We start from the raw sequence: 72,089 nt of genomic DNA, 5'->3' as shown, positions 1-72,089 counted from the left end.
ACCGGTCCGCCGGACCGTTTTCACCATACATGTCTGCCCGGGGATTTCTGTATGGTGGCTGTACTCACCATCATACAGAAATCCGCGCATAAACAATACGCGGGGCGTGGCCGCGACGATGACGCGGCGACGTGGGCGGCCCTGCCAGTTCAATGCTTACACGCATGCGTCAAAGTCATTCGACGCATGCGAGGTGATGGCGGGCGCTCGGACATGTACGGTAGGTCTGTACAGACGACCGAACATGTCCAAGCGGACAGGATTTCAGCGGGCTGTTTTAAAACAAGTCCAGAAATATTTGCCCGCTGGAAAAAGGCCCGGCGGGCAAATGTATGCTGGAATCCTGTCCGCTCGGGCCTACACACGACCGAACATGTCTGCTGAAACTGGTCCGCGGACCAGTTTCAGCAGACATGTTCGGTCGTGTATACGGGGCCTAACAGGTATGAGTGCTAGGATTAGACATTTTGTGTTCCCTCTCTTCCTGTTTTGGTTAATTACCATTAACCAATAATCTATTCATTACGTATTCATTATAGATGACCCCAATTACTGCTCCTGATGAGTGGATATTACTCCACGAAACGCATCGAGCCTCACTACCAATTGATGTCATATCACAGCAACCATGAAGTCACCATGGGTCATATTGAGAAGTTTGAGTCATTAATCAATGTTATTCCAATGTATTATCTTAATATGTTCAACATTTGGGTACACTACTAACATCTATGAGAATCATGGGCTACTATGCACTTCATGCAACTAGTTTTTACCATGTTTGATATGATTTACCAATCATTTTATACCATACCTGGTATTGTTTTATGGATGTACTATGAATGTCATTTTATGGATTATACCCAATGATGCTACTATTAAATGTTGTGTTTACCTTATTGATTGACTCATCCTGCCCCAGTGTTTTGTTTCATATAAAGTCCCACTTCCCCTTCCTTGCCCCTTCCCTGCCCCTTTTGCCATTTTTTTGCAACTATTTAGGGATGGGGACCTGTGCACTGTATAGTCATGGTCTCATATAAAGTCCCAAAAATCTTTGTCTTCACACCTTTTCTACAGGTATGCTCATACTATGAGGTGACTTTAATGTCCCCCTTAATCCTATTTTGGACACTTCAAACAGAGCATTGAGCCTTCCTTATAGAGCATTGAAACAAATCAAACTTCAATTGCAAGGCTTAATGTTACATGACGCCTGGAGAACTTTAAACCCGCAAGCCAAAGACTATACATTCTTTTCAGCAGTCTGACAAAAATACTCTAGGATAGACCACTTATTTCTATCTCAAACAGACTTAAAGTTACTGAAGATCGACACAATTGAACCTATGTTGATATCTGATCACCACCCAATCACTATGACATTAGTATTACCAGACCAAATTACTTAAACAAAAACATGCAGACTCAATTCATCTATCTTGAAAGACCAGATGCATATACAACTCTTTAGCAATATACTGAAAGAATATTTCTCACAGAATGAAAATGGGGATACTTCACTCCTTACCCAATGGGAAGCACATAAATGTGTCATAAGGGGAGAATTCATTGCCACATTAGCCAGACAGAAAAAAGATCAACAGTCAAGGATTAAATCCTTGATCGCTCAAATACAGGCATTAGAGGCGGCACACAAACAAACTATTGCAGCAAATACCCTGGAAGAACTGACGAATGCTAGATTATCCCTGTCTGAAGAATTAAGCTTAAAGACAAAAAGACAGTACATACTGCACCATAAAATATATTACAAACAAGGTAACAAAAGCGGTAAACTATTAGCAAAAGCGGTCCAAGATAAAAAGGCTGCAGCCACAATTCATCAACTCAGAGACAATAAAGGAAAAATACACTCCTCTAATGAAGAGATAGTCAAGCAATTTGAATTGTACTATCAAACTCTATATAATCTACCTTCTAACCCGAAATTCCCCCATAATACAGAGAAAAGAACACAACTTATCGAGGAATTTCTACAAAAATACAGCCCACCAAAATATCAGAAAACATAGCAAAAGATCTTGAAGCGCCCATATCGGAGTGCGAATTTGACAAAGCCATTAAAGACATGAAAGTAGGAAAAGCCCCAGGACTAGATGGTCTACCTCTACTGTATTACAAGACCTTCACAGATATATTAAAACCCAGATTTCTAAAAACCTTCCAGTCCCTTCACTCTGAACAAAACCCACCAGCTCAGCTATTAGAAGCCCATATATCTGTAATTCCCAAGGAAGGAAAGGATCCTACCCAAGTTACAAACTACAGGCCAATATCCCTGATCAACGTAGATGTTGAGATATACGCCAAAATATTAGCAAATAGACTTATCCCACTGCTACCTTCCCTCATTTCCCTTGATCAGGTAGGGTTTATTCCAGGTAGGGAGGGACGCGACCACACAATTAAAGCACTAAACATACATCATTGGCTTACCTCTAATAAGTTAAATGGTTTTTTTTTTGTCACTAGACGCCGAGAAGGCGTTCGACAGGATGGCCTGGGACTATATGGACGCTGTATTGAAGCATATTGGTATCCCATCCCTAATGAGATCATATATTAAAGCCCTCTTTATAAATCTGGTTGCAAAAGTACGCGTCAATGGTCACCTGTCAAAACTACGAAATGGAACAAGACAGGGTTGTCCCCTTTCCCCTCTATTGTATGTACTAACGCTGGAAGTTTTATTAAATAAAATAAGGGAAAACCCAGATATCAATGCAATCCAAATAAATGAAAAAATGTACAGGACAGCCGCATTTGCGGATGACATGCTTCTTTTCCTTTCAGATCCCCATATATCCCTACCTAATCTATTACATGACTTAGAGCAATTCCAAGCAATATCTAACTTAAAAATTATTCATTCAAAATAAAACGCGTTAAGTATTATGTTACCCCGGACGAGATTGATCTTTGTAAAAAAAACTTTCCTTTCACTTGGGCAGATAACTCCTTTACCTATTTAAGAATTGAAATTCCTAAAACCCTATCAGATTTATTCAAACTAAAATTTACCCCAATTCTAAAAGAATCTAAAGAAGATCTCAAGAGATGGAATTCCTTGAATGTCTCTTGGTTTGGCAGAGCCTCGTTGATTAATATGACAATATTACCCCACTTCCTCTACGTTATGCAAACGATTCCTATTAAACTTCCTCCTGCCTTTTTGTCTCCTTTTGACAAGCCTGCTCCTCTTTTATTTGTAGAGGCAAATCTCCAAGTTTAAAATTTATGAAATTTAATCTATCCAAACACAAGGGAGGGATTACACTCCCTGATCTGCGTAAGTACCACCAAGCAGCCCTATTAGCGAGAATAGTTAATTGGAACAATCACCACTTAGTAAAAGACTGGGTCACATTAGAACACTCACAATTTATCCAACCAGTTAGGAATTTTCCATGGATTCACCCGAAACATCACCCTCCAGCTGCCAAGCATCACCCTCTCATTGGCCCCACCTTAGAAATATTTTGAAACACATTTAAGGCATCCCACTCGTCACCTTGGCTAGGTCCACTTACCCCACTAAACAGCAATCCCAAATTTCCCCCTGGGTTAGAACGGAACTTCTTTCCCAAAACCTGGCCTCACAGGGATATATTGTTTTTGCATTTTTTTAAGTCTGGTACCATACTGACTAGAGATGAACTAAACAAAGAATTGAAGTCAAATGTATTTTCACATTGGAAATACTTGCAAATCAAACATTTTTTGACTACAAAGGAGCTTATACGTATCTGGTCAAGACACCCCACAGTTTTAGAAACCTTATCCTCAAAAAAACAACCTCAAAGACACACCATTTCTATACTGTATAACTTATTATTTGAGACCGCTGCGGACTTCTCCAGTGCGTCATGTCTGGCATGGGAAAAAGACCTCAACCTGAACTTATTACAAACAGAGTGGGAAACAATCTTTATGCATGCCCACAAGGGCTCTCTAAATGTCGCCACCCAGTAGTGTGGCTTTAACCACTTCCCGACCGCCGCATGTACATATACGTCGGCAGAATGGCACGTACAGGCACATTGGCGTACCTGTACGTCCCTGCCTAGACGTGGGTCGGGGGTCCGATCGGGACCCCGCCCCACTACACGCGGCGGTCGGGTTCCCTCGGGGAGCGATCCGGGATGACAGTGCGGTTATTTGTTTATAGCCGCTCCGTCGCGATCGCTCCCCGGAGCTGAAGAACGGGGAGAGACGTATGTAAACACGGCTTCCCCGTGCTTCACTATGGCGCTGCATCGATCGAGTGATCCCCTTTATAGGGGAGACTCGATCGATGACGTCATTCCTACAGTCACACCCCCCTACAGTTGTAAACACACACTAAGTGTACACTAAATCCTAGAGCGCCACCTGTGGTTAACTCCCAAACTGCAACTGTCATTTTCACAATAAAGAATGCAATTTAAATGCATTTTTTGCTGTGAAAATGACAATGGTCCCAAAAATGTGTCAAAATTGTCCGAAGTGTCCGCCATAATATCGCAGTCACGAAAAAAATCACTGATCGCCGCCATTAGTAGTAAAAAAAAAAAAATTAATAAAAATGCAATAAAACTATCCCCTATTTTGTAAACGCTATAAATTTTGCGCAAACCAATCGATAAACGCTTATTGTGATTTTTTTACCAAAAATAGGTACAAGAATACGTATCGGCCTAAACTGAGGAAACAAAAAATGTTATATATGTTTTTGGGGGATATTTATTATAGCAAAAAGTAAAAAATATTGCATTTTTTTCAAAATTGTCGCTCTATTTTTGTTTATAGCGCAAAAAATAAAAACCGCCGAGGTGATCAAATACCACCAAAAGAAAGCTCTATTTCTGGGGAAAAAAGGATGCCAATTTTGTTTGGGAGCCACGTGGTTCATGAGACTATCACCTCATTCACCTCAGATGATCTCAGACTTGAACCGACACAATATTTTCTACACCATAGTTCAATCCCCAAGAGGAGATACTTGAAATCTCTCACAATGTTTATGATAAATGCTGCTAGACACTGTATTCCCTGCCACTGGCGATAAACTATCACACCAACAAAGAAAGAGTGGTTTCGCAGGCTAATTAACATCGAAAGAATCAAAGAACTCATCAGCATTGCTCAGGAAAAGATTACTAAATTCAATGCGACTTGGTACAAATGGCTAGAGTTTAAAAACACCCCAGAATACAAAGCCAATACCTTTTAACTACCTGAACCTCAGACCTGGCTACACCGAGATAGATGGCTATGTTGTTTTTCTTATCATACACATAGATTATGTCTTTTTTAATCATCCAGACTCCCCCCCCCGTGTCAATCCTTCCCCTCCCCAGATCCTAAATACTTATACAAAAATTACGGAGAAGTTATATCACATAACAACACTTCAAGTAAACTTCAGTCTATTGCATATGCATAATGTTTTCACTTTTTTTATTGTAATGTTTAGGCCTTTAAAGGTTTTGGTACTGGTTTGTTGAATATTATATGTGCACATAATGTGAATTTTCGATGTCTTTTGTACTATTTTTATTCAATAAAAATTTATGGAATAAAAAAAAAAAAAGAACAAAGCCCCATTAGAAATTGGAATTTATAACTTACCGTATTTATCGGGGTATAGCACGCTCCCGCATATAGCGCGCACCCCTAAAGTTGCCCGAATTCCTGTGGAAAAATTATTTTTTTGTATTTACAGTTTTGGTGTCTTGCGCGGCGTCCATCGGCGGCCTCGTCGGGTCCGGGGGCCGTCTGCGGCTTTGGGTGTCCTCTTCATCGGGTCCAGCGTCCTTCTACGGCGTCCTCCCCACTCATTTCCCGCGCCGAGTTTGAATACTGCGCCGACATATACCGAGCACAGTACACTCGTGTATCGTCGGGCAGGCTCGGCAACTCTCGCGCTGACATCCTGTACGCTCAGGACGTCAGCGCGAGAGGCGCCGAGACTGCCCGAAGATACACGAGTGTACTGCGCTCGGTATATGCCGGCGCAGTATTCAAACTCGGCACGGGAAAGCGGGTATCGGCGTATACCGCGCACCCACAATTTTGCCCTGATTTTCAGGGCAAAATAGTGCGCGGTATACGCCGATAAATACGAATCCCTTTAAGTGATGAAAAAATGCATGTTTTAGACAGAGGACTCAAATTTGCCCCCGTACAGAATTTGAATACATTTCAGACTTCAGACTTACAAAAGTATGTGAGGGCTTTAAATATTAAAAAGTATTTTCTTTGGAACACTTTTAAAAAAAAAACTTCTAGTGCTGATGGAGGAGTATATGCCAGTCTCCAGAAAAAATCAACTTTTAACCCTCCTAATTTAGATAATAAGTAACTTGAGGTTTTTAAAAATATGTTTTTCAAAGATTTGGAAAGTCTTAAAATCAGAAAGTAACTGATCCTCATTATATCAGAGCTGGTATTGAATATTTCGGAAAGCAGAAATAAATTATCATACATCCAGCTAATAAAGAGGGGTTAGTTGTCTTGAGCAAGTCCTATTATTGGAGATGAACAATTTGCTGTCCCAGGAGCTTTCATCTCCCAGGTGACCATTATCCCTTACTTCTATGTAAGTGTTGGATTTTCATGTTATTTTATTCATTAAAACTTGCAATCAGAGGTGCCTTTCTCCTTTTTTTTTAAGAATTTGCTGAGCGATCGGAATTGTATGATAAACAGCATTACCTGTAGACTAAGGGTGTTGTGATAGGGGCCTAATTTGCTCCCAGGGTGGCCAATTTATTCATGGCCCACTAGGAGGAGGAATTGGTTTTTAATAATAGATCCCCTGAGATCGTATGCTATAAAAGGTTTATTGATGACCTTAGTCTGGATCTGTTATACAGAAATTAATAACATTACCTAAAACATATCATTACCGTGGAATATAAGCCAAGATCGGATGGTATTTTTAGATTTGGAGATTATCAAAGAGGGAGATAATTTTAAAATGTATAATTATTTTAAGCCAACCGAACGCAATGCATACATACCTTTGTATAACTGCCATCATCGCCAATGGATATGTAATATACCCAGAGGACAGTTCATTAGATTGAGGCGCAATTGTACAGTACTCAAGAGGAAGATTTCTTAGCCCAGTCTCATGTTCTGTCCAATAGTTTTCAGCAGAAAGGGTACGAGAAAATAATTTTAGATGGTGAAATTGTACAGGTGAGAATGGTGGATAGACAAACATTAGTAGCTAATACAAGTAGGGAACCTAATGAAGACCATCTAATTTCAAGATGATGTTGGACTTTAATGTACAAAAAAAAAAAATGAAACAATTGTTTTCTAATCATTATTAAATCAAGATAGAGTGTTCGGTTCTGTGCTTGCCATGCGCCTGCAGTTTATATGGAGGAGGGCCCCTACATTATGCAACGTTTTAGCACCAGGAGTTGTGGATCTACATAAAAAAATGTGTAAACGTGCAAAGAGTTTACAGCTAAAGCCACTAATAGAAAATATCCTATTAAGGATTTGATCACTTGTTCCACATTGGGTATGGTTTACATGCTCGAGTGCAACTGTGATATACAATATATAGGGAGGACCTCTAAGCCCCTATCTGTGCATATAGGTGAGCATGTAAATAATAATACAAAGGGGTTAGTAACACATAATGTTTCCAAGCATTTTCACTTATGTCATAACAGGGATCTGAGTGGCTTAAAATTTTGGGGCATTGAGAGGGTTAAAAAGCATTGGAGGGGAAGGAATTTTAAAAGACAATTAAGTAAAAGAGAATCATATTGGAAATATGAGACTAAAGTTTCTTTGCAATTGGGCTTAAATGTTGATTTTTACTTAAATTGTTTTATATCTGATCATTAGTTTTAGTATTTTATATATTATTTATACCAAATGATGGCTGCAGATGATATTTATTTTTTTTTTTATTTTTTTTTCACAAAGTCTTTATTGGGTGAATAATAGTGCACAATATATTGTACATAATACAACAAGTAGGTAATGAAATAAGAAAATAATTTTGGTAAAGATAAAATATAGCCATACAGTCATTACAAACAGTATCTTTGGCAATAGAGCACAAATAGCAAAACTGTCACCATAATTTTTTTTTTTTTTTTTTTTAACTAGAACATAGAACAGGTATATGCATGTAGTCGCATAATCTTGCAGGTGTATGGAAAGAGGGGAGGAAAAAAGGGGGAGGAGGGGGAAAGAAAAAAAATGGGGGGGGGAGTAATGCCGCGTACACACCATCACTTTATGTGATGAAAAAAAACGACATTTTCTGTGAAGTAAAAAATGACGTTTTTGAAACTTCAATTTTCAAAGACGAAGTTGCCTACACACCATCGTTTTTCTCACAATGTTCTAGCAAAGCGAGGTTACGTTCTCACCACTTTTTCCATTGAAGCTAGCTTTTGGGCATGCGCGGGTGAAAAAACGTCGTTTTAAACGACGTTTTTGCTACACACGGTCAATTTCTGTGAAGTAAAAGTTGACGTTTTGAAAAACGACACATAAAATTGAAGCATGCTTCAATTTTTTTTGGTCGTTTTTTAGAAGACATAAAACGACGTTTTCCCCCACACACGGTCAATTAAAGTGACGTTTTTAAAAACGTCATTTTTTTTCATCACATAAAGTGATGGTGTGTACGGGGCATAAGGGGGGGAGTAGAAAAATTCCAGACATTTCAAGCTAAATGACATAAATATATAAAGGAGGGAGTATATAGAGACTAAAGGAAAATGTGCTTTCCTGTATTAAAACCTCTTTTATGTAATAACCCACTGATAATTTTGAGATACCTTAAATGATGTCCAGTTGGACCAAGTCGCTGAAAATTTGATAATTCTCTCTTGGGATATGCTGATGAGTTCCTCAACTCTTTTTATGTTATTAATTCTGCTGAACCATTCAGCTTTCGTTGGGACATGGGTGGATCGCCAGTGACAGGGGATGCATTGTCGCGCCGCGTTGATCATTAACATGGGGAGAGATTTCAAGTATTGACTCTTAGGGATAAAATTAAAGTGTAATAGATACTGAAGTGGCGTGAAACTCAGATTCTCCGAGGTGACTAAATTAATAGTTTCGTGTACCGATATCCAGAAAGACTGAATTAGAGGGCATGACCACCAAATATGTAGCATCGAGCCTTCCTCGCGTTACATCTCCAGCATCTATCAGATACCAAAGGTGAGAATTTGTGTAGGGTAGATGGGGTTCTGTACCATCTGGTGATGATCTTGAAACAACTTTCTTGTGTGGCCACATTAAGTGATCCTTTGTGGGCATATAGACACATTTTCTCCCAGTCTTCCGTATATTATTATTATTATTATTATTAATTATTATTAATTATTAATTATCAATTATTATGATTATATTTTTATTATTAATTGTATTCATTTGCTGCTAATATATTTGGGTTATGCAAGGTTTTTCTTGTATATCCCATTGGCAGTTATTAAATAATTATGTGTGTTTTCCAAACGCTTACTAGTCACTTCCCAGTGAAGTTGGGTGAGCGGAGTGACTCCATGGCAACACATACACAAAGGAGGTGCTCTTCAGGCTGAGCCAGAAGCGAATGCTTAATCTATAGTAGGTGAACACGTGACGTGGCCCGTAACCCATAATAGTGTACTGGCCGAGAGTATAAATATGCGAGGAGGCGACGTGGTTCCGTGTCCGCTGACAAAGTCCCGGCCACAGGATGTAACGTGTACGGAACAGAAGGAATTAAGTGACATCACCTGCGGCCATCATCGTGGTTACACTGAACGCTTGTTTAACTGGCACTAGGTGAAAGTGCCATGTATGTATTTTTTTCTCTACTTTTTACTATTTAATAAAATAAGTTTATACAGAGAGCACTAGATGTCTCCCTTTGTTACATGTGCCATAACCATTTGAAGATTCGGTACATTGCCTTATGGAGATCAGGACTTGGAATATCAGACCTACGCCCTCGTCAGTGCTGGTGGTTAACTCATTGATCAATGCAGATATTTACCCTTTATGGGAGTGTGCAATTGACTAATCTGTTCATTCAGAGAGTCCACTTTCTGAGGTGAGTGGCTAGTGACACCAAAGGTGGAGGCTTTGCACGTTGTCATCGTTATGACTATACATCACGAGTGGTCATCACTTTGAGGAATCTAACATATGGACTATATCCAGTTTCTCTGTCTAGTTATTTATTGCTTTAGTGCTGCACTATTTTTTTAATAATAGTGCATTTTATATAACACAGTGTATTGAAGTGGTTAAGGGGAACCATATTAATGGGGACAAGGTCCTCATCCCCACAACCCTTGCCTAGTGATTGTGGGGGTCAGGGGGTGGGGGCATATTGGAATCTGAAAGCCCCCTTTAACAAGGGGGCTCCCAGATCCCAATCCCCCATTTGAATGGGTAGAGGTACATTGTCAATTCCTTTATTTAAAAAAAGTGTCCCACAATGTAAATCCACCATCAATTACGGCGCCAGGGGTCCAGAGAATGAATTTTTGTCAAAAACTGTCTTTTGTGGTTTTTACTCTTTGACACTTTTTTTGGTGGTAATGGGTCCCCAAAGCATCCTCCCCATGTTTAGGGCATGTGGCCTGGTATGGTTCAGGAGGGGGAGCACTCACTTGCCCCTCCCCCATCCTGTCCTCCAGGCTGTATGCTTGGATAAGAGTCTGGTATGGATTTTGAGGGGGACCCCATGCTGTTTTTTTTTAATGGGCGGGGTGTTCCCCATAATATCCATACCTGGTATGGCCTGGGGGGACCCATGCCAATATTTTTCTTTGATTTTTTATCTTTATTACCAGGAGTCGGCAATACATTACAGCAGCAAGCAATTTTAAATGAGATTTCCTTTAGAAATGTCATTAGAAATTAAATTTTTCTGTGGTACTGTAAAACGCATCAGACAGATGCGCCACTTTACGGGCAGACTAAGGGGACCCCACAGGCACAATATTTAAAGGAATATTTAATTGTAATTGTTTCACTTTAAGCAGTATTAAAATCACTGCTCCTGAAAAAAACAATTGTTTTAAAAACGTTTTATTTAATTTTTATTGATATATGTCTCATAGGGCAGTACCCGGGCCCCCATACACTTTTTTGACTTGCATATAAGCCTTTAAAATTAGCACTTTTGGTTTTTCGTGTACATGTCACATAGTCTTTAATAGGGTTTGTGTGTTTGCATGCAAACAGTCAAAACATTTGTGCAAACGGAATCGGGGGGGGGGGGGGGGGGGCGGTGTTCGGCCCTTTCCTAGTGGATACACCATAATACAGGAAGTATGTTACTGATTAGGATTAGAGTTGAGCGGACACCTGGATGTTCGGGTTCGGGTCCGAACCCGAACCCGAACTCCGAACCCCAATAGTCAATAGGACACGGACTTTTAGAAAAAAAAATGCGCGGAGGTCCCTGCAAATTCAATAACCAGACCCTTCAGGTCTGGTATGGATATTAAGGGGAACCCCGCCATCAATTTAAAACAAAAATGACGTGCGGTTCCCCCTAAATATCCATAACCAGACCCGTTATCCGAGCACGTTGACCTGGCCTGCCGCAGAAAAAAGGGGGGGGACAGAGTGCGCCCCCCCTCTCCTGAACCGCACCAGGCCACATGCCCTCAACATGGGGAGGATGTCCCCATGTTGATGGGGACAAGGGTCTCATCCCCACAACCCTTGCCCGGTGGTTGTGGGGGTATGCGGGCGGGAGGCTTATCAGAATATGGAAGACCCCTTTAACAAAGGGGACCCCCAGATCCTGACCCCCCCCTGTGTGAAATGGTAATGGGGTACACTGTACCCCTACCATTTCACGAAGGAAGTGTAAAGTCTTGTAAAAAAAAAAACACACACACACCGTAGAATAAAGTCCTTTATTAAGAAAAAAAAAAAGAAAAAAACTCCAGCGGTGATAATCCACTCGTTCCCGGCATCCTGCTCCAACGTTGTCCCGATCCTGCGATTGGGCTGCGGGTGATCTCCAGCGATGAGAAGATCCAGCGATGGCCGGTTGATCTCCACTCCAGCGATGAGAAGATCCATCCGGAGCGCAGCATCCCCAACCTCCTCTCACCGCTGGACACAGCCCAGCGAATGACGCGCTGGAGCTGTGACATTACTTATATAGAGTCTTCCCTCTTCCTGGGCTTCCCCAGTGACGTAGCAGAGGGTACGTCAGAGGTCGGGGTCACGTGACGGGTGGCCCTGCCTCCTCTATATAAGTAATGTTCGTGTGAACTTTAGAACCCTGTTAAAGTCTATGGGACTCAAACGTTTGATGTGGATAAGGGGTCTGGTGTGAATTTTTGGGGGAACTCCATGCCATTTTTTTTTTAAATTTGGGGTGGAGTTCCCCTTAAAATCCACACCAGACCTGAAGGGTCTGGAATGGATATTTGGAGGGAACCCCACGTCATTTTTTTTTAAATTGATGGTGGGGTTCCCCTTAACCTCTTGACCACCGCCCCATGTCAAAAAGACGTCCTCCTTTTTAAAGTTGAATATCTCGATAACGGCAGCAGCTGCTGCCACAACCGAGACATTCATCTTTTCAGGGGGGCGGTGGTGTACATGATAACGGCGGTCTCCGCGGCGGATTCGCCGCGAGATCACCGTTATCGGTGGCGGGAGAGGGCCCCCCCCCTCCCGCCGCTCTCCCACGCCCTCCGCCGCTTACCGGAGCCGTCGGTAGCGGCGGAGGGGATCGGATGTGTCCGGCAGCTGAGCGGGGACGGGACTGAAGGAGAAATCTCCTTCACCCGTCCTCATAGCTCTGCTGGGCGGAAGTGACGTCAAAACGTCAGTCCCGCCCAGCCTCTTAAAGAAACATTTTTTTTTTTGTCATTTGAAAAAATGACATTTTTTTTTTTTTTTTTGCATTTAAGTCTAATTATGAGATCTGAGGTCTTTTTGACCCCAGATCTCATATTTAAGAGGACCTGTCATGCTTTTTTCTATTACAAGGGATGTTTACATTCCTTGTAATAGGAATAAAAGTGATCAATTTTTTTTTTTTTTTCAGTGTAAAAAATTATAAAACGAAATAAAAATAAATAAGAAAACCCCCAAAAAAATTTTTAAAGCGCCCCGTCCCGACGAGCTCGCGCGCAGAAGCAAACGCATACGCGAGTAGCGCCCGCATATGAAAACGGTATTCAAACCACACAAGTGAGGTATCGTCGCGATCGTTAGAGTGAGAGCAATAATTCTAGCCCTAGACCTACTCTGCAACTCAAAAAATGCAACCTGTAGAATTTTTTAAACGTCGCCTATCGAGATTTTTAAGGGTAAAAGTTTGACGCCATGCCACGAGCGGGCGCAATTTTTAAGCGTGACATGTTGGGTATCATTTTACTCGGCGTAACATTATCTTTCACAATATATAAAAAAATTGGGCAAAATGTATTGTTGTCTTATTTTTTAATTCAAAAAAGTGATTTTTATCCAAAAAAAGTGCGCTTGTAAGACCGCTGCGCAAATACGGTGTGACAAAAAGTATTGCAATGACTGCCATTTTATTCCCTAGGATGTCTGCTAAAAAAAAATATATAATGTTTGGGGGTTCTGATTAATTTTCTAGCAAAAAAATTGTGATTTTCACATGAAGGAGAGAAGTGCCAGAATTTACCTGGTGGGCAAGTGGTTAATATCCATTCCAGACCTGAAGGGCCTGGTAATGGAATTTGGGGGAACCCCCACGCTTTTTTTTTTTTTTTTTATAAATGAATTCTCTCTGAATTGCCAGAGCCGACAATTCATTATAGCCGCAAGTCAGTTTTAAAATACTTTTTTTCCTTTCAGAAATGACACTTTGTGCAGGGACAGTTCTATGTACTGGAAACATGCGCTTTTTTACATGCTAACTTTACACCCCCCCAAGGTATGAAATTTAAAGGAATATTTCACTTTTATTGTTTCACTTTTAGCATTATTAAATTCACTGCTCCCGAAAAAACGGCCGTTTTTAAAACTTTTTTGCATTGATACATGTCCCCTGGGACAGGACCCAGGTCCCCAAACACTTTTTAGGACAATAAATTGCATATTAGCCTTTAAAATTAGCACTTTAGATTTCTCCCATAGACTTTAACAGGGTGTTCCACTGCTTTTCGAATTTGCCGCGGACACCCCTAATTGTTTGTTTTTCACCGAACAGGCAATGTTCGAGTCGAACATGAGTTTGACTCAAACTCGAAGCTCATCCCTAGTAAAGATAATGGAGAGTAAAATTTTGTATACAAGAATAAAAGTTTATTACAGTTTGAATGGTATCAAATGTAAAAAAAAATCTGATAGGAATCAGGACATGAGCTCCGAAAAGGACATATTAACAAAGGCTAATACACCTAAAAAACATCCGGTAACAGTCAGTACATCATTAAAGATAATTACTATGGACACATGGCCCCTGATTAGGATCACTAGGTGAAAATAAAGGGAAAAACTCTAAAGTAAACAAATGCAGCAACCACATCTTAAGATTGGCAAGCTGAAATATATTACATTTTTGTTTTGGGTGTAATACCATTTTAAATATATTCATGACATTATATAAATATGCCTTTAAATGTACCTATCATTTATGAGGTTATGTCATGCAGAGGCAATATCATAGATGAACCAAGAAAACTTTTCTTTGACATCTAACATCAAGAAACATCAGCACATGATAAAGGTAAGATCCTGCTGGTCTGTCAAGACTTTCTGTGCTTGCCTTCAGTCAAACTTTTTTTATTAACACACCTTGGAGATATACATGTGTTTCACCAAATGAACATTGCCGAAGAGGGTTTAGTTTGAAGTCAATACCTGCTGTTTAACCTTGTCTATTAAATAATTGAACATATTTCTCTTTGAACCAAAATGCTGTTCTGTCAAACTTTGATTAATTTAATTTTAAAAAGACTGTAAAGTTCCAATAAGCCATTAGAAAACATTGCAGCACACTGATTAATTACCCTTAATTAATATTTTATAAGTTAAATAATGTGTAGTTTTAAAGAAAAGCGGAATGTTATTTTTTTCTAGCCATGTAAGAGGGGGTTGAGGAAAAGTAACAGCAGTCATTTCCATTATGCCTACACACCAAACACTGCTTGTGAGTGTTATGGATGGATTGCCCATGCAATTTCACATTGGAACCTTCATTCTTTGTTATGCAGTATGTTTTTTTTTTTTTTTTTTTTCCTTCAGCGGAGATGCTTTGCTTCTGATTTAGATATTCTGGCATCAATTATTTCTCAAAAAATAAATAAAAAATTAGAAGCCAATTTATCTTAAAAAGACCATGGTTAAATGAACAGATTTTATTCGGCATGTAAAAACCGAAAACAGTCTAAAATATGTTTTTAACCTCTGGGGAAGGGCTTATTATTTTCAGCACTTTAGGGAGGCAGGAAAATGGCCATTTTCTATGTGGTAATTGCACATTGGCTATGGTTGTGTAATTTTAAAGCTGCACCTTATTACTTTCAATAGGGCCCCTTATACACAATTTTAGATTGTGTGCTAAAACATGCAACATGTAGAAACTGTAGGGGAGAACAGGCATTTACAGTATACTGTATATACCATTAAATGGACTAAATTATTTGTTTTTTTATATATATATATTTAAAGAGTGATCCCTCTTTTGTTGAGAAAAAAAAATCCCCTCTAATGATCAATGTACTTTGAAAGGATTTTTATGTGAAGACCGGCTGCCACTGTCAGTCTGCAATTGTGACTGGAAAGGCTACCCTGCAGTACAGCGATCTTAATGGAGGCTTGAAGTGCTCATTTAGTGCAGCGTGGATAAGATTACGTCATTGGAGGTAGTGGTGGAGGATGGTCTATGTGGATAGCTTTACCCCAGATGCCTTCATATTTAGATATGTCTGTTTTAATTATCAACCATGTGAGTTGGTAAATTTTGTATCTTCATTAAATGTAACCATATTGCTATACTCAGTTGTGATGTGATGCTACTCATAAAATCAAGACATTGATTGTTTATCAAATTAAAATGTATTTAAAAAAAATGTACTTGTCCTGTAAAACAATCACAGACCAAGTTATTCGCAATGCAGGGTTTTACTGTAGTTTATCATATGCTGGGTCATTTAGGGGAGATCACTGGGTGTAATCATTGAAATAGAGAAACCACATGAACAGAAAATAATGTGTTCTTGTCATAACTTATGAGATAATTGGCATTTGATAGATAGTAGTATAATATTTTTGCAAGTCCAATATTCAATTTGAGGCCCAGAAAGATCTTGAACTCCTCCACAGTTAATGGTTTAAATTCATAGGGATGGGCATAATATGAAGTTGGGTTGTTGGCTGTAAATTGTTGGACATAGAGGCTGCACTGGTCCACAACTGAACTTAGTAAATCATTAATGAAAACTAAATTAAAAAAATCAATAGGTGAAACATTTTCAGCCATAGGTGTGCACAGTTTATAGCATTAGGGTGTACACCCCAAAATTTAAACACATATGTGTGTGTGTGCATGTATACTAACAGTGTCAGTAGAGCAACGGACAGTGTCAGTAGGGCAGAGATTTGTGTCAGTAGGGCAGTGGACAGTGTAAGTAGATTTAATTTGTATTATTATATTTTTTATTATTTTTTTATAATTTTGTTTTTATATTTTTTTTACACTTTTTTATTACATTTATTATTATTATTATTATTATTATTATTATTATTTTCTTTAAGGAGACCCGAAGGGGGCTTTGTTGAAATATCAGGGGTCTAAACAATCTTCCCGATATGGGGGGATTAGGGTGTGCCTAGGCACACCTGGCACACCATGTGCACACGCCTATGTTTTCAGCGTTGATCTGGACACCTGGCTGTGCAGTACAAGGGGAGATATTAGATGCTCCTCAGTTAGAGGGAAGCCATAGAGGGTTTTGAAGCAATATAGCAAGTAGATTATGCGCAAAAAAGTTTATCAGAGCATTGTTATAGGAGGCAGCATAGTCAATCTAAAAAGTTGAAATCAGTAAAAAATTCCAGCTGTTTGGGGTGGTGATGGGGGATGTGCGGATATGTTAGGATGGGAGTATGCACACAGGGCTGCCGTCAATAAGGAACAGAAACCATGTTCCAATCTAGCAAACAAACAAGGAGAGAGGCGCCTCTGGGTGCAGTACTTAAAACAGTTAAAAAATGAATTTAAAATTAAAAAAACCACAAGTGAAAAGAAGCCACTCACATTTTGGTGGTCAATCGAAAACGTGTGGAGTCAATTTTTCAGGAGGGTAGGTAGGTATCATCTGGCGGTGTCTTTTCCCTTTGTCCCTGGTACAGCGCTCTGGGATGCAGGGGATCTGTCCTTCTGCCGCTGGTGGAATCTGTGATTTTCGGCGGTGGGCAGGGGGATCCTGTGCTGGCGCTGTGAGCCGTGTGTGCCGATGGACGAGCAGGAATGACGTCACCAGGAAAGCGACGCGTTTCTGAATGCTGGCCGCGAATGACAGGGCTGCCGCATTCCTTTCTCAAGCTGCTGATACGGAGCATGGGGCTAAACTTTGTATGACGGGGGAGTGGGCGGAGCTAGTCGGGAACAGACTGCAATAGGTTTAAAACTAAGAGCTGGGCGGGCTGATCTCGGAACAGAACGAAAAAATTAAATTAAAAATTAAAAATTAAAAAATGAAAAAATGAACAAAATGATGAAATAATGGAAAAAAATATAAAATGAAAAAGATGTATATGTATATGAAAGATAAAAATCGGGACAGAAGTGGAAGGAAAAAATAAAAATAAAAATAAAAATAAAAATAATAGAAAAATAAATAATAAAAATTGATAAAAAAATTTATAAAAAAAATGATGAAAAATGATGAATGAAAAATTATAAAAAATGAGAAATGTGTGTGAAAAATATATGGGTGCAATTATAACATGAATAGTAGTAGATTGGGCAAGAGGACATGGGGAAAGAAGAATAGTGAGCGATAGATTTTTTGTGGTCATGGGGCCATGACGCTGAGGGATAAAGAATTTTATTATAAATAACGATAAGGTTCAAAAGGGTAAGCCATGTGCATGGGGTGTAGGGGGGAAGGGGGCTGGTGTGATTGGAACAAATTATAGGTAGGAACAAAACACATTTGGGTGATGTGGGTACATATATAAATATGTATAGGGAGGGTACATACATAACCATATGATAAGCAATGCATATTATACTGAGGGTAATGGGAAAGGAGGGGGGGGGGTGGGTAAGGGGGGAGGGGGGGGGGGAAAGGGTAGGGGAGGGAGGCGGGGAACCAGGGGGGGGGGGGGGGGGGGGGAATATCCAATTTATTATATAAATATATATATAAGGTGATACTTACACCCGTCAAGACTATAAGGAGTGAGCACCCACCAATTAACCCAGACTATAGGTAGGTCTGAAAGTAAAAAATGATGAAGGTATTAGAGATGGATTATAATATATGGTGGATAGGGAAAAGGAGGGATAAAGGGAAGAAGAAGGGTGGGGAGGGAGAGGAGTAGGGGGGGGAGAGAGAGGAAGAATAGGGTTAGGTGGAAAAAAAGGGGGGGGGGAAGGGGGAAGGCAGAAGGAGAGGGAGACGAGGGCTAGTGGAGGGTAGGTGAAGGGTGGGTGGTTATAGGATGGTGGAGATTTCAATGCTTTCATTGATGCCACCAGGCGAGAGGGTATCCAAACTGTAGATCCAGTATGTCTCACGAGCACACAGTTTTTTGAATCTTTCGGCTGGGGGGAGTGTTTTATCAATTTGTTCTATTATCCAAACTTGGAGTCCTGAGGTAGATTGTTGGTGTAGCATGGTGAAGTGTCTGGGGACACTATGCGGGTCTGTGCCGCCTTCTATGTTTCTCCTGTGCTCTCCAAACCTCTCTCTTAGGGGTCGTATGGTTCGCCCTATGTAAAGGAGGCCACAAGGGCAGCTGAGACCATATACGACAAACTCCGATGAGCAGTTGTAAAAGTCTTTTAAAGGATATGTTTTCCCTTTAGTGTGGAATTTTTTTTGTCCATGTTGAACGAAGTGGCATGTTTTGCAGCGAGATTTTCGGCATTGGTACATACCGACTAGTGGTATGAGAGTGGATGTAACCGATGTGGTGGGAGTGGGTTTGAGTTTGCTGGGAGCAATTTTGTTTTTGAGGTTGGGGGCTCTACGGTATGTGATTTTCGGACGAGCAGGAAGGATGGGTTTGAGATGAGGGTCTTGTAGAAGGATATCCCAGTGTTTAACTAGTATGCTTTCCATTTTTTTGTGTTTGTAGTGGAATGTGGTCATGAACCTAACTGGATGGTTGTCCATAGTTCTTTTGGGTTTCAGTGGTTTTCCATTCAGATAGAGTTTAAATGCATCTTCAGTTAAGCTCTCTGGGTATTGTTTCTCAGTAAATTTCTTTTTCAGATGTTGACTGAGTTCAATATAGTCTGAATCTTTGGTACAATTTTGTCTTAGGCGACAGAACTGGCTGTTGGGGATGTTGTTTTTCCAGCTGGGCAGATGACAGCTTTTGAAATGTAGATATGAATTTCCTGCTGTTGGTTTTGTGTAATTTTTAGCCCAGATGGAGTGTCCGTCGTGTCCCAATTCAAGATCAAGGAATGTCATGGAGATGGGGTTGGATGCAGATGTAAATGTAGAAGGATATCCCAGTGTTTAACTAGTATGCTTTCCATTTTTTTGTGTTTGTAGTGGAATGTGGTCATGAACCTAACTGGATGGTTGTCCATAGTTCTTTTGGGTTTCAGTGGTTTTCCATTCAGATAGAGTTTAAATGCATCTTCAGTTAAGCTCTCTGGGTATTGTTTCTCAGTAAATTTCTTTTTCAGATGTTGACTGAGTTCAATATAGTCTGAATCTTTGGTACAATTTTGTCTTAGGCGACAGAACTGGCTGTTGGGGATGTTGTTTTTCCAGCTGGGCAGATGACAGCTTTTGAAATGTAGATATGAATTTCCTGCTGTTGGTTTTGTGTAATTTTTAGCCCAGATGGAGTGTCCGTCGTGTCCCAATTCAAGATCAAGGAATGTCATGGAGATGGGGTTGGATGCAGATGTAAATGATAGCCCATATCGGTTGCTATTGCAGTGGTCGATGAATAGGGGAATGGTTTCCTGAGGGCCGTCCCAGATGATAATGATATCGTCGATATAGCGTCCAAAATAGGCTATATTGGCGGAAAATGGGTTGTTACGGTAGATGTGATTGTTTTCCCAATAGCCCATGGCTAGATTAGCGTACGAGGGAGCAAAGTTGGCGCCCATTGCGGTGCCCTGTATTTGATGAAAGAAATCTCCATTGAAAGTGAAGTAGTTGTGTGTAAGACAAAAGAGTGTGGCTGAGAGGATGAAAGAAGCTTGGCGAGGATTGATGAGGGGTTCATTTAACAGAAATTGTTCCAGAGCCATCAATCCGAAAGAGTGTGGGATAGATGTGTATAGGGAGCAGACATCTAATGAGAGCCATGTGTACGTTGGCTCCCACTGGTATGGGGATAAAAGCTCAAGAAGATGTGTGCTGTCTCGAACATATGATTCTAATTGGAACACAATGGGCTGGAGAAATTGCTCAATATATAAACTGAACTCGGTGGTAACGCTGTCCATGGCTGCCACAATAGGTCTTCCGGGGGGTGCTGATAGATTTTTGTGTACTTTGGGGAGATAATAAAAGTATGGGATCTGGAAAAAGTTTTTCCTTAAGAAGGAGCTTTCTATCTTGGTAATGATGCCATCTTTCAGTGCCTGAGATATGAGGATCTCAGCTTCTTTTGCAAAAGCTGACGTAGGGTCATTATGGAGTTTGGTGTATGTGGTTGCATCGGAGAGTAGTCTGGAAGCTTCTTCTAGGTAGGCTGTTTTGTCCAACAGTACAATTCCTCCTCCCTTGTCGGCTGATTTTATTATGATATTGTCAGCTTTGATGAATTTGTCTAGAGCTTTTATTTCAGATGGAGATAGGTTGTTGGTTTTTGACATGGACGTGGAGTTACACATTTTGACAAAGTCTGCGTAGACTACTCTATAGAAGCTCTCTATGTGGGGGCCTTTGGAGTGTGTGGGAAAAAAGATGGATTTGGGTCTGAGAGAGGAGTGGGTGATGGGCGGGGATGTGGCGAAATGTTGTGTGTATAGTCTCAGAGGGTCATCTTCATTGGGGTCCGTGTTTTCTTCCATTAAATCAATAAAATCAATAAATGATTCTGTTGGATCTTGGGTAGATGGAGTGGTTGTTGAAATGACGTGGTTGTCATCTTTTTGTTTAATCTGAAAATATCTTTTTAAGGTCAGATTGCGAATGTATTGGTTTAAGTCTTTGAAAAGCATAAAGGGGTTGGGTTTGTTGATGGGTGCAAAATTAAGGCCACGACTTAGGAGAGAGGAGTCGGCTGCGGAGAGGTTGTGGGAGGAGAGATTGAAGATTTTAACAGTTTTTGGTGTTTCTGGAAGTTTTGATAATTGTTTTCTTCGTCCTCCTCTGCAGCCTCGTCTGTGAGTTTTCTTTTTCTTGATGTTGTAGACAGAGGAGGACTCGGTACTAAAAAAGAAGAAGAGGTAGGTGCAGGCGAACTGGTGGGGGAAGTGATGATATTGATAGAAGCAGGATTGTTAGTATCGTGATTGGTTATTTCCATTGAAGTTGATGGTTCCTGGTCATCGTTGGTTGGTGTAGGATGATTGTTGATGGGATAAACACGGTCCAAGGAGGGAATTGGTCCATTATTGCGAACATTGTCTTTTGGAAGACAGGAAGCGGCGAGGGTTTGACATGGATGAATAGGTCTATTGTAGAACTGACTGAGGGATAGAATAAGTCCATTTTCTCTCTCTCTGTTTTTGTCAGGGTATGTAGTCTTGCGTTGGTTGGGTCTGTGTTTGAAGGTGTGTGGCTTGTTCCATAGGGGTGGCGGAATTCTCTGATGATTGGAGATTTCATTGAGATATTTGTTGGGGGCAGAATAATTCTGCAGTTGTAGGCTCATGAGGGGTGGAGGGGGCTGAGGATTAGGATTAGATGAAGCGGTTGGTTGGCTTAGTTTTGTCCATAGGGGGGCCACGGTGGTCTGATAATTGTTCTTTTTGTTCCATGAGAAGATGCGGTCAAAATTGTAGTCATCTATATCACGCTTGAATTTTCCAGTTTTCATACTGATAAGCTGATCTTCATCCATTTTAGTGTTGTTTTTAAGGACCTCAAACCAGCTGGATGGGATAGTCGTTTGATAGTCAGTGATTTCTTTTGTTATGGTGACGATCTGGGTTTTGAATTTTTCAATTTTTGAATTGAATTTTTCAATTCAAAACCCAGATCGTCACCATAACAAAAGAAATCACTGACTATCAAACGACTATCCCATCCAGCTGGTTTGAGGTCCTTAAAAACAACACTAAAATGGATGAAGATCAGCTTATCAGTATGAAAACTGGAAAATTCAAGCGTGATATAGATGACTACAATTTTGACCGCATCTTCTCATGGAACAAAAAGAACAATTATCAGACCACCGTGGCCCCCCTATGGACAAAACTAAGCCAACCAACCGCTTCATCTAATCCTAATCCTCAGCCCCCTCCACCCCTCATGAGCCTACAACTGCAGAATTATTCTGCCCCCAACAAATATCTCAATGAAATCTCCAATCATCAGAGAATTCCGCCACCCCTATGGAACAAGCCACACACCTTCAAACACAGACCCAACCAACGCAAGACTACATACCCTGACAAAAACAGAGAGAGAGAAAATGGACTTATTCTATCCCTCAGTCAGTTCTACAATAGACCTATTCATCCATGTCAAACCCTCGCCGCTTCCTGTCTTCCAAAAGACAATGTTCGCAATAATGGACCAATTCCCTCCTTGGACCGTGTTTATCCCATCAACAATCATCCTACACCAACCAACGATGACCAGGAACCATCAACTTCAATGGAAATAACCAATCACGATACTAACAATCCTGCTTCTATCAATATCATCACTTCCCCCACCAGTTCGCCTGCACCTACCTCTTCTTCTTTTTTAGTACCGAGTCCTCCTCTGTCTACAACATCAAGAAAAAGAAAACTCACAGACGAGGCTGCAGAGGAGGACGAAGAAAACAATTATCAAAACTGCCAGAAACACCAAAAACTGTTAAAATCTTCAATCTCTCCTCCCACAACCTCTCCGCAGCCGACTCCTCTCTCCTAAGTCGTGGCCTTAATTTTGCACCCATCAACAAACCCAACCCCTTTATGCTTTTCAAAGACTTAAACCAATACATTCGCAATCTGACCTTAAAAAGATATTTTCAGATTAAACAAAAAGATGACAACCACGTCATTTCAACAACCACTCCATCTACCCAAGATCCAACAGAATCATTTATTGATTTTATTGATTTAATGGAAGAAAACACGGACCCCAATGAAGATGACCCTCTGAGACTATACACACAACATTTCGCCACATCCCCGCCCATCACCCACTCCTCTCTCAGACCCAAATCCATCTTTTTTCCCACACACTCCAAAGGCCCCCACATAGAGAGCTTCTATAGAGTAGTCTACGCAGACTTTGTCAAAATGTGTAACTCCACGTCCATGTCAAAAACCAACAACCTATCTCCATCTGAAATAAAAGCTCTAGACAAATTCATCAAAGCTGACAATATCATAATAAAATCAGCCGACAAGGGAGGAGGAATTGTACTGTTGGACAAAACAGCCTACCTAGAAGAAGCTTCCAGACTACTCTCCGATGCAACCACATACACCAAACTCCATAATGACCCTACGTCAGCTTTTGCAAAAGAAGCTGAGATCCTCATATCTCAGGCACTGAAAGATGGCATCATTACCAAGATAGAAAGCTCCTTCTTAAGGAAAAACTTTTTCCAGATCCCATACTTTTATTATCTCCCCAAAGTACACAAAAATCTATCAGCACCCCCCGGAAGACCTATTGTGGCAGCCATGGACAGCGTTACCACCGGGTTCAGTTTATATATTGAGCAATTTCTCCAGCCCATTGTGTTCCAATTAGAATCATATGTTCGAGACAGCACACATCTTCTTGAGCTTTTATCCCCATACCAGTGGGAGCCAACGTACACATGGCTCTCATTAGATGTCTGCTCCCTATACACATCTATCCCACACTCTTTCGGATTGATGGCTCTGGAACAATTTCTGTTAAATGAACCCCTCATCAATCCACGCCAAGCTTCTTTCATCCTCTCAGCCACACTCTTTTGTCTTACACACAACTACTTCACTTTCAATGGAGATTTCTTTCATCAAATACAGGGCACCGCAATGGGCGCCAACTTTGCTCCCTCGTACGCTAATCTAGCCATGGGCTATTGGGAAAACAATCACATCTACCGTAACAACCCATTTTCCGCCAATATAGCCTATTTTGGACCCTATATCGACGATATCATTATCATCTGGGACGGCCCTCAGGAAACCATTCCCCTATTCATCGACCACTGCAATAGCAACCGATATGGGCTATCATTTACATCTGCATCCAACCCCATCTCCATGACATTCCTTGATCTTGAATTGGGACACGACGGACACTCCATCTGGGCTAAAAATTACACAAAACCAACAGCAGGAAATTCATATCTACATTTCAAAAGCTGTCATCTGCCCAGCTGGAAAAACAACATCCCCAACAGCCAGTTCTGTCGCCTAAGACAAAATTGTACCAAAGATTCAGACTATATTGAACTCAGTCAACATCTGAAAAAGAAATTTACTGAGAAACAATACCCAGAGAGCTTAACTGAAGATGCATTTAAACTCTATCTGAATGGAAAACCACTGAAACCCAAAAGAACTATGGACAACCATCCAGTTAGGTTCATGACCACATTCCACTACAAACACAAAAAAATGGAAAGCATACTAGTTAAACACTGGGATATCCTTCTACATTTACATCTGCATCCAACCCCATCTCCATGACATTCCTTGATCTTGAATTGGGACACGACGGACACTCCATCTGGGCTAAAAATTACACAAAACCAACAGCAGGAAATTCATATCTACATTTCAAAAGCTGTCATCTGCCCAGCTGGAAAAACAACATCCCCAACAGCCAGTTCTGTCGCCTAAGACAAAATTGTACCAAAGATTCAGACTATATTGAACTCAGTCAACATCTGAAAAAGAAATTTACTGAGAAACAATACCCAGAGAGCTTAACTGAAGATGCATTTAAACTCTATCTGAATGGAAAACCACTGAAACCCAAAAGAACTATGGACAACCATCCAGTTAGGTTCATGACCACATTCCACTACAAACACAAAAAAATGGAAAGCATACTAGTTAAACACTGGGATATCCTTCTACAAGACCCTCATCTCAAACCCATCCTTCCTGCTCGTCCGAAAATCACATACCGTAGAGCCCCCAACCTCAAAAACAAAATTGCTCCCAGCAAACTCAAACCCACTCCCACCACATCGGTTACATCCACTCTCATACCACTAGTCGGTATGTACCAATGCCGAAAATCTCGCTGCAAAACATGCCACTTCGTTCAACATGGACAAAAAAAATTCCACACTAAAGGGAAAACATATCCTTTAAAAGACTTTTACAACTGCTCATCGGAGTTTGTCGTATATGGTCTCAGCTGCCCTTGTGGCCTCCTTTACATAGGGCGAACCATACGACCCCTAAGAGAGAGGTTTGGAGAGCACAGGAGAAACATAGAAGGCGGCACAGACCCGCATAGTGTCCCCAGACACTTCACCATGCTACACCAACAATCTACCTCAGGACTCCAAGTTTGGATAATAGAACAAATTGATAAAACACTCCCCCCAGCCGAAAGATTCAAAAAACTGTGTGCTCGTGAGACATACTGGATCTACAGTTTGGATACCCTCTCGCCTGGTGGCATCAATGAAAGCATTGAAATCTCCACCATCCTATAACCACCCACCCTTCACCTACCCTCCACTAGCCCTCGTCTCCCTCTCCTTCTGCCTTCCCCCTTCCCCCCCCCCTTTTTTTCCACCTAACCCTATTCTTCCTCTCTCTCCCCCCCCCTACTCCTCTCCCTCCCCACCCTTCTTCTTCCCTTTATCCCTCCTTTTCCCTATCCACCATATATTATAATCCATCTCTAATACCTTCATCATTTTTTACTTTCAGACCTACCTATAGTCTGGGTTAATTGGTGGGTGCTCACTCCTTATAGTCTTGACGGGTGTAAGTATCACCTTATATATATATTTATATAATAAATTGGATATTTCCCCCCCCCCTCCCCCCCCTGGTTCCCCGCCTCCCTCCCCTACCCTTTCCCCCCCACCTCCCCCCTTACCCAACCCCCCCCCCCTCCTTTCCCATTACCCTCAGTATAATATGCATTGCTTATCATATGGTTATGTATGTATCCTGTGTTTCTTTTTGAGAGCCTGAATGGGGAGGAGTGTGAGCCGTCTTTGGATCCTGGATTGTATTTATGTGACTGCAGAGCAGCTCCTGTTACAGGCTTGGTAAAAGCCTCAAGAAGGTAAGAGGCTGGTAAAAATAATCCCCACACTGAGGAAAATCGGGCTGGTTTGATTCACAGACATATGAGCACAATGTAACAAGTCTTCATTGAATGAGCACAATGTAACAAGTCTTCACTGAATTAACCACTGATCATCTGAATTGTTGAATGGAGCACAGATGCACTTTGCACTTTGGACTTTATTTTTAATATTTTCATTATCACTTGATTGTGCACTGGATATAGTTTTATTCACTATCACTAATCCTGCAGTGATATTGTACTATCTGTTTTTGGACTATTATTTATGATTTTTTTATTTTTTTCTTTTTTTCTTTTATTTTTTCTTTTATTATTATATTATTATATCCTTTTCATTGCACAGAAAAACAACAGTTTTATGATTGAACCGTTTAGGTTTTTAGGACACTTGCATTTTTGGACTTCTTTTCAGTTGTTGCTTTTTCCTGCATGTGTTTGCTAATTAGTAATTAACCACTTTCCAGGAGAGCTGGAGCTTTCATTCACTACTATTATTGTTTTAATTATTAGCACTTTGCACTTGTTTTTCATCAAGCACTTTAAGGATTTATGACACATATTTTTAAAAAAAAGGATTATTATCCCATGTACACTGTGCGGCCAGTCAGGCACTTTTATCCATTGGATTTCATTATTTATTCACTCGCAGTTCCTTCCACATCTAATTATTGATGTTGGATGGTATTCTTTGGGCATAGACCTCGAGTGTTACACATTTTTACCCCAGTAGAGGACGGACTCACTCTCATACTTTAGGAATCATTGTTTAGAATATTTTATTGTTTTAAATTATTGTCGGTTTTTAGTATTTGCAAGCGCCACTACATCCCCCTGTCTATCATATGTATGTACCCTCCCTATACATATTTATATATGTACCCACATCACCCAAATGTGTTTTGTTCCTACCTATAATTTGTTCCAATCACACCAGCCCCCTTTCCCCCTACACCCCATGCACATGGCTTACCCTTTTGAACCTTATCGTTATTTATAATAAAATTCTTTATCCCTCAGCGTCATGGCCCCATGACCACAAAAAATCTATCGCTCACTATTCTTCTTTCCCCATGTCCTCTTGCCCAATCTACTACTATTCATGTTATAATTGCACCCATATATTTTTCACACACATTTCTCATTTTTTATCATTTTTCATTCATCATTTTTCATCATTTTTCATCATTTTTTTATCAATTTTTTTATCAATTTTTATTATTTATTTTTCTATTATTTTTATTTTTATTTTTATTTTTATTTTTTCCTTCCACTTCTGTCCCGATTTTTATCTTTCATATACATATACATCTTTTTCATTTTATATTTTTTTCCATTATTTCATCATTTTGTTCATTTTTTCATTTTTTTATTTTTAATTTTTATTTTAATTTTTTCGTTCTGTTCCGAGATCAGCCCGCCCAGCTCTTAGTTTTAAACCTATTGCAGTCTGTTCCCGACTAGCTCCGCCCACTCCCCCGTCATACAAAGTTTAGCCCCATGCTCCGTATCAGCAGCTTGAGAAAGGAATGCGGCAGCCCTGTCATTCGCGGCCAGCATTCAGAAACGCGTCGCTTTCCTGGTGACGTCATCCCTGCTCGTCCATCAGCACACACGGCTCACAGCGCCAGCACAGGATCCCCCTGCCCACCGCCGAAAATCACAGATTCCACCAGCGGCAGAAGGACAGATCCCCTGCATCCCAGAGCGCTGTACCAGGGACAAAGGGAAAAGACACCGCCAGATGATACCTACCTACCCTCCTGAAAAATTGACTCCACACGTTTTCGATTGACCACCAAAATGTGAGTGGCTTCTTTTCACTTGTGGTTTTTTTAATTTTAAATTCATTTTTAAACTGTTTTAAGTACTGCACCCAGAGGCGCCTCTCTCCTTGTTTGAGGGTTTTGAAGCACCGATGAGTGCTACTGATGGGCACTTATAAGCCACACTGGCGAGGACATGCTAACGAGGCAACAATTATTGGCTTTAATAGGCATTCATAAGTGGCACTGGTGAGGCAGCACTACTTAGCACTTATAAGTGGTATGGTACTGGTCATGCAGCACTAATGAGGCAGCACTGATGGGCACTGTGTGACAGTGTAACCATGACACAGATTGTCTCCTTCCTCCGCACTTCATCTCTGTGTGAGGGATGGAGACCTGTCAAACTCCCAATGACCCTGGCTTTGTTTACAATTGTGATGGCGTGTGATTGGACCAATCACAGTGCCCGTTTGCCACATGATCACTGTGTCCAATCTGTGATGCAAAGCACACAGCGATCACAGATATTTCCCGATGAATGCAAATGAGCTTGCTCACGGGAGGACCTCCATGGACACTCTTCCAGAAAGAGAGAGCTGTGCTGTAGCCATCTTTCGGCTATGGCGCAGTAAGGAAGTGGTTAAACACATTTACCAGGGTAATATTTATTGTTGCTTTCAGAGCTCAATAGCTCGAGGTCAAACTGATTGCGGTCGGCGTAGAATATGCAAATGACTAGTTACGGCGATCCCCGAACGTCCGCTTTACCCGTCGTTCTAACTTTACGTCATTTCCATCGAGATACGCGTCGTAAAATTAGGGCTGAGCCCTAGTTGTTCTAAGCCATGTTAAGTATGGCCGTCGTTCCCGCATTGAAATTTAAAAAATCACGTTGTTTGCGTAAGTCGTCCGTGAATGGCGCTGGACGCCATTTACGTTAACGTCTAAACAAATGACGTCGGTGCGACGTCATTTAGCGCAATGCACGTCGGGTAATTTTCCCGACGGAGCATGCGCAGTACGTTCGGCGCGGGAACGCGCCTAATTTAAATGGTGCCCGCCCCATTTGAATTAGGCGGGCTTGCACATTAGGCGGGCGAGCACAGGTAAATGATGATCTGTGATAGTATCAGCATAGGTTTTCTCTGTAACAGGAATATAAAGTAAAAAATATTAAACAAAGTCTTGGGGTAAACGTATGATGCCACATCCCAAGATATCATGACAAAAAAACAATTGAAATGAAACATTCCTAATAGTAACATGAGGGCTTTAAAGACTTTGGGCCAGATTCACAAAAGAGATACGACGGCGTATCTCCTGATACGCCGTCGTATCTCTGTGATCTGCCCGCCCTAACTATGCGGCTGATTCATAGAATCAGTTACGCATAGCTAGCCCTAAGATCCGACAGGTGTAATTGACTTACACTGTCGGATCTTAAGGATGCAATTCTATGCCGGCCGCTAGGTGGCGAGGCCATTGCGGTCGGCGTAGAATATGCAAATGACTAGTTACGGCGATCCCCGAACGTCCGCTTTACCCGTCGTTATAACTTTACGTCATTTCCATCGAGATACGCGTCGTAAAATTAGGGCTGAGCCCTAGTTGTTCTAAGCCATGTTAAGTATGGCCGTCGTTCCCGCATTGAAATTTAAAAAATCACGTTGTTTGCGTAAGTCGTCCGTGAATGGCGCTGGACGCCATTTACGTTAACGTCTAAACAAATGACGTCGGTGCGACGTCATTTAGCGCAATGCACGTCGGGTAATTTTCCCGACGGAGCATGCGCAGTACGTTCGGCGCGGGAACGCGCCTAATTTAAATGGTGCCCGCCCCATTTGAATTAGGCGGGCTTGCACATTAGGCGGGCGAGCACATTTACGTTACACCGTCGCAAGTTTACAGGTAAGAGCTTTGTGAATCAGGCACTTACGCTGTAAACCTGCAGCGGTGTAACGTAAATGGCATACGTTACGCTGCCGTGGAGCAATGTATTTTTCGTGAATCTGGCCCTTTGTACTTAAGGCAAACACACAATTAGGTTTCATAAAAAATATAAATTTATGGAAGTGTGGCAAGAAGAATCTTTTAGAGAAACAGGCAAAGGAAACAAGGAAATAGTTGTTAATAAAGCATCCAGGGCCTGATTCCCAAAAACCTGTGTAAATTTAGGATTATCTAACTTATGTCATTTAAGTTACGGCGCCCTAAGTTGGTGTCGTAAGTACCGTATTCTCAGAGCATTTGCGTTCAAAATTGCGCCATCCTTAACCTAAGTTTCAATGCGTAAGGCGTGGTTATGGCAAGTGGGAATGAAGTGGGCGTGCCTCATTGTAATGAGCCGTGACCCCATGCAAATGAAGTGCCGGCCGTACTGCGCATGCGCGCACGAATCTGGACCTCACTGCGCATGTGCAGAACTTTGGTCATCGCAATCAGTGAGATAGGTAAAAGGCCAAGCGTACTTAGTTTGAAGATCGCCCTGTGTCTAAATAGCCCCAGTCAAACATACTTCTATTGCAAAAGTATTTCCCTGTGTTCCCTTCCTAAAGCAAGTTGCTTCTGCTTTGAACGTTTGTCAGTGTTTGTTGGTAAGATTTGTTTGTGAGAAAAGTGTTTGTGGAGTTGGAGGGTATAGTTGGTGTTTGTTTTTGCTAATTTGTTCTTTGTTTTGATTGTTTGCCTGTTTGTTTTTGATAAGTGTTTCTTTTTTGGTGTGTGATTGTTTTTTGTTTCCCTTTTTTGCCTGTTTGTTTTTGATAAGTGTTTCTTTTTTGGTGTGTGATTGTTTTTTGTTTTCCTTTTTTGCCTGTTTGTTTTTGAATTTATAGTAGCTGTCTGTATTTTTTTTTTGCTTGTTTTTATTTTCTTTGTTGTGTGTGTGTATTGTTGTTTGTTTTTTGGGTGAGTTCCCTGTTGCTGGGTGTTGTCTGTCATGGCTCCCAAGCGCAGGAAGCTTAATTTTACACTGGCAGAGAAGCATATACTTGCTCAGGGCGTCATTAAATATGGGCGATTTCTCCATGGCCCTGAGAGCCACAACACCACCCCGGCCAGGAGGAAGGAGATCCTTAAAAATATTACCGATCGGATCAATGCGGCGGGGGGGGGAGACCAGGACCATCGCTGGAGTTCAAAAAAAAATAAATGACTTGAGGAGCGTGTCCCGGAACAAGCTGGCAATGCTGCATGCCCATACCAGGGGCACTGGAGGAGGGGGACCCTGCCCAGTCAGGATGAGTGAGGAGGAATAGGCAGTGGCCCAGTGTTTCCACCCACAGCAGGTGGTGGGCCTGCCTGGCTTTGACAATGATCCTCTTATGAGGACAGATAATTTTTTGGAATTTCTATCTGGTGATTAGCATGTGTGGGTGGGGGAAGGGAAGATGTGCCAAGTGTGTGGATCCAACAACCTGTGATTGTTTTGTGTCCTCCCCAGATGGCCAGGAGGTTGCAGCCCCATCAGCCCAGGAGGTGGCAGCCCCATCAGGTCAGGAGGTGGCAGCCTCATCAGGTCAGGAGGTGGCAGCCCCATCAGGGCAGGAGGTGGCAGCCCCATCAGGGCAGGAGGTGGCAGCCCCATCAGGTCAGGAGGTTGCTGGCCCATCAGGTCAGGAGGTTGCTGGCCCATCAGGGCAGGCTGCTGCACCACCCCCAAGACAGGCTGATGCAGAGTCCCAAGAAGGGCAGGATTCGCCATGGGAGGGGAGTGCCCACAACTCCCCTAATTTGGATGTTGAGTGGGAGGAGGATGAGGGGGAGGAAGATGACAATATTGAGATTGGGCAGCAAATCATGATGGGCCAAGATATGACCTTTAAGTCATCCCCTGAGGGAACCCCACAGGCGCCCAGCAGTCAGGCCACCATCATGGGTCGCCCCTTCCAACATGCAGCAGCACCCATGGCTCACTCCAACTCCTCCTCCAAGGCCACAAGCCTCAGGGGCAAGTAGGAGGCCGACCCCGGAAAACAGGGGGGGGTTGGTGCGTCTGCCGGTCAGTCTGTTGAGGGACAATGTCCGGCAGACCCGCAGTCTGTCTGCAATCCAAAAAACTATGACCAAGGTGGAGCACAGCCTGGGTGCAATGAGGGAGTCACTGGGTGAGGTGGCCACCAACTCAGTGGGGGTCATCACGTGTTTGTGGGACCTGAAAAATGCAACAACAGGCGTGGCCCAGGAGGTGACTGCCCTCACCCAGGCTGTGCAGGCCAATACCCGGGCTGTGCAGGCCAATACCCGGGCTGGCCAGGCTAATATGGCTGACATTACTTCCTGTCTGACAAGGATAGCCGTTGCCTTGGAGGGAAGGCCAGCAGGAGGACAGACACCAGGGGAGGCTCCTTCTTCCCCTGCACAGACCCCCCCCCTGAAAATACTCCCTCCCCTGCACAGACCCCCCCCCCTGAAAATACTCCCTCCCCTGCACAGACCCCCCCCGTGAAGATCCCCCAGTCGGCCGTGGCCGTCCCCGTGGCCGTGCCCGTGGCCATGCCCGTGGCCGTGTGCAGCCCAGAAGGAGCACTCGGCAACATCCTTAAGTTGCAGGGGTACTTTTGATTTTTTTTTTTTTTTTTGCTACTGTACTTATGATTTGGTTTATGTGTGTGAATGATGTGTGAATGTGGGGGGGTGGCATTCCTGAAAACATAAGGGTGTCACCCTCAGTTTTGGTGGAGTATGGATCCCCAGGACCAGGGAGAAGTCATCCTAGGTTCCTGAATGGTGTATGAATGCACAGTGACATAATTGGAGCCGTGGCGGGGCGTTACTGCTCCCAAGTACCAAAGGGGGGGGGGGGGTACTTGGATCTAATCCAATTCGATGTGCATGTGATGTGTCTGTGCTAGGGACCACAGTGACATGCATTCATGCATTCTCATTGTGAGATAATTAATGTGTGTTTTGTACCAAAAAAAAAACATTCTCATTGTCATATAAGTAATGTGCATTTTATGTGCAAAGAAAATGTTTAAAGGTCACATAATCTCTGTGATTTATTCTGGGCAAAGCAAAAAAATAAAGATAATTAGGGTCCATATAAGTGGATTGACAGAGCATAAACATTAATTACAAAAAAGATTGACTGTCAGCTTTCAAGTCCCTCTAAGAAAGAAGATTTATAGGGATTTCCTTGAACGGGAAAAGTGTGGGGACTGTTGTTAAAGCATGAACAGTAGTATGGTATGCAAATATGTGGGCCTGGTCAAACCTCAATCATGAGAGCCACAACTACAATGTAGATATCAAAAAGATTTATTTTATAAAAAGTTTCTTTATAAAAGGACATAGAAAAAAGAAAAAAAGATGTACATTAAATACTATAGAATGCATAATAGACAAATTCCAGACTAACAAATAAAATGATACTTCAAGTGCATAAAGATGCAGGTGATCTTCATTTCATCCCGCATGTAACGGTTCTACTAGTTTCGCCCAAGAGGGCTTCGTCAGGAACCAATAGGGGGCAGTAGTCTGAGCAAACAAAAAGTATATCAATAAACGGAAAGAGATATGTAATAATATATACAAATACATACAATATAAGCTCTAAAAGAACTTTGATTATATATGTTCAACAAAACATGTCATGTATATAGAGTACAAACAAAAGTTTGGCTGGGATCTCTGGCGGGGCAAGAGAAACCAAAGTTCATAGGAGCAAATGCGCATATATCCACAGCCTGGTAGCAGCCAATGCTGTTCAGCCCATGAGAGGGGGCTGGCAGCAAAATTCCATAGGTAGGAGAAATAAAACCTACCCTAGCTTCATGCACAGCCAGTCAAGGAAAAACCCCCTCAGGGTGGATATTGAAATCCAAGTTCAACTGACAGGACTTAAAAATACAGAAGAAAAAGAATCTATGTTAGAATATGTGTTATTACATTATGATCTGTTTCAACTAATTAAACAAATCCATAATAGAGTCAATAGGGTTAATATATGTAAAACAGCCATACCTTGAAGCGTAATAAAATCAAGGTGAATACAGGGGAATTAAGTAAGACAATAACATGGGCACTGAAGAGCCTCAATTCATCTGAGAAAAAAAAAAAAAAGTGTTTGAATAGATTTAGTATACTTCATAAAGTTAGTGAGAACATGGGTAACTAAATTATTAAGTGTAAGGAAGGGATCAACTTACATGGAGTATTTAACTAGATGAACAGTCTAAATGCAAGCAAACATCAGCTGGTGATAGAAAGTCAAAGGATAGTCGTTTGCAGCAAAAATCAAGGACCAGTCAATTGCAGCTGAAAAGTCCACAGATAATCTCCTTTAAAAAGGGTAGAAAATGAATGAAAATAAATGAAAAAGTGAAGGTTTAGCCATAAGTATTCAAACCTTACACAGAGGAGACAATAGTGAGGAGAGTGAATGGTTGCAGGATGGAAACTTACCTATCTTTAAGAGGAATAAAGACATCTGTCAGTACCCTGTTGGTAGCAGACAGATAATGATCATATCATGCTATATATAGCCTGTTGGGGAGGCGGGTGCATCGCGATTGGATCTCAGAGGTCACATGGTCGCTGAGATGCCTACAATTCCCACACTCCTTAGCGCTGAAGCAGCCGTGTCATATGATGACACCGGCCAATCAGCGGAGCCGCACTCTGGAGAAAAAGGAAATAAGGAAGGAAACGTATGAGTGCAGAGGGGAGGAACACAGAGCACTAAAAGAGAGCGATTGCCAGCCAGCAGCACCAAAACAGTCACACATACACAGAGCGGCGTGGACCATGACCGCAAGCTGACTGATCAAGGCAAACCAAGCAATCAAACATGAAAGCAAAAGCAGTAGATCATATATTGTAGAAGTCGAAATATAATAAAGAATTAAGACAAACAAAAAATCACTAATAAGAAGGGGAGAGAGACCCTGAACAGGGATGTGAATGGGCTGATGTATGGAAAAGGGCTGTAGTGGCTTATTGGGAAGGATGCGCATTACCTCCAGAACTAATTAGGGCTCAAGCTAGTCCCACATATAGGTGAACCCAGAAAGGAAAAATTGCCAAGCCAGAGACCCAAGCCAAAATAAAAAATTATATACAACATATTTACCAATAAAATGAAAAATGTAGGGTTTACACTATATGTACAAACATATGTATTCAATATATTTCAATACATACAATCAAAAATCGACAACATTATTATTGGTTCATAAATTATACATCAATATTCAAAGGAAGTAAATGTGGTTGTTATAATGATATATAGCAATATATAACACATTATTGCCCCCATCATAAATGGGAGCAGGTGGGTTGATTTTAGCCAGTGCCGGAACTTGCCCACTAGGTGGAATATGGGGCAAAGAGTTTGGTGGTCAAAGTAGAATACATGTAGGACCTGCTGGAGAGTGGCAATAGAGCAGGATGTAATGAGGAGGGAGGAAATGACCAGACCATAACACCTTTCTTAGATGGAATAACGTAGAGGCCACACCATTTTATTTAATAATAATAGAATTTCTTATAAATATTTCTTTCACAGAAAGGGCTTGAAACTGATATATTCGTTCAACCCCGGAAATTTAGTGGCATCTAACTGATGTATCCATTTGGTTTCAAGTTGGAGTAAGGTCTGGTCAATTCCTCCACCTCGAACATGTATAGGAGCATGCTCCAGGGCTGAGAAACTTACAGCGTTAAGATCAAAGTCATGTAGGCAACCTACATGTCTATTTAAAGCAGTGGTCATTAGACGCTTATATAGAGGGTTGACATGGTCTCTAATGCGTTTAAAAAACGGTCTCATGGTCTTGCCAACATAGAAACATCCACATTGGCAAGATGCCAAGTAGACGACGCCCACCGATTGACAGATGACACGGAACTTTAGTTTGTGAATGCGACCGTTGGGTAAAAGAGTGACGTCATTGGTATATATAAACCGACAAATGTCACAGTTACCACAAGAAAAAGTACCTTTGATAGTAGATGTCTCACATTCCTTTCTGGTGTGGTGACTTTGGACAAGGCGATCCCTCAGTGAGGGAGTCCGTTAAAATGTGATTTCAGGATATGGTTTTATATATTTTGATATCGTATTGTCGGCTAGAAGTAGGGGCCAAAATGTTTTAAAAATCTGTCGCATTTGAATATGCTGTTGCGAAAATTTGGTCACTATTCTGATAGAGTCAGTTTTATTAGGTTGTTTGTTGGCATTTGAATAAATAAGATTAGATCGGTCTAGTCTGATCACCTTGTTGAATGATCTTTTGAGCAAGGATCGACTGTAGCCCCTGGAGAGTAATCTACAGTATAGATCATTAGCTGCAGCGTGGAAATCTGTGTCTCTGGTGCAGTTTCTTTTGAGCCTCAGGAACTGGCTGTAAGGAATGCTATCCAAGAGTGGTTCAGGGTGGGCACTGGTCGCGTGCAAAACAGTGTTGCCCGCAGACGGCTTGCGATACAGTGATGTATGCAAGCGACCCATACGGTCAACATGGATACGCAGATCCAGGAAACTTATATCAGTTTGGCTACATTCCATGGTGAACTTTAGGTTGAAGGTGTTAATAGCCAATAATTGCATAAGGAGTGTGAGTTCCTCCCTGGAGCCATACCACAAAATCAGTATGTCGTCTATATATCTGTACCATTTAATGGCCTTAGACAACAGTTTTGACAGACATATGTTCGAAAAGATCTCCTTCTCCCACCCCCCCAGATACAGGTTAGCGTAGCTGGGGGCACACTTGGTCCCCATAGCCACTCCCTGTATCTGGAGGAAGTGGGAGGAGTCGAACATAAATACATTTCTTGTTAAGATAAACTTCAAAAGTTTCAGGACAAAAGCATTGTAGGGATCAGAGTTTAGGCCACGTGCCTGTAATTCTATGGATATAATTTCAAGGCCTTTGGAGTGTGGTATACAGTTATACAGACTCTCCACGTCGAGGGCCACCAGCCAAGATCCAGGTGGAATGGACTTACCATCCAGAGTTTGGAGCAGGTGGATGGTGTCCTTTACATAAGAGGGAAGAGACGTAACATGTGGTAACAAATATCTGTCCACCAAGGTGCTGGCTTTTTCTGTTAAACCGTTGCATCCCGAAACGATCGGTCGACCTGGGGGATGTTCTAAAGATTTATGAACTTTTGGTAGTGCATAGAATGTAGGGATTTTGGATTCCCTCACGTTCAAAAAATTCCAGGTATTTAAATCGATCGTGCCTTTTTGATAGGCTTCAAAAATCAGTTCATAGTACTCCTTATTGAAGTTTTCTATTAAAGTCTTAGAGATCGGTCTGTACCAGTCTTTGTTGCCAAGGATGTCGAGGCACATGGACTCATATGTCCCGACATCCATGACAACGACGTTTCCGCCTTTATCGGCTGGCTTTATGATCAATCCGGGATGGTTTTGCAAGTCAGACACAGCTTTCAACAGAGCAGGGGACAAGTTTTTATCAACCCTCCTGTTCAAGTCCATAAGTTGAATTTCATTTGTCACTTGTTGAACAAAAGCCCAAAGGTTGGGATTCATCTGTAAAGATGGAAAAGATCTCGATTTGGGCTTGTATGAAGCTGGGGGAGGGAAGGTCACACCAGAGACGACCAGACCAACAGATCTTGGTGTGGTATCATCTCCAGTCTGACCCTCCTCCCATAGACACATCAGGTCATCCATTGCCTGGAGTTCCCGATCAGTGTAATCCATCAATGAAAAATCAATGCCGTCTGATTGTTTCGGTTTATCATAAAGAACCTTAAATAGTAAGCTTCGAGCAAATAAATGTGTGTCTTTTATCAGCTGAAATTTGTCCATATCAGCTGATGGGCAAAAAGTTAGTCCAAGGCCAAGTACATGGATTTGTTCAGTGGTCAGGTTTTCACTTGAAAGGTTGATTACCTCTAGTCCTGAAGTGCCAACATTGGAGCTTGAGGAGTAGGTGTTGGGTTTTGTTCCTGATTTTTCCCTAAAAAAATGGGAGCAATCTTGGGATCGATTAACTGTGTGTTAGATGGAAACATTGTAGGAATGAGAGGTTCGCTTACCCGTCGTATGATGGACGAGGATAGAGCGGAGGGGATAGAAGGGATAATCCCAACTGATGGTAGTAGTGTGGGGTTAGAGGCCTTAACCGCGATGGATGGTCTACCCTGTAATGGGGTGGATGAGTGCGTATTTAGTGGAATATTGTGAGTTGTTTGTGACTTACGGTTACCGGGCGGGCCGAAAGTGCGATGTAGTGATTCCAGTGACGCAGCAGTGCGATCTCCCTTTCGTCTCTTAGGAAGTCTATCCTGTGAAAAGTCATGATACGTGGTTGAGGTACTTGGAGAGACAGAGACAGAAGCAGAACCTGTATTTGGTATATTGTTTTGGGTTTTAGGACCCTCAAAATTTGAGGGTTTAGTATACTTAGAGGGTGTAGCCTGGTTCCACTTATAGGCATAACCATTTTCATGAGCTTGTTTATCTCGTTGGAACTTTCCTTCTTTAGTACTGATGATACTCAGTGTGTACTCCTCAAGGTATACCCTCAGATGTTTGTCACGAGAGACAAACCTGGGGGAGACCGAAGCAAGTACACAATCAGAGTACCAATTACCAATTTGGACATCTATTTCCTCCAATTCACTTTCATATTGTTTACACAATATACTAATCATTTCCTGAGAACAAGTTTGTAAATTATGCTCCCATGACTGCTTCAAGGAATCATTGATTTTACGTACGTTAGGGAAAATTTGGATTCGTAGACCCCAAGGGACCACATGATTTTCCATGTATTTTTCAAAATAGGCTTTATGCCAATAGATTCTGGCCTTCTTTTCCAAAAGGCGTTGTAGTCGCATGAAGATTTTATCTAAGTCCTCATCCGACATTTTGGCCTCTTTCTGGGAGGACTGGATTCTGGACATCAAATCCTCCCAGGCTGCCCCACAGAAGTCGGCCATGTTTAACGATGTACACCAATACCGGTATTTAGGCTACTATCAACCAACTATATTAAATAAATCGTTATTTTGTGTATCTACAGTTATAGAAATATCAGTTCTTACAAAAAGTACCAAAAAAAAATTTTTTTTTTTTTTTTTTTTTTAGGAAAATAATATCACAATTCTTATAAAGAAAAAGGGGGAAAGACAAAGAAAAAATAACACAGTTTGTCTGGTTTATTATAAGGACTTTCGACCACGGATTGGACGGTGAATTGAAACACCTAAATACGTGGTAGATTGGGGGGTATGTGATCGAGAGTCCTAAAAAAGGATACAGCACCTCATCCCAAAATAGATTCAAAGGAGGGGAATTTTTTGGAAGAGTTGGGGGGATTATTGCGGTGCGATGAAGAAAACCAGACAAAGTATGTATGTATATATAAAAATATATAAAAAAGGTTTATTCATTCAATTTTTACAAAATATAGTAATTCAATATACAGATAGTGCATAAATTATTTTGTGGGAGCAAGATCTAGAAATAATTTTTTATTGGAAGCATGCAGTAAGCTGTTGCCTGCTGTAGGTTTCCTGTAGAGTGTGGAACACAGGCTGCCTTTACTATCAATGAAAAGTTCAACATCCAGAAAAGTTATGTTTTTCTGGCTATAGTTATATGTAAATTTTAAATTATAGTTGTTAATTTGTAGCCCTTCCAAAAATATCAGAAGCTCATCATGAGAGCCCCCCCCAAATACTTTCTCCTTGATTGACTTTCTCCTTTGGTTTTCTTTGATTTTTTACTATTCAGCATCTGGAATAAACAGAGTTTTCAGGCAATTTATCTGCCTAATTTCCGGCAGTTACTACTGTAACTTTAATCAGGTAATACTATTACCATTATTTGTTTATATTTCCACTTTCTCCCTGCTTCACCTTTATTATTCTGATAGGTGTAACAACTATAATGTTTAATTAGTACATAAAAAATGCCACATTCCGTGAGTAGTTTAGATTCTTTCAATATCCTGCAGCCTATATAGGCGTTTATATTTATATTAATATTATCTTTATTACCGCTGTGATTTGCGGTCTAAATAAATTTTTAAACTAATTTGTCACTAAATAGCCGTGTACTAACAGTACCACCAGAAGCAATATTTACATAATCTTATGACATGTTGCATATAGTTTCATAGTGAATGACTTCCTGTTTTGTGCTATACAGTACTGACAGAAATTTCTTGGGTTGATCCATATCAATCTCTTTTGAGACTACTTCTTCACCAATCTTCCCATTACTCTTATCATTATTTGAACCAGGTAATAATTATTATTTTTTATACATATCTTTTCTACAGATGTTTATTCATCACAATTTTGTCTTTTCTTCATTATACCTCTTTCTTCTCTTCTTATTTGTTAATTTTTAATATCTTCATTCTGTACCTACAGTACCTGCTTGCCTCCGGCTCCTCTTCCTCTATAGGCTTGCATCCAGGCTCTGTGCGGTGCATGGTGACCCTACCCGCATACATAAGAGGATTATTTCCTCTTTTTCCCATCCCTCCTTCCTTCCATCTGGGATTTTCCATCTGGGATTCTGAGCCAGTTACGGCTAACTATTCAGGTTTTTCAGTCCATTCTTTCAGGTAAATATTTCTGTCAAAGTCCACAGCTATCACAGACACTCCATTAACTCGATTTTTGTCTATTTAAACAAATATATTCTTTTTATGTCTTATAATAAACTATGATTATGTCAACATCTATGGTCAATCAGACACGTTTGTATGTACTGATACAACAAATCTATGTGACTATTTGTATATATTGTAGATTGGGGGGTATGTGATCGAGAGTCCTAAAAAAGGATACAGCACCTCATCCCAAAATAGATTCAAAGGAGGGGAATTTTTTGGAAGAGTTGGGGGGATTATTGCGGTGCGATGAAGAAAACCAGACAAAGTATGTATGTATATATAAAAATATATAAAAAAGGTTTATTCATTCAATTTTTACAAAATATAGTAATTCAATATACAGATAGTGCATAAATTATTTTGTGGGAGCAAGATCTAGAAATAATTTTTTCGATCAGGTCGACCCTACTAGTTTCGCCTCTTGGCTTCTTCAGGGGAATTAGGACAAGATCGTCTCTCTAGATTACTCTAAAGAGATGAAAAAGAATAAAACAATTTTAACATATGCATACAATATAAGCTCTAAAAGAACTTTGATTATATATGTTCAACAAAACATGTCATGTATATAGAGTATATGGGAAAGTCGAACAATGGCGGGACTATAGCGGTGCAAGCAGAAACCCATAAAGAAAAATAGAACAAGTACTATAAATTTTAATAGTTTATTTAAAAAAATAGCGTCAGGTTGTAGGACATATCATGGACTCTAACGGAGTCCAATTCATAAACCAAAACAACCTAACAGGTATAACAAGGTTAAAAGGTTTCCATAACAGACATAAATACTGTAGCAGAGATCACAACCCGGTTGGTAAACCCTATATATTTCGCCTGGTTAGGCTTCTTCAGGGGTGGTTGAGATCAGAGTTTGGATTCTGATAATAACATACAGAAAAAAAGGAAAGAAAATTAATGATTTATACACAGATATATTAAATATACATAAACAATAAATATATAAAGTCGCTCTGTCAGTGTATACCAACATAATGCCCACCTGCTGGTCCGTAGTGGATGTAAACAAACAACAGGGTGTATAATACCCTGATACCATCACCTTCCTGAAAAATCAGGCCAGATGTACACAAGTTGACAGCCAAAAGGATAACCTAGGCAGGAAAAAATGAGAAACCGCTGCAGATGGGATTCACACAGTCCCCAACCATCGGAGAGGCAGGGGGCGGCACCCAGAAGCAAAGTGGCCAACTGTGGAGAAGAGTAGTAATGTCAATATCTATTGTAGAGTATATAAGGAAATATTTATTTAATAAAGAGTAAAGATAGAGTGTACACTCACAGTGCTCAGGTATACAGGTATAGCATCTGTGGAGGCTTATGCCTAGCTTGAGACCGGAGGCTAGTCAGATTTAGTGACAAGCTGATCCACGAGTTGTGTCAAACAAAAAATATAGAAAAGAGAGAACAGTTAGAGATCAAGCAGGAAAAATAACTAAATAAAAAGAAAGAGCAGATATATGGAATAAATAGAAGAAAAACAAATAAAGTGAAACAGACAGTTTGCTTCTATATTAAAATAAAATAAATATAGTGATTATCAGCAAGAAGACTGTTCCATAGTAAAGAAAATCCAGAAAAGAAAGAAAAAAGTCGAGAAAAATAACAAGCCAAAAGACTTGGACACGCAAAAGGAAACAAGTTTATATAGTAAGCAGCTGGTAAGCATAATAGGGAGAGTACCTGGTTCGTCTGTCTTAGCAGCACAAGTTAACTCCACAGGAGTGCACAACACACTAACGCTCCACAGCCAGACACAGTCCAGATATACCCCTTAGCCCCTCCCACACGTCCGTGCGTCATAGGAGGCGCGGTCGGGCGTGAGCGGACACAGAGTGCCAGTGCACAGACACCCAAGCTGGTGCTGGACCGAAGGCCTACAATCCCCAGCAACCCCTGGGTTGGAAGGCGTGGACGGTCGAATAATCGGCCAATCACAGCGCGCCGGGGGAGGGGCACCGCCATACAACGGAGCGGCTCGTAGACAAGGAGAGAAACCCAAGTCCAGGAGCCGGGAGTGGCCGAATCACCGATGGAAGGGGAGGGGAATCAGCAAGCAGGAGGGGGAAAGAAAGCACTGGCAAAAACGGGCTCACAAAGTGAAGCCCTTGGGTGTCCAGACGGAAGGGGACAAAAGGCGAAAAGACAAACGCAGCAGCATCATAAATCCTGCAGATGATATAGGATTGTCCAATAGGCAAAGAAATTGCAACTCGGTAAATAGAAAGGATATGTCAAGGCCCGTACCTTAAAGGTGCAGGGTCATTGAAAAAAACCAACATGGATATAAGCAGGGTGGCAAAAGCACATATACAATAGCAGAGCGATTCACAACAAAGTTCATATAAATGGACAATACTCATAAAACAAAGAAATATAGTTAAGGTCAAACATTTCTGGGGCAATCATATATATAAATAGAATCCCATGCATATATATACATTAGCAAAATGCCAAAATAGCGGGGATAGTGGAAAGGGAGAAAAGGAAGAGAAGGGGGGAAAAAAATAGGAGAGAGGGGGGGGGGGGGGGAAGAGGGGAAAAACAGACAGAAAGCCAAGGAGAGGGGAAAGGAGGGAATTGGAACCAAATATCAAAGAGAGGGGAATGTGAAACAAAACAGACAAAGGATGCAGAATGACAAGCATCATATATTCCATGCTGGAGCAACCCAGGCAGTCGCCTGATGAAGGCATGGCAAGCCCAAAGATGGAGCACAAAGAAAATGGGATTGGGACATACAGACTAGGTAGCCCTTACAGGAAAGATTTAAAGCTGATATATTCATTCAGTCCTGGGTAATGGGTGGCGTTTAAAGTTTGTATCCATTTAGTTTCAAGTTGCAGAAGGCTGCGATCAATGCCCCCACCCCTAACGTGTGTGGGCACATGTTCCAGGGCAGTGAATTTAACCATATTAGGCTCAAAATTGTGCTCATGTCCCACATGCCTACTGATGGCAGTGGTGGACAGTTTTTTCCGTATGGGTGCAATATGATCCGATATCCGCTTGTGGAAAGGTCTCTTCGTCTTGCCAACGTAGAAGCACCCACACATGCATTTGGCCAGGTACACCACGCCGACGGTCTGGCATGTGACCCGATACCGAATGGTGTGGGTACGTCCACCAGGCAACACGACTGTAGATCCACTCAGAATAAAAGGACACATGTGGCATCCTTTACATGAGAAGGTGCCATTAATTGTGTGTGAAGAATTTTCTAAGGGATTATAATGACTCTGAACAAGTTTGTCCCGCAGAGATGGTGCTCTGCGGTAGGTAACTTCAGGTCGATCCTTGATAAATTTGTTAACAGTGTTATCCGCCAATAATAATGGCCAATACCTATCCAATATTTCCCTAAACTGTGTATGGCAAGCAGAATATTGAGTGAGCAAACGTATTGGTTGCAGAGAGTTAACCCTTCGGGGGGGAAAAATCAAGTCCCTGCGGTCGATACTCGCAGCTCGATTGTAAGCCTTCTTCAGGATATTGTGACTGTAGCCCCTATCCTTCAAACGACAGTATAGGTTTCTAGCAGCTATTTCATAATCATTCTTGAGGACACAATTCCTCTTTAGTCTAATGTATTGGCTGTAGGGTATACTTTTTACAAGCGACTGCGGGTGGCCACTAGAGGCATGCAGAATAGTATTACCTGCAGAAGGCTTACAAAAGAGAGAGGAGTAGACAGTTCCATCAGATCCAATGAAGATGGTAAGATCGAGAAAATTGATCGATTTAAGACTGCATTCCATGGTGAACTTGAGATTAAAGGTATTTTTGGCCAGTCTCTTCATAAATAAGTCAAGTTCCGCTCTGCCACCAGACCACAATAGCAGAACGTCATCGATGTATCTGTACCACGAAATGACGTGGCACAGATACATCGAGGATTCTTCATCAGAAAAAAGTTCCTTCTCCCACCCCCCCAGGTACAGGTTGGCATACGATGGGGCACATTTAGTCCCCATCGCAACCCCCTGCACCTGGAGGAAGTGGGAGAGTCCAAACATGAACACATTTCTGGTGAGAATGAACTTTAATATATCCAAAATAAATATGTTGTAGGGCTCTGCCTGATCGCCTCTATCCTTGAGGATTTTACCCACAACTTCAATGCCCCTATCGTGTGGGATTGCGTTATAAAGGCTTTCAATATCGATAGCAACCAGCCAGGTATTGGGTGGAACTGATATGCCATCGATAGTTTGCAAAAGGTCAATCGTGTCCTTGATGTACGAGGACAGGGCGGTAACATGCGGGCGAAGGTAATTGTCAACCAGGGAGCTGGCATTCTCTGTTAGTCCTGCACAACCCGATACTATGGGTCTCCCTGGTGGGCATTTTAAGGATTTGTGAATCTTTGGTAGGGCGTACATAGTAGGAACCTTAGGTTCCTGAATGTTCAAAAAGTTCCACGTATCCTTGTCAATCAAGCCCTGATGATAGGCCTGAGTGATAAGGGCGTAGTATTCATTATTAAAGCTTAGAATTACCGACTGAGGTATTGGGCGGTACCAATCCTCGTTTTCAAGGATCTTTAAACACATGCGTTCGTAGTCCTCTATGTTCATGACTACTACGTTGCCCCCTTTGTCAGAGGGTTTAATTATTATGGAGCGATTGTCCTGAAGATTTCTGAGAGCTTGTCGTTGATTGAAAGTGAGGTTTGAAGAGTTATTAGAGAGGTCAATTTTCTCGACCTCTCTTGTGGTCTGCTGGACAAATGACCATATACTGGCATTTTTGTTCAAGAGAGGAAAGTTTAACGATTTGGGTTTGAAGGACATAGGTGGAGGAAAAGTGACCTCTGGGGCACAAATTCCCAACGTGGGTGGTACCAAGGGGGAATCGTCATCCACATGTCCCTCCTCCCATAGTTCCATCAGAGTCTCGATGGCCTGTATCTCATCGGCATCATTTTTAAGTTGTTCAAAGTTTCTATTATCTGATTCAGTAGATGGTTTGTCATAGATAACCTTGAACATTAATTTCCGGGCAAAGAGATGAATGTCTTTAATCATTTGAAATTTATCCCCCCCGATGGATGGACAGAAGGTCAGTCCAAGCTTGAGGACATCAATCTCATGTCCACTCAATGAAGTGGATGATAGATTGATGACCTCAAGATCCAAAGAGGGCGTACTCACTTCGTCGAGGGTATCGGGGTGGATGATAGTTCCATCTGTTTGCCTAAAAAAATTGGTGCAATTTTGGGATCTATACTTGCCGAGCTTTGGGGAAAGAGTGAAGATACATGTGAGGATACATTCGGTTCGCTTACCCGTCTCGTCGGGGTGGTGTGAGGTGTCATTAACAGAGGCGACGTAAGTGCCGGAGCTCGCGGAGGGTGCGCTAGTGAGGCATTCGTCACCTGTGGGGTATCAGGATGCAAGATTCGTGATAAGGAAGATGGACGAAAGTTATCTAAAACAGAAGAGTTAGTTGGTAAACGCTTAGTGGTGTTGAGACCGGTTTGTGATAAAGATTCTGAGGATGTAGATTTTCGGTCATTTTTACGTTTCCGTGGGAAACGATCATGAGACATCTCTCGGTAAACAGTTGACTGACTTGATGCTGTAGAGGAAGCAGAGGTGACATTTGGTATGTTAGTCAGATTAGCAGGTACATTGCGTGTAGACGGATGGGCTGTAGGTTTGTTGAAAGTTGGTTGATTCCATTTGTAAGCATACTTATTGTCATATGCAGCCTTATCTCTAAGGTATTTGCCCTCCTTAAAATTAATTAGGTCAGTGGTATACTCTTCCAAATGTTCTTTAAGGGATTTCTCCCTCGCAATGAACAGCGGATTCGATATCGACAATACCAATTCAATGTACCAGGCATTAACCTGAACATCAAGATCCTCAATTTCAGCTTCGTATTGGTTGCATAAGATGTTCATCATTTCGAACGAACAAGACTGTAAGTTCTGTTCCCATCTAAGTTTAAGGGCGTCATCTACCTTTTTAAGATTGGGGAATATTTGTATCCTCAGGCCCCATGGGGTGATCTGATTTTCAACATATTTCATAAAATATTGTTTATGCCAAAATATTCTGACCTTTTTTTCCAAAAGTCGTTGTAATCTAGAAAATGCTCGATCAAGCTCAGGGATAGTTATATCGGCATTATTTGTATTGGACTGGATTTTGAACATAAAGCCTTCCCATGCAGCGCCACGAAAGTCTGCCATGCTAGCAGCAAAAGACGGCCTGAGAAGAAAAAGCCAGCAGAGAAAAATAAACAGATAATACAAACAAAAAACAGTGTAACATACACCGGGTGTCCTGTAGCAGGTGAGGTGGGAGTCTACACCGTACACGGCAACCAGGTGGGGATGACAGTGATGCACACTCAAGGTGCTGGAGACACTGTCTGTGGAGAATAGCTAGAGAGGGGGCTAGGAAGGGGATACCAGGAGGGATATTGAAAAAGAGGGAGGGGGGGCTAGATGGCAAAGTGATGGAAACTAAGTCCTAAACAGATATTAACATATAAATAAGCATATATATACACATCACAATCAAAATGTCATGGGTTCATAAATAGAGCCAGAAGCATCATATTTTAATTAGAGATTGCTAGGCCACTCAGATCCAGATATGATGTATTAAAACATCCAAGAAAATATTTGGAGAAAGAGGGATAGGATCTGGCTGGTCTAGACTAAAAAATAGTATCATTAACAAGAGCACCTCATCCCAAATTTATATATGGGAAAGTCGAACAATGGCGGGACTATAGCGGTGCAAGCAGAAACCCATAAAGAAAAATAGAACAAGTACTATAAATTTTAATAGTTTATTTAAAAAAATAGCGTCAGGTTGTAGGACATATCATGGACTCTAACGGAGTCCAATTCATAAACCAAAACAACCTAACAGGTATAACAAGGTTAAAAGGTTTCCATAACAGACATAAATACTGTAGCAGAGATCACAACCCGGTTGGTAAACCCTATATATTTCGCCTGGTTAGGCTTCTTCAGGGGTGGTTGAGATCAGAGTTTGGATTCTGATAATAACATACAGAAAAAAAGGAAAGAAAATTAATGATTTATACACAGATATATTAAATATACATAAACAATAAATATATAAAGTCGCTCTGTCAGTGTATACCAACATAATGCCCACCTGCTGGTCCGTAGTGGATGTAAACAAACAACAGGGTGTATAATACCCTGATACCATCACCTTCCTGAAAAATCAGGCCAGATGTACACAAGTTGACAGCCAAAAGGATAACCTAGGCAGGAAAAAATGAGAAACCGCTGCAGATGGGATTCACACAGTCCCCAACCATCGGAGAGGCAGGGGGCGGCACCCAGAAGCAAAGTGGCCAACTGTGGAGAAGAGTAGTAATGTCAATATCTATTGTAGAGTATATAAGGAAATATTTATTTAATAAAGAGTAAAGATAGAGTGTACACTCACAGTGCTCAGGTATACAGGTATAGCATCTGTGGAGGCTTATGCCTAGCTTGAGACCGGAGGCTAGTCAGATTTAGTGACAAGCTGATCCACGAGTTGTGTCAAACAAAAAATATAGAAAAGAGAGAACAGTTAGAGATCAAGCAGGAAAAATAACTAAATAAAAAGAAAGAGCAGATATATGGAATAAATAGAAGAAAAACAAATAAAGTGAAACAGACAGTTTGCTTCTATATTAAAATAAAATAAATATAGTGATTATCAGCAAGAAGACTGTTCCATAGTAAAGAAAATCCAGAAAAGAAAGAAAAAAGTCGAGAAAAATAACAAGCCAAAAGACTTGGACACGCAAAAGGAAACAAGTTTATATAGTAAGCAGCTGGTAAGCATAATAGGGAGAGTACCTGGTTCGTCTGTCTTAGCAGCACAAGTTAACTCCACAGGAGTGCACAACACACTAACGCTCCACAGCCAGACACAGTCCAGATATACCCCTTAGCCCCTCCCACACGTCCGTGCGTCATAGGAGGCGCGGTCGGGCGTGAGCGGACACAGAGTGCCAGTGCACAGACACCCAAGCTGGTGCTGGACCGAAGGCCTACAATCCCCAGCAACCCCTGGGTTGGAAGGCGTGGACGGTCGAATAATCGGCCAATCACAGCGCGCCGGGGGAGGGGCACCGCCATACAACGGAGCGGCTCGTAGACAAGGAGAGAAACCCAAGTCCAGGAGCCGGGAGTGGCCGAATCACCGATGGAAGGGGAGGGGAATCAGCAAGCAGGAGGGGGAAAGAAAGCACTGGCAAAAACGGGCTCACAAAGTGAAGCCCTTGGGTGTCCAGACGGAAGGGGACAAAAGGCGAAAAGACAAACGCAGCAGCATCATAAATCCTGCAGATGATATAGGATTGTCCAATAGGCAAAGAAATTGCAACTCGGTAAATAGAAAGGATATGTCAAGGCCCGTACCTTAAAGGTGCAGGGTCATTGAAAAAAATGAGTACATATATATATAGAGTACAAACAAAAGTTTGGCTGGGATCTCTGGCGGGGCAAGAGAAACCAAAGTTCATAGGAGCAAATGCGCATATATCCACAGCCTGGTAGCAGCCAATGCTGTTCAGCCCATGAGAGGGGGCTGGCAGCAAAATTCCATAGGTAGGAGAAATAAAACCTACCCTAGCTTCATGCACAGCCAGTCAAGGAAAAACCCCCTCAGGGTGGATATTGAAATCCAAGTTCAACTGACAGGACTTAAAAATACAGAAGAAAAAGAATCTATGTTAGAATATGTGTTATTACATTATGATCTGTTTCAACTAATTAAACAAATCCATAATAGAGTCAATAGGGTTAATATATGTAAAACAGCCATACCTTGAAGCGTAATAAAATCAAGGTGAATACAGGGGAATTAAGTAAGACAATAACATGGGCACTGAAGAGCCTCAATTCATCTGAGAAAAAAAAAAAAAAGTGTTTGAATAGATTTAGTATACTTCATAAAGTTAGTGAGAACATGGGTAACTAAATTATTAAGTGTAAGCAAGGGATCAACTTACATGGAGTATTTAACTAGATGAACAGTCTAAATGCAAGCAAACATCAGCTGGTGATAGAAAGTCAAAGGATAGTCGTTTGCAGCAAAAATCAAGGACCAGTCAATTGCAGCTGAAAAGTCCACAGATAATCTCCTTTAAAAAGGGTAGAAAATGAATGAAAATAAATGAAAAAGTGAAGGTTTAGCCATAAGTATTCAAACCTTACACAGGGGAGACAATAGTGAGGAGAGTGAATGGTTGCAGGATGGAAACTTACCTATCTTTAAGAGGAATAAAGACATCTGTCAGTACCCTGTTGGTAGCAGACAGATAATGATCATATCATGCTATATATAGCCTGTTGGGGAGGCGGGTGCATCGCGATTGGATCTCAGAGGTCACATGGTCGCTGAGATGCCTACAATTCCCACACTCCTTAGCGCTGAAGCAGCCGTGTCATATGATGACACCGGCCAATCAGCGGAGCCGCACTCTGGAGAAAAAGGAAAAAAGGAAGGAAACGTATGAGTGCAGAGGACTGGCAAAACCATCCCGGATTGATCATAAAGCCAGCCGATAAAGGCGGAAACGTCGTTGTCATGGATGTCGGGGCATATGAGTCCATGTGCCTCGACATCCTTGGCAACAAAGACTGGTACAGACCGATCTCTAAGACTTTAATAGAAAACTTCAATAAGGAGTACTATGAACTGATTTTTGAAGCCTATCAAAAAGGCACGATCGATTTAAATACCTGGAATTTTTTGAACGTGAGGGAATCCAAAATCCCTACATTCTATGCACTACCAAAAGTTCATAAATCTTTAGAACATCCCCCAGGTCGACCGATCGTTTCGGGATGCAACGGTTTAACAGAAAAAGCCAGCACCTTGGTGGACAGATATTTGTTACCACATGTTACGTCTCTTCCCTCTTATGTAAAGGACACCATCCACCTGCTCCAAACTCTGGATGGTAAGTCCATTCCACCTGGATCTTGGCTGGTGGCCCTCGACGTGGAGAGTCTGTATAACTGTATACCACACTCCAAAGGCCTTGAAATTATATCCATAGAATTACAGGCACGTGGCCTAAACTCTGATCCCTACAATGCTTTTGTCCTGAAACTTTTGAAGTTTATCTTAACAAGAAATGTATTTATGTTCGACTCCTCCCACTTCCTCCAGATACAGGGAGTGGCTATGGGGACCAAGTGTGCCCCCAGCTATGCTAACCTGTATCTGGGGGGGTGGGAGAAGGAGATCTTTTCGAACATATGTCTGTCAAAACTGTTGTCTAAGGCCATTAAATGGTACAGATATATAGACGACATACTGATTTTGTGGTATGGCTCCAGGGAGGAACTCACACTCCTTATGCAATTATTGGCTATTAACACCTTCAACCTAAAGTTCACCATGGAATGTAGCCAAACTGATGTAAGTTTCCTGGATCTGCGTATCCATGTTGACCGTATGGGTCGCTTGCATACATCACTGTATCGCAAGCCGTCTGCGGGCAAGACTGTTTTGCACACGACCAGTGCCCACCCTGAACCACTCTTGTATAGCATTCCTTACAGCCAGTTCCTGAGGCTCAAAAGAAACTGCACCAGAGACACAGATTTCCACGCTGCAGCTAATGATCTATACTGTAGATTACTCTCCAGGGGCTACAGTCGATCCTTGCTCAAAAGATCATTCAACAAGGTGATCAGACTAGACCGATCTAATCTTATTTATTCAAATGCCAACAAACAACCTAATAAAACTGACTCTATCAGAATAGTGACCAAATTTTCGCAACAGCATATTCAAATGCGACAGATTTTTAAAACATTTTGGCCCCTACTTCTAGCCGACAATACGATATCACAATATATAAAACCATATCCTGAAATCACATTTAAACAGACTCCCTCACTGAGGGATCGCCTTGTCCAAAGTCACCACACCAGAAAGGAATGTGAGACATCTACTATCAAAGGTACTTTTTCTTGTGGTAACTGTGACATTTGTCGGTTTATATATACCAATGACGTCACTCTTTTACCCAACGGTCGCATTCACAAACTAAAGTTCCGTGTCACCTGTCAATCGGTGGGCGTCGTCTACTTGGCATCTTGCCAATGTGGATGTTTCTATGTTGGCAAGACCAAGAGACCGTTTTTTAAACGCATTAGAGACCATGTCAACCCTCTATATAAGCGTCTAATGACCACTGCTTTAAATAGACATGTAGGTTGCCTACATGACTTTGATCTTAACGCTGTAAGTTTCTCAGCCCTGGAGCATGTTCCTATACATGTTCGAGGTGGAGGAATTGACCAGACCTTACTCCAACTTGAAACCAAATGGATACATCAGTTAGATGCCACTAAATTTCCGGGGTTGAACGAATATATCAGTTTCAAGCCCTTTCTGTGAAAGAAATATTTATAAGAAATTCTATTATTATTTAATAAAATGGTGTGGCCTCTACGTTATTCCATCTAAGAAAGGTGTTATGGTCTGGTCATTTCCTCCCTCCTCATTACATCCTGCTCTATTGCCACTCTCCAGCAGGTCCTCCATGTATTCTACTTTGACCACCAAACTCTTTGCCCCATATTCCACCTAGTGGGCAAGTTCCGGCACTGGCTAAAATCAACCCACCTGCTCCCATTTATGATGGGGGCAATAATGTGTTATATATTGCTATATATCATTATAACAACCACATTTACTTCCTTTGAATATTGATGTATAATTTATGAACCAATAATAATGTTGTCGATTTTTGATTGTATGTATTGAAATATATTGAATACATATGTTTGTACATATAGTGTAAACCCTACATTTTTCATTTTATTGGTAAATATGTTGTATATAATTTTTTATTTTGGCTTGGGTCTCTGGCTTGGCAATTTTTCCTTTCTGGGTTCACCTATATGTGGGACTAGCTTGAGCCCTAATTAGTTCTGGAGGTAATGCGCATCCTTCCCAATAAGCCACTACAGCCCTTTTCCATACATCAGCCCATTCACATCCCTGTTCAGGGTCTCTCTCCCCTTCTTATTAGTGATTTTTTGTTTGTCTTAATTCTTTATTATATTTTGACTTCTACAATATATGATCTACTGCTTTTGCTTTCATGTTTGATTGCTTGGTTTGCCTTGATCAGTCAGCTTGCGGTCATGGTCCACGCCGCTCTGTGTATGTGTGACTGTTTTGGTGCTGCTGGCTGGCAATCGCTCTCTTTTAGTGCTATGTGTTCCTCCCCTCTGCACTCATACGTTTCCTTCCTTTTTTCCTTTTTCTCCAGAGTGCGGCTCCGCTGATTGGCCGGTGTCATCATATGACACGGCTGCTTCAGCGCTAAGGAGTGTGGGAATTGTAGGCATCTCAGCGACCATGTGACCTCTGAGATCCAATCGCGATGCACCCGCCTCCCCAACAGGCTATATATAGCATGATATGATCATTATCTGTCTGCTACCAACAGGGTACTGACAGATGTCTTTATTCCTCTTAAAGATAGGTAAGTTTCCATCCTGCAACCATTCACTCTCCTCACTATTGTCTCCTCTGTGTAAGGTTTGAATACTTATGGCTAAACCTTCACTTTTTCATTTATTTTCATTCATTTTCTACCCTTTTTAAAGGAGATTATCTGTGGACTTTTCAGCTGCAATTGACTGGTCCTTGATTTTTGCTGCAAACGACTATCCTTTGACTTTCTATCACCAGCTGATGTTTGCTTGCATTTAGACTGTTCATCTAGTTAAATACTCCATGTAAGTTGATCCCTTGCTTACACTTAATAATTTAGTTACCCATGTTCTCACTAACTTTATGAAGTATACTAAATCTATTCAAACACTTTTTTTTTTTTTTTTCTCAGATGAATTGAGGCTCTTCAGTGCCCATGTTATTGTCTTACTTAATTCCCCTGTATTCACCTTGATTTTATTACGCTTCAAGGCATGGCTGTTTTACATATATTAACCCTATTGACTCTATTATGGATTTGTTTAATTAGTTGAAACAGATCATAATTTAATAACACATATTCTAACATAGATTCTTTTTCTTCTGTATTTTTAAGTCCTGTCAGTTGAACTTGGATTTCAATATCCACCCTGAGGGGGTTTTTCCTTGACTGGCTATGCATGAAGCTAGGGTAGGTTTTATTTCTCCTACCTATGGAATTTTGCTGCCAGCCCCCTCTCATGGGCTGAACAGCATTGGCTGCTACCAGGCTGTGGATATATGCGCATTTGCTCCTATGAACTTTGGTTTCTCTTGCCCCGCCAGAGATCCCAGCCAAACTTTTGTTTGTACTCTATATACATGACATGTTTTGTTGAACATATATAATCAAAGTTCTTTTTGAGCTTATATTGTATGCATATGTTAAAATTGTTTTATTCTTTTTTTTTTTTTTTTTTTTACATATCCTTTATTTTTGTTTTTCTCCATTAAACAACACAAAATGTTACAACTGCAATTACATCTTCTACACATTTTCATTTATCAATACCTACTTCCTAGACCATCTTCATTTATATCCCCTCTTAACCTCCCTCCCTTCCCAAAGAAAAAAAAAAAAAACCCATCCTCCCTCCCTTCCCTTCCCTCTCTCCTCTCTCGAGACATAGGACTTAAGCCTCTCAAAACTTTCTCATCCACCTCTACCCTACTTCCTTCTCTCTAGGATTCTAGTTTTCCTCTAACAGCCTCCTTCCTTCTTCTGATCTAATGAATACCTTCCACCCCGACCATGTTTCTTCATACTGTGTTTTCTTATTCTGTGCTGCATACACCAAATCTTCCATTGCTCCTACCTCGTCAATCCTTTTCAGCCACCCTGCAATAGATGGCGGGCGCACATCCCTCCACCTCAGCGTGATTCCTACTCTTGCCGCGTTTATCATATGGCACACTACCGACCTCTTATATTTCTGCGCTGGTATCTGTGAGCTATGTAGCAGGAAGAGAGCAGGGTCGTCCGCAATCAATTCTTCCGAAAATTTTTGAGAGATTCTTCTTACTTCCTCCCAATAATATCGCATTTTTTGGCATGACCAAAAAATATGGAACAGAGTTCCTTGTTCTCTACCACATCTCCAACACCTTTTATCTACCTCTTTATCAAATTGATATAATCTTTCTGGAGTGTAGTACCATTGTATAAGGAGCTTGTAATTAGCTTCTTGCATTTTTGAACATACTGATGAGTTGAATGCCAGGTATATTATTTGTTTATGTTGACTTGGGGTGAATATTCTCCCCAGATCTTCTTCCCATTTCTGAATACCTGGCATCACATAATCCTCAGCTGGCATGTTCAAAAACCCATACATTTTAGATAATGTCCTTGAGACTGGTTCCACCCCGCTACAACTTTTTTCCAATACTGTCAATTTCCTATTAAATTCTGTTACCGGGCCCAGAGATCTTAAAAAATGACTTACTTGCAATGCCTGCCATATTGCAAGTTCAAATGTACCTCCCACTTCTGTCAAATCCTTAATTGATGGCCACGCATTTGGCCTCAGAAAGTCTGAGACCTGACAGAGGTCCTTTTCTTTAAATTTTTCTTTTATGTTTTTTTCCATCCCTGGGGTAAAATTAGGATTACCTATTATAGGTATCAATGGCGATTTACTTGGTGTATATTTCTTATCTTGACAAATTCTCGCAGAGATTTGCAATGTAGGGCCTATTATAGGGTGTCTCTTGAGGTATCTAGGAAGAACCGCATAGCACCAAGGTGCTCTAGCCAGGGGTATCTGACTCACGTACTGCTCTATATTTACCCAACGTTTAGACTCCCCGTTTCTACACCAGTCTACCAGCCTCGTTAAATGCGATGCTCTGTAGTATTTTATTATATCCGGGACTGCCATCCCTCCTACGTTTTTCGACATTCTCAACAATTCTTTTTTAATTCTGGCTTTTTTCCCTGCCCATATAAATTTCATAAACAGGGAGTTTACCTGTCGAAGGAAGGTCATTGGTATACGGATTGGCAGTGCCTGAAACAAATATAATACCTTTGGCAAAATACACATTTTAACTATACTTCCTCTCCCGAACCAGGAGTGCATTCCATGTCTCCACTTTTCCAACAGTCTTCGTATTTCGTTATATAATGGGGGAAAGTTCAAAGCATAAATATTTTTAATATCTGATGGTATATATGTTCCTAGATACTTTAATACCTTTCCCCATTTAAACCTAAAATTCTGTTTAATTATATCCCCCATAGGTTCTGGTATCGCCACCTTCATAGCTTCAGATTTTATGTTATTTATTTTCAGATTAGATATTCTACCATATACCTCTATTTCTCTTACGAGATTAGGGAGTGATACATGAGGGTTGGTCACTGTAAAAAGCAGGTCGTCCGCATATGCTGCTACTTTATGTGTCTGATCTCCCATCTGAATTCCCTGGATGTCTACATTTTGTCGGATCCTATTTAATAGGGGCTCTAGTGTGAGGGCGAATAGCAAGGGTGATAGGGGGCATCCTTGTCTTGTTCCATTTGTAATTTTAAAAGGAGGTGATATTACTCCATTGACTCTTACTGAGGCATGTGGGTCTGTATATATACTCATAATCCATCTGACCATCTGTTCCCCTATTCCCACTTGTCTCAGTACTTCCTCAAAAAAACGCCAGCTCACCCTGTCAAACGCTTTTTCTGCGTCTGTGTTCAGAAACACACAAGGTATTTTTTTTTCTCCTACATAATGTACCAAATTAAGTATTTTAGTCATATTGTCTTTAGCTTCCCTTCCTGGGATAAATCCCACTTGATCCATATCTACTAATTCAGCTATCCAAGGTTGAAGCCGAGACGCTATTATCTTGGAGAAAAGTTTAAGGTCTGCGTTTAGTAATGAAATCGGCCTAGAACTGCCACATTCGGCCGGGTCCTTCCCCTCTTTAGGGATGACAGTAATATGAGCCAGAAGTGCCTCGGGGGGGAATACCGCCGTACCTCCAACTGCGTTAAAGAACTTTGCCATCTGTCCGTTTAATATTGTGGAAAATTCCCTATAGTAACTTACCGAGAATCCGTCTGGGCCGGGAGATTTCCCTAACTTCATTTTTTTTAAAGTTTCCCCTACTTCTTCCACAGAAATAGGACTCTCCAGCTTCTTTCGGACTGGAGATGGTAGTCTAGGTCTGCCTACCCCAGATAGATATTCCTCTATCTCCAGCTGTTTGTCCCCTACTGTTGGTAAATTGTATAGCGCCGAGTAATATTCCCCGAATGTCTGAGCTATCTCTCTAGGTTTTTTTTTAAGCTGTCCATCCTTCCCTTTGATATGTGGGACATAAACCGACCTGTTCTTTTCCTTAAGTTTCCCTGCAAGTAGTTTACTGCATTTATCTCCCAGCTCATAATTGGCCTTCCTACCTCTCTGTATAATCGCCTTAGCTTTATACCGCATAATCTCTGAGAATTGCCTCCTTAGTTGCCCCAACTTTCTCCCGGTCTCTAGTAGTTGTTTTTTTTTATGTTGAAGTTCTAGTTTCTGAATTTCCACTAATATCTCCCTGATCTGTTTATCCCGTTTTTTTTTTAAATAAGATCCATGTTTTATCAGGATCCCCCGAATGACTGTCTTATGAGCCTCCCAAACCATTCCTGGATTACTTCCTGGTATATCATTGACCTGAAAGTATGCTGCAATCTCCTTAGCCACATCATTCCTGACTTCTGGATTTTGCAGCAGCCCCTCATTCAAACGCCAATTTCTATCTTGGGCGAATACCTCGTTAGAAAGGGAGAGACTTAGACTGATTGGAGCATGATCCGACCACGTTATGTTACCAATTGCTGTCTCTGTTACAGAAGTGATCAAATAGTGGGGTACAAAAAACATGTCTACCCGGGTGTAAACCTGATGCGGATTAGAGAAAAAGGTGTAGTCCTTTTCCTCTTCGTGTAGAATCCTCCACACGTCCACTAGTTGTGTCTCATGCAATTTCTTTATTATCCCCCTTCTGACACTCCTTGGTGTCGAAGAAGTCCCAGACGATGTGTCTATCTTGGGATCTAACGTAATGTTGAAATCCCCTCCCAGAATTAATTTTCCCTCTGAGAATTCGACCAATTCTGTAATAACTTCTTTAATGAATCTATCTTGTTTAATATTTGGTGCATACACCGAGGCCAAGGTAACTCCAACCCCTCCCACACTGCCCTTCAGGAAGAGGAACCTGCCATTCGGATCCAGGCGTTTATCTTGTAAAGTCCAATTCACACGGTTTGAGATCAGAATTGACACTCCCTTAGATTTCGCATCTTGATTCATTGAGTGGTATACGTGAGGAAAAAATCTATTCTGGAGGTATGGCAAGCTCCCCCCCTAAAGTGGGTCTCCTGAACAAAAGCTACATCCGTATCCCAGTTCTTTAAATCCTTCAAAATCATTTTCCTTTTTTCAGGAGTATTCAGTCCTCTCGCATTCAGAGAGGTTATTTTTATTGTCCCCATCTCGAGAGAAGGAGAGAGGGAAAAAAAAAAAAAAAAAAAAACCCTGTCAACCCCCCTCCCTTCTTTACTTCCTCCCCCTCCCCCTATGTCCCTAAGGAAAAAGAAATACCCAAGACTGGATCCTTCTCCAGTAATCACCGTGGGTATGTGCCTACTCTGGGGGTAGTAACGGAGCGATCGAATAGCTCCACCCCGCCTCCCTACACCCCCCCCCGACCATCGTTGACCATTTTATACCTTCCCTTTCCCCTCTTTCACCTTCCATTTCCCCCTCCCTCCCCCCACTTCCAGCTCCTTTATTATAACTGTTTCCCTTTTCCTTTTCTTTTCCCCCCCTTTTCCCTTTCCCTTTCCCTTTCTTCCCTCCTTTCTTTAACCTCTTTCTATCAATCCCTTCCCCCACCCCCCTCCTCCCTTCCTCACCTCCCTCCAGCATCCTGCCCCTCCCCCATTTCCCCAACCATCTAGCTCCCTTTTAAATTCATTTCTATATATTTGGTTTCCCCCGGGATATTTGGTATTCATATTTCTTCATATCCCATACCCATCCCTTAAATTAAAGTAATGTCTACTCATTTTTTTTTGGGGGGAGATAGGACGAAAGACCTTGACCTTGACCTTGACGGAAATTCCGTCTTTATAACAATAACTCTAGTCTCATTTGGAGAGGGCGAAAAGGAGAGATATATAAAAAAAAAGGGGGGAAAAAATATACAAACAAACAAAAACAAAAAAAGAAAAAAGGGGGGGGGGGGAAAGAGCTATAACTTTTATTTTAATCTCTCCCTTTCTTCACTTTATGTAACGCCAGAGACTTGATAAAAATAAAATAAAATCCCACATTCTCCCCCGGCTACCTCCCTCCCTCCCCCTCTTCCCCACCATCTACCTCGATCCCCCCACGTTCCCCTTATTGTGTCTAAAAAAAAAAAGGAGTGTATCCATGTCTACATACTTCTGCCTACATCTGTACCTCTACACATTCCTATATATCTTGCTTCTTAACTCTCACTTAGGCACCTTATTTCTCGCTACTAGCAGGTACTACCTCCTTAATTCCTGTGAGTCCTATGAGACTGTGATTTCTTGTGACCAAAACAAACAATATATATAATAAAACTATATATATATATATCTATATCTACAATCATATATTTACTACTTAATACTTTAAATCCCCCCCCCACACTCCAAAAAGGAACACACCCCTCCCTCCCCCGCCCTCCCCCCACCACTACTCCCCCTCCCCCCTCCCCCCCCACCAAAAAAAAAAAAAAAAGAAAAATAGTCATTTTAAAAAAAAAAACATAGAAATGTAACCCCCCCTTCCTTCCTCCTTTAATTCTGTGATTCGTGTTCCATATCGCAATTTTCAAACATGTGTTTCTTCTTTTCTCTTATTTCTTCTGTGTCTAATTATAAGTTCGTGCAATTAGTTAGTGCAGTTTGTGTAATTTGTGCGAATTACAATTCAGGTGGGGGAACCTGGTGGTAGTAGGGTAGTAGGAAAAAAAAAAAAAAATAAGAGAGAAAGTCCATCCATATTTCCAAAAGGAAGGGAAAAAAAAAAAAATATATTTTATAGGGGGGAGGGGCCGGACCTGAAGGGAGGAACCCCTAATCACCCCCTAATCACCCTCCCGGGTCTTCCTACTGGTCTTCAATCTCTTCTCTGTTTTCTCCTGGCCTTATTTTCTAATATTTGATAGCTGCTGTAGCCAATCTGGGATTTCTATTGGCTCTACTTCCATAAATTTAAACAAGCCGGGTAGATCCTCATGTTGCTTTATAACATATGATTCAGCCCCTCGTTTGACTGTAACAGATATTGGGTACCCCCATCTATAGCTTCCTCCAGCCCCTTTTATTCTGTCCAGTAGCGGACGCAACATGGCCCTTCGTTGTAAAGTAGCTCTCGATAAGTCCGGGAGGATTTTTATTTGTGCCCCCTCAAATTCAACCCCCCCCGCTTCCCATGCTGCTCTACTGACCAGCTCTTTATGGGCATATCTATGGAAGCACCCAATTATATCTCTCGGTCTGTCCAAATTCGTTGGGCGGGGACCCAAGGCTCTATGCAACCTTTCAAATTCAAACCCTTGAGGGAGCGGGGAACCCACCAGCTGAGTACATATCCCATTTATTGTTATTTGTAAGTTCTCTTTTTCCACCGCTTCTGGGACCCCCCTAAACCTTAGATTCTTGCGCCTGCTACGGTCCTCCATTTCTTCCAACCTAAGCTGCATACGGTCCACCTGAGATATTTTTGCCTTATATGTCTGCTCTATTATCGTAACTCGTGTATCCAAATTAGACAACAGCAAATCATCTCTTTCCAACTTATCTGTTATCTGCTGGACTTTGTCCCGTACGGCCTCCAAATCTTTACGGTGGGATTCCTCCATGCGTTTGACCAGTGCCTCCATGTCAGCCTTTGTGGGGAGAGCTTGCAGCATGGCTTTTAACACACTTAACTCAGTCTCATGGTCTCCCTGCGTAGTCTGCAAAGGCTGTATCTGAGATTGCTCCTTTTCCCTCTGTTTGTCCTTCTTATCCATCTGCAGTTTCAAACCTCCTTTCCCTCTGCTCTCCTCTCCTCCTCTAGACAGCGTATGCTTCCCTGCAGACACACCTGTGGAGACTGAGATAGCCGCAGCTGACTTCTCCCCACACGTCACACTATCATGTGACCCCGTCTCGCGGTGCTTACTCGTAGCCGACCGCGTCAGGGGGAAATACCTCTGTATCTCCGGCTGGGATGTATGACTGCGTCTGCCCGGAGCTATCGGTCCCGACGATCCAGGCAACCGTTCACCCCGCGACTGCTCCCTGCGCGGTTCCTCTCCAGGTGGGTTATTCAACGTTTTTTCCCTCCTCATACCCTGAGTCTTTTCTGCTGCAATCCGGGTGATCTAACGTCCGGGCTTCCGCTGTACTCCTCCTTGCCACTGTATCCCCTTCTACCAAGATGTGAGCTGGTTGAGAGCAGATTCGGTCGGAATGGTAAGCGGTGGGTTCAAACGGGTTCAAGCAGGGGATCTCAGGCGGGGAAGATACGAGCGAATCTTTTTACATATAGCAATGGTCGGGTGGAGGAGCGTGGTGCAGCGTGTGGAGAGTGTCTGTCTCTACTCCATCTCCTTCCGGTTACTCCCCCCCATCTTTCTTTTTCATCTCTTTAGAGTAATCTAGAGAGACGATCTTGTCCTAATTCCCCTGAAGAAGCCAAGAGGCGAAACTAGTAGGGTCGACCTGATCGAAAAAATTATTTCTAGATCTTGCTCCCACAAAATAATTTATGCACTATCTGTATATTGAATTACTATATTTTGTAAAAATTGAATGAATAAACCTTTTTTATATATTTTTATATATACATACATACTTTGTCTGGTTTTCTTCATCGCACCGCAATAATCCCCCCAACTCTTCCAAAAAATTCCCCTCCTTTGAATCTATTTTGGGATGAGGTGCTGTATCCTTTTTTAGGACTCTCGATCACATACCCCCCAATCTACAATATATACAAATAGTCACATAGATTTGTTGTATCAGTACATACAAACGTGTCTGATTGACCATAGATGTTGACATAATCATAGTTTATTATAAGACATAAAAAGAATATATTTGTTTAAATAGACAAAAATCGAGTTAATGGAGTGTCTGTGATAGCTGTGGACTTTGACAGAAATATTTACCTGAAAGAATGGACTGAAAAACCTGAATAGTTAGCCGTAACTGGCTCAGAATCCCAGATGGAAAATCCCAGATGGAAGGAAGGAGGGATGGGAAAAAGAGGAAATAATCCTCTTATGTATGCGGGTAGGGTCACCATGCACCGCACAGAGCCTGGATGCAAGCCTATAGAGGAAGAGGAGCCGGAGGCAAGCAGGTACTGTAGGTACAGAATGAAGATATTAAAAATTAACAAATAAGAAGAGAAGAAAGAGGTATAATGAAGAAAAGACAAAATTGTGATGAATAAACATCTGTAGAAAAGATATGTATAAAAAATAATAATTATTACCTGGTTCAAATAATGATAAGAGTAATGGGAAGATTGGTGAAGAAGTAGTCTCAAAAGAGATTGATATGGATCAACCCAAGAAATTTCTGTCAGTACTGTATAGCACAAAACAGGAAGTCATTCACTATGAAACTATATGCAACATGTCATAAGATTATGTAAATATTGCTTCTGGTGGTACTGTTAGTACACGGCTATTTAGTGACAAATTAGTTTAAAAATTTATTTAGACCGCAAATCACAGCGGTAATAAAGATAATATTAATATAAATATAAACGCCTATATAGGCTGCAGGATATTGAAAGAATCTAAACTACTCACGGAATGTGGCATTTTTTATGTACTAATTAAACATTATAGTTGTTACACCTATCAGAATAATAAAGGTGAAGCAGGGAGAAAGTGGAAATATAAACAAATAATGGTAATAGTATTACCTGATTAAAGTTACAGTAGTAACTGCCGGAAATTAGGCAGATAAATTGCCTGAAAACTCTGTTTATTCCAGATGCTGAATAGTAAAAAATCAAAGAAAACCAAAGGAGAAAGTCAATCAAGGAGAAAGTATTTGGGGGGGGGCTCTCATGATGAGCTTCTGATATTTTTGGAAGGGCTACAAATTAACAACTATAATTTAAAATTTACATATAACTATAGCCAGAAAAACATAACTTTTCTGGATGTTGAACTTTTCATTGATAGTAAAGGCAGCCTGTGTTCCACACTCTACAGGAAACCTACAGCAGGCAACAGCTTACTGCATGCTTCCAGTTCGCACCCCAGTCCACTTATCAATAGTATTCCATACAGTCAATATCTAAGACTGAGGCGCAATTGCTCCCGCGAAGAAGATTATAAAAAAGAAGCAGCACAGCTTTACGCCCGCCTTAAAGAGAGAGGATATAGCAAGACTTGCTTACGCCGTGCCTACAATAAAGCCAGCCTATTAGACAGAAATGACCTCATCTATAAATCCAAAAATGTCTCTAAAGCCAACACCACTAGGGTGATCACACGCTTTAATCGTCAGCATCAATTAATTCGGAATATCTACAGCAAATATTGGTACCTCCTTACCTCTGATGACAAAATTAAGAAATTCATTAACTTAAAACCGGAGATAACATTCAAACGCTCTCCCTCAATTCGGGATAGAGCTGTCACCAGCCATTATGCGACACAAATGGTGCCCAAACCAACTAAGACAGGAACTTTCCTGTGCGGTAAATGCAATTTTTGTCGATACATCCTGCCAGGTGAAAGTGTTTCTCTCCCCAATGGCGAAACATACTCACCCAAGTTCCGCGCAACCTGCCAAACAATTGGCATCATCTACTTAATGAAATGCAATTGCGGTGCCTACTATGTAGGAAAAACTAAACGCAATTTCTTTTGCAGAATGAGAGACCATGTCTTAGCTGTTAAGAAAAAACTTATGGAAACACCCATCAGCCGCCATATAGGCTTGTTCCACAACCACAACCAGGCAATGTTAGGCTTCTTTGCTCTGGCACATATTCCTCTCAATGAGAGAGGAGGCGATGCTGACAAACGACTGCTACAAACGGAAGCACGCTGGATATATACACTTAATGCTACCCAGCACCCAGGGTTAAATGAAAATATAAGCTATAAGCCCTTCCTTTAATTCAGTGACCACAAGTCGGTTATGCCGGGGATACTATACTGTTATTTTGAAGCTTTTCAATCAAAGCTGTTTTCCCACTTCCCATGGTTAGGCTCTACCAAATGGTCATCAGCCCTAATCCATCATGGCCTACCAAGCAGTCTTGCCCTAGTCCCCTGAGCACTAATATTCCCCGTTGTAAGAGGGAGGTGGTGCAATGGGTGCCGCGAATTGTGTATTTACACTCTGACGTGCCCCAATTTTGCGAGATTCCACCACCCGACAATTGGGAGTATAGAACTTTAGTGTGCAGCCTATATGACTGCAGGTATGCAACAACATTTTATGATAAATTTGATTCGTTCTTGAATACCCTCTTTTTCTGTTATATAGAAGAATATACTTTTATGTAACAATATAAATGTCAAATGTCATTGTAATGAATTTCGAGTGGATTCGTACTGTGACCCGTGGACTTTTCCTGTGTGTTTTTGTTCTTTCTTGGGTCAATTGGTGGCCTTTCATTTATATTATAATTTTTTTTTTTTTTTTTTTTTTTCAGCAGCATTATTATCATCTCTTCATTTTTTGCATTTTTTTCATTTTATTCATTATTTTTTCATCTTTTTAATTTTTCACTCAATTTTTTCTTTTACACTCACTATTATTTATTTATATATATATTTTTTTTTTTTCTTTTTTTTCATTCATTATTATTTTTATTTTTATATTCATTCTTATCATTTTCTTCCTTTTTGTTTTTGTTTTCGTTTTCTTTTCCCTTTTCTTTCTTCCCCTTTTTTTTTTTTCTTATCTTTTTTTTTTCTTCTTATTTTTCTTATTTTTCTTTTTTTCTCCCTTTTTTCATTTTTTCCGTTTTTTCTCTCTTCCATTTTCATTTCTTTACCTATTTGCCCGATATGGATGAAAACATGTTTTTCATGCCCTCATACCATCAGCACTGATCCCCTGCACTTCAGCTGACTGCCTGTATTATCGGACATCTATCAGTCCGTTTCAAGCTGCAAGCCACTCTGGGCGCTAGGGGGCGCACACCAGTGTAGCGATGCTGGGCTGAACTCAAGCGGAGGCTTGAGTGTTAGTGCGTGTCCGCTTCTTCACGGCACCCATTGGGTAGGCACTGATGCGTCATATCTGACGCCGGTGTATTCCCCCAGGGGTTCCTTCTCCTCCGCGCAAGCGCGCCTGATTCAGCATCTCCTAGAGGGATGCTTTTCTTTTGCGCTGACGCGGCCCCTGGGGCTCCCATGGGTAATCCCCATGACATCTGCCGTGATAACCACGCCCATTAGAGAGTGAGGAGCTGCCCCCTATTCAGCTGTATATCATCTTACTCTGATTGAGGGCAGCACATTAGTGAGCCGCACAGCTGATCCATCAGCGTGAGCTCTGCCAGAGGAATCATTCCTCGGTATACTGAGGCAACAGCAGGTCATAGGTATGCTCTCATCCACACATTTCTTATTATTTTATTTTATATTTCTTATTATATACCTTTTTCCTTGAAGTTTAATTTAGTATCTACAACAGTCTGGGTGTAACACTTTGTTGCCACTTGCAGACTTTGTGTCACTTTATTACATTTTATTCATTTATTTGTCAACACTGAGGAAATACTTTCTCCTTGATTGACTTTCTCCTTTGGTTTTCTTTGATTTTTTACTATTCAGCATCTGGAATAAACAGAGTTTTCGGGCAATTTATCTGCCTAATTTCCGGCAGTTACTACTGTAACTTTAATCAGGTAATACTATTACCATTATTTGTTTATATTTCCACTTTCTCCCTGCTTCACCTTTATTATTCTGATAGGTGTAACAACTATAATGTTTAATTAGTACATAAAAAATGCCACATTCCGTGAGTAGTTTAGATTCTTTCAATATCCTGCAGCCTATATAGGCGTTTATATTTATATTAATATTATCTTTATTACCGCTGTGATTTGCGGTCTAAATTAATTTTTAAACTAATTTGTCACTAAATAGCCATGTACTAACAGTACCACCAGAAGCAATATTTACATAATCTTATGACATGTTGCATATAGTTTCATAGTGAATGACTTCCTGTTTTGTGCTATACAGTACTGACAGAAATTTCTTGGGTTGATCCATATCAATCTCTTTTGAGACTACTTCTTCACCAATCTTCCCATTACTCTTATCATTATTTGAACCAGGTAATAATTATTATTTTTTATACATATCTTTTCTACAGATGTTTATTCATCACAATTTTGTCTTTTCTTCATTATACCTCTTTCTTCTCTTCTTATTTGTTAATTTTTAATATCTTCATTCTGTACCTACAGTACCTGCTTGCCTCCGGCTCCTCTTCCTCTATAGGCTTGCATCCAGGCTCTGTGCGGTGCATGGTGACCCTACCCGCATGCATAAGAGGATTATTTCCTCTTTTTCCCATCCCTCCTTCCTTCCATCTGGGATTTTCCATCTGGGATTCTGAGCCAGTTACGGCTAACTATTCAGGTTTTTCAGTCCATTCTTTCAGGTAAATATTTCTGTCAAAGTCCACAGCTATCACAGACACTCCATTAACTTGTCTATTTAAACAAATATATTCTTTTTATGTCTTATAATAAACTATGATTATGTCAACATCTATGGTCAATCAGACACGTTTGTATGTACTGATACAACAAATCTTTGTGACTATTTGTATATATTATTACATATCTCTTTCTGTTTATTGATATACTTTTTGTTTGCTCAGACTACTGCCCCCTATTGGTTCCTGACGAAGCCCTCTTGGGCGAAACTAGCAGAACCGTTACATGCGGGATGAAATGAAGATCACCTGCATCTTTATGCACTTGAAGTATCATTTTATTTGTTAGTCTGGAATTTGTCTATTATGCATTCTATAGTATTTAATGTACATCTTTTTTTCTTTTTTCTATGTCCTTTTATAAAGAAACTTTTTATAAAATAAATCTTTTTGATATCTACATTGTAGTTGTGGCTCTCATGATTGAGGTTTGACCAGGCCCACATATTTGCATACCATACTACTGTTCATGCTTTAACAACAGTCCCCACACTTTTCCCGTTCAAGGAAATCCCTATAAATAATTAGGGTCCATTTACTGGGCAAAGATGCCTTCAGCCAGTTGTCTCCTTATTACCTGGCCCTCAGCAGTCCGGGTAGAGGGGTTTGGTGGGGGGGGATTGCCTGGGTGGGGGGTTAGGTCAGGACATATATCAACATGCAGGCCCCTTCTCACAGCATAATTATGGAGGATGCAACATGCCCCAATAATTTGGCAGACAAAGTCTGGGGAATACAAGAGTGTACCCCCAGTCTTGTCAAGGCATCTAAATCTGGACTTGAGAAGGCCAAATGTCCGCTCTACTATTGCCCGGGTCTGGATGTGCACCTCGTTGAATTTGCGTTCTCCGGGTGTTTGGGGGTTCCTAAAGGGGGTCATCAGGTGGGGTCCCAACGCATATCCAGAGTCACCTGTAAGGGAAAAGACAGGAGGATATTAGTCATGCATGTGCCCCTTGTGATGTCTGCATCACGGGGGGGGCATACCTGACACCAATGTCACTCACCAATCAGCCAGCTGTCTCCATACACATTCTGCTCCAAGTCTTGGTAGATCTTGGTCTGCCGTAGGATGTAACTGTCGTGGCACGACCCTGGAAACTTGGCACAAACGTGCCAGATGAGGCCATGGGCATCTACGATCACCTGGACATTGATCGAATGCCAGCCTTTCCTGTTTCTTAACAGGTGTTCAGTTTCATGGGGGGGCTGTAGTGCCACATGGGTGCAGTCTATCGCCCCGATGGTCCTTGGGAAGCCAGCAATGCTGTAGAAGTCTGTCATGGCTTGCAGACGCTGCTCCTCCTGGGTGGGCATCACAAACTGGTTGGTCATGCGCCGCAGTATGGCAGGGACCACCTGATGGACACATTTGCTCATTGTCGACTGCACCATCCCAGCCAGACCTCCAGATGCATGCTGGAATGAGCCACTGGCTAAAAAATGGAGGGTTGCCATCACTTTATGAAGAGGTGTCAGGGCATGGGAGCGTCTGGTTGGGGTGATAAGATCCTCATGAAGTAGTTGGGTGATCTCCAGGATGGCCTCCCTATCAAACCTGTAGTTGCCATACACCTCATAATCTGGCATTTGCAAAAGATCACGCCGTGGACGATAAACTCTCGCCTGTGCCCTCATCCTCCTCCTCTGTGCCCTCCTCCTCCTTTGTGCCTGTAAGGCAGCAAGTGCCGTCAGAATCATAGCTGGCCCTGGCATTTTTACACAAAGATCCTTCTCAACTATAGCTCTAAGCTCTAGTCACTACCTACAGCAAACCCTTCCACAGCATGTGTAAAATTAGGACTGGTTTTATAATGTGGAAATTTAGTCAGAAAAACTAACAGCTGCGCACAGGGCGGAAAATACGGCGCACACACTTAATTTTGAGAATCGCCCTAACTCCCTCATTTGCATCTTTGCCTATCAAAAACAGCGGTGAGCCTAGCGTAATTTGCGCCCGGGGATGCGCAGGTGTAACTAATTTAAGTACGGCTGAAAATACGGAAATCTTTGCTTAACTCGTTTTGAAGATCGTGCGCAAATATACGCGCCATGTAAATTTAGAAAACTTGAGTTAAGTCTGTGTATCTCTTTTGAGAATTTGGCCCCCAAAGTACAAATTTTAGTCTGAGATATGTCCATTTTTGAAGGCACTAAAATAAGTTGCTGCTTTAAACTCTCTCAGTGTAATTAGTAGTTTTTCTCTCACTTCAATATCAGAAGGAAAGTAAAGCTGTAACATTGTCAGCTTAACTAATTACACTAGGAGACGGACACAGCTCTTGAAATTTTAATGTTTGTTAGCATAGCATGCATTAAGGCTGGATTTACATTTTTGAGTTGCAGTAAAATGTCATTCCAAAGCACCGCAATACAGTATACAGTGCTGCGCTCTATTTTGATTACCTAACAGATGTGCTATATAGAAGTGCTGCATAAACTGTATGCAACATCAACCATATAAAGCTAACAATGCTGTGTTCCTGGGAATGGTGAAACAAAATGGTGTCAAGCTAAGCGCTGCTCAGCCATTCACAGGAAACTTTGTATTTCATCAGTAAATGCAAGGGTTCCTATGATTGGCTCAGGTGAAGATTGTGACATCATCCATCTACCTCTCCACCTCAACCATTAGAGGATACTTGGTATTCATTGATGAAATACAAGGTATCCTGTGAGTGACAAGTGATCAGCCTGTCTCAATTTTGTTTTAGGAACAAGGCGAGAAGTACCCATTCTCCTCAGAACACCCTCCTGTTTTCCTGAACATGAAATACTTTGCGAGGGGCTTAAACTTGAGAGGTTGTTTGCCCACAAGGAGGCTTGCTGGTGAGGCATCTGTGTTTCTGAACACACAATTTACTTCTATTATGTGAGAACATGTCCAGAAAAAATATTTGCCTAGCGGTTTTCGCACTATGTATGAATGAATGACTTGTATTGCGCAACGCATGCAAACTGAATCGCCTCTGGGCGCTTTCTCCAGCCAGTGTCTGCTGTGGTCATTTTTTACCCCGTAGGATCATGACATGCTAGGGACACACAGTCATACACACATATATACTGGGCCAATTTGGACGAGATCCAATTTACCAACCAGCATGTCTTTGGAGTGTAGGAGACCGGAGTACTCGGAGGAAACCCACACAGACACAGCGAGAACATGCAAACTCCAAGCAGATGGTGTCGTGGTTGGGATTCGAACCAGCGAACCTTTTGCTGCTAGGCGAAAGTGCTACTCACTGCACCACTGTGCATCAACCACATTGGAGGAAGAAAACAGGCCACACAAACAGCCTGCCCAGATTTGTCATCTTGGAGCTGCTCAGCTTGATTGTTAAATGAGGACTACCACAGGGTATCTAGAAGTGCCTGTTATGGCACATGATTGGTTATTCACTGTCACTGGAGATCTTTTTGATTGCTTCCACTTCTACTTTATATTGGACTTTTAGCTTGGTCATATATATTTGATTTTCAGCACTTACCAAATCATTCAGTTGGCTGTGCACTTTATATATAATCCATTTTGTACTTTTGGATAGTTTCCATTTATTTGTTTGTTAGCACTTTTTTTTTTTTTTCTGTGTATATGTTTTGTATACTGTATGTATTTCATGCTACATACAGTTTATAGTGCTCTGGGAGGGCACAACTGTTAGTTCGGACCAAATTAAAGTTTTAGCCCTGGTTCACACTGGGTACGATTTGGAACGATTTGAGATGCGATTTGACATGTCAAATCGCATCTCAGATCGGCGGCAATTGTCGGCAATGGCACTGTCCTAATCAGTGCGACGCCGCATCTGCGATTTCAAAAAGTAGTTCCTGTACTACTTTTTGCGATTTCGGGCCGCGATTTACATTAAATTGCGGCCGAAATCGCGGTAAAATCGCGCATTTTACCGCGATTTTGAATTCGCAGCAGTGTGAACCTAGGCTCAAGGTTACAATAAATCTACAATTAGACTTTAAATTATGGTATTAAAGGGGTGTTCCAGCCTTTTTTTAAGTTTATTAAAAGTCAGCAGCTACAAAAAGTGTAGCTGCTGGCTTTTAATAAACAGACACTTACCTGCTCCACGGTTCCAGCTCCTCGCCGGCCGGGGCTCCGCTCCTCACCCCCCCTCGCCAGCCGGCGTCTACATTCCTAGTGTGGGCACCCGGCAGTGACAGCTTTCGGCTTCACGGCCGGGCACCCACTGCGCATGCGCGAGCGGCACTGCGCATGGGCGAGCGGTGCGACGCCGTCCGATTGGACAGGCGCTCGCCTACAGGGAGGGGCTGCAATAAGGCGATTAAGCTAATCGCCTTACCAGCCCCTCAGCGGAAGGAGGAAGTGGGACAGGAAGTCCCACTCCTCCTGATCCCCCCACTACCCCCCCAAAAAAATTACATGCCAAATGTGGCATGTAAGGGGGGAAGGAGTGGATTAAGCAGAAGTTCCATTTTTAGGTGGAACTCCGCTTTAAAGAGAGTGGCAAACATGACAATGAAATGTCACTGAAACAGGCATTTCTTTGTAATTATTGAACAGACAAAATTACTTGCATTGGTATATTTAATAGACTAAAATGAACCAAATAAGAAAAAGGTTATTGTAAGGGTGTACACACACTTTAAATATGGAAACATCTCCCTGTATCTAATTCTGCAGTAGGCAAGATATGTTGGGCCAGATTCTCAGAAGAGTTACGACAGTGTATCTCAGGAAACACTGTCGTATCTCTGTTTCTGAGCCCGGGTATCTATGCGAGTGATTCCTAGAATAATTTTCGCATAGATACGGCCAAGATCCGACAGGTGTCACTTACACCGTCGGATCTTAGATGTAATGCGACGCCGGCCGCTAGGTGGCGTTTACGTTCAGTTCTCATTTGACTATGCAAATGAGCCTGATACGCCGATTCCCGAACAAATTTGCGTCACGTAGTCATCGTTTCCGTCGTTTCCGTAAACGTAAGGTTACACCTGCTATATGAGGGATAACCTTACGCCAGTCCGCCGTATGCCATGTTAAGTATGGCGTCGGGTCAGTGTCATCTTTTTCCATCGGTTACGTCGTTTTACTAAGTCGTTCGCGAATACGACTTTACGTCAATGATGCTCACGTCGGCCTCATTGACATTTTCCGTCGTGAGCTGGAGCATGCGCACTGGGCTATTATTCCGCCCGGCACATGCGCAGTTCGATCGGCGCAGGGGCGCGCTTAATTTGAATACAAGCCGCCTCCTTTGAATTACGCGGCCATACACACTATGCCGCCGCAAATTATGGAGCAAGTGCTTGGAGAATACGGCACTTGCTCCTGTAAGTAGTGGCGGCGTAGTGTAAATAGCTTACGCGACGCCAACGCAGGATGTACTGGAATCTGGCCCGTTGTCAGT

General features: G+C 41.6%; 6 long non-coding RNA genes across 7 annotated transcripts; 2 read left to right on the top strand and 4 right to left on the bottom strand.

Moving 5' to 3' along the window:
- Window positions 1–33,899: 33,899 nt before the first annotated feature.
- Window positions 33,900–35,167, bottom strand: LOC120927059. Its single transcript, XR_005747023.1, has 4 exons — window positions 34,754–35,167; window positions 34,498–34,629; window positions 34,313–34,392; window positions 33,900–34,188 (listed from the first exon to the last, which is right to left on the bottom strand). It is a non-coding gene; the product is annotated as an uncharacterized LOC120927059 (long non-coding RNA).
- A 6,158-nt stretch (window positions 35,168–41,325) lies between these two features.
- Window positions 41,326–42,706, bottom strand: LOC120927061. Its single transcript, XR_005747025.1, has 4 exons — window positions 42,661–42,706; window positions 42,260–42,340; window positions 41,960–42,168; window positions 41,326–41,837 (listed from the first exon to the last, which is right to left on the bottom strand). It is a non-coding gene; the product is annotated as an uncharacterized LOC120927061 (long non-coding RNA).
- A 4,915-nt stretch (window positions 42,707–47,621) lies between these two features.
- Window positions 47,622–48,866, bottom strand: LOC120927062. Its single transcript, XR_005747026.1, has 4 exons — window positions 48,821–48,866; window positions 48,420–48,500; window positions 48,120–48,328; window positions 47,622–47,997 (listed from the first exon to the last, which is right to left on the bottom strand). It is a non-coding gene; the product is annotated as an uncharacterized LOC120927062 (long non-coding RNA).
- Window positions 48,867–49,431: 565 nt separating this feature from the next.
- Window positions 49,432–50,480, bottom strand: LOC120927058. The gene is made up of 4 exons (XR_005747022.1): window positions 50,234–50,480; window positions 49,978–50,109; window positions 49,793–49,872; window positions 49,432–49,668 (listed from the first exon to the last, which is right to left on the bottom strand). It is a non-coding gene; the product is annotated as an uncharacterized LOC120927058 (long non-coding RNA).
- A 2,734-nt stretch (window positions 50,481–53,214) lies between these two features.
- Window positions 53,215–53,926, top strand: LOC120927060. The gene is made up of 3 exons (XR_005747024.1): window positions 53,215–53,478; window positions 53,603–53,734; window positions 53,842–53,926. It is a non-coding gene; the product is annotated as an uncharacterized LOC120927060 (long non-coding RNA).
- Window positions 53,927–65,527: 11,601 nt separating this feature from the next.
- LOC120928623 lies at window positions 65,528–67,042 on the top strand. 2 transcript variants are annotated; one of them, XR_005747262.1, is made up of 3 exons: window positions 65,528–65,572; window positions 66,449–66,645; window positions 66,868–67,042. It is a non-coding gene; the product is annotated as an uncharacterized LOC120928623 (long non-coding RNA). The 2 variants fall into 2 exon arrangements; XR_005747261.1 differs by lacking the exon at window positions 65,528–65,572 and adding an exon at window positions 66,248–66,316.
- Window positions 67,043–72,089: the final 5,047 nt, after the last annotated feature.

The sequence above is a fragment of the Rana temporaria genome, chromosome 2 (genome assembly GCF_905171775.1).
Source record: "Rana temporaria chromosome 2, aRanTem1.1, whole genome shotgun sequence".
Classification (NCBI taxonomy): domain Eukaryota; kingdom Metazoa; phylum Chordata; class Amphibia; order Anura; family Ranidae; genus Rana; species Rana temporaria.
This window is presented reverse-complemented; position numbering and strand designations above follow the sequence as displayed.